The 72,089-nt window shown below is 34.4% G+C and overlaps 1 protein-coding gene across 2 annotated transcripts; it reads right to left on the bottom strand.

Annotated features, from left to right (window-relative positions):
* Positions 1 to 43,950: 43,950 nt before the first annotated feature.
* Positions 43,951 to 63,160, bottom strand: LOC129216880 (U11/U12 small nuclear ribonucleoprotein 35 kDa protein-like). Of its 2 annotated transcripts, XR_008580185.1 has the most exons (5): positions 62,802 to 63,160; positions 58,358 to 58,456; positions 56,981 to 57,194; positions 53,024 to 53,299; positions 43,951 to 44,834 (listed from the first exon to the last, which is right to left on the bottom strand). XR_008580185.1 is itself a non-coding variant. In XM_054851095.1 (4 exons), the coding sequence occupies exons 1-4, from the start codon at positions 62,913 to 62,915 to the stop codon at positions 53,103 to 53,105; spliced, it is 624 nt and encodes a 207-aa protein (XP_054707070.1). In that variant the 5' UTR covers positions 62,916 to 63,160; the 3' UTR covers positions 52,296 to 53,102. The 2 variants fall into 2 exon arrangements, 1 of the variants encoding a protein (XP_054707070.1); XM_054851095.1 differs by lacking the exon at positions 43,951 to 44,834 and having other exon boundaries at positions 52,296 to 53,299.
* Positions 63,161 to 72,089: the final 8,929 nt, after the last annotated feature.

Genomic DNA, 72,089 nt, shown 5'->3' with positions numbered 1-72,089 from the left:
CTAACGATATGTAATATTAATATATGCAAGTAATTTTTCACCTCCATATTTGAGGATTTATGTGAAAATTGGACGTAAATTGGAATAAAAAAAAGAACTATTCATCGAATTTTATTCGAACTGGTCTGCAAACCTTTTCAGGACTTAAAGGAACAAACTGAAAATTTCAGCGCAATCGGCTGGGTAGTTCTCGAGTATTCTTTGATTGAACTATAAGAAAGGTGGAATGACTGCTGCCTATTCCCCCTCTTGTTAAAGACGTGGTCCGGTTTTGAAGGTCCTAATAGCCGGGTCAATGAAGGTAAAAAAATAGGCTTTGTCGCAACTAATTTAGGGAAAGCTGAATTTTTGCAGGATGTTAGCAAATAAAGTATACACTAAAAAAATACAAAGTCCCGACCCCCACCCCTCTTGCTTTCTCCCCCACCCCCCTCCGAAACATTGCAAGAGCAGTACTATGATTATACGTTTTTCGTGTCGCAGCTAATTAGGGGAAAGCTGAATTTTGGCAGCACGTTATTAAATAAACAAAACACTAAAAAAACACAAAGTCCCGACCCCTACCGCTCTTGCTTCCCCCCCCCCCCCTCTCCGAAACACTTAGACTATCAAGAGCAGTACTATGATTATTCGCCTTTCTTTTCGCAGCTAATTAAGAGAAAGCTGAATTTTTGCACGATGTTAGTACATAAAGTGTACATTAAAACCTAGACAGTCCCGACCCCAACCCCTCTTGCTGCTCCCCCCCCCACTCCTTCCGAAACATTGCACAATGATCAGTTCAGTACTATGATTATACGCGTACAGCTTGAAAATTTATGATGTTGCCGGGGTGTTCCTTTTTTTATTTTTAACCAGTGGTGCCCAACCTAAGGCCCAGGTGCCGTATCCGGCCCGCGAAGCCGAACTGTGTTGCCCGTTGTGTTGTGAAATGTTACAACTCGAAGAGCACGATTAATGACAATGTTACAAATTGTTAGCCAAACATTTAGAAATTGGTTTCTGAAAACATTGTTGGGGACCACTGTTAGACACAAATTATGAAACATACATTTTTTATGTAGATAACTCAGTTTCACCATTATACCAACTTAATGATTTACAGAAATCTCACAACAAAAACGAAAAAGTAACTTTAAATTAATAGCTTTTTATCATTACGTCTTGGAAAGAAATGTTTGAACCAAATTTATAGATAATAATATGATAATAGTCATTTTCTTGAAATGGATCAACAATGTAATGACGTTCGCTTAAAGTATTTACTACCATAATGGAATTATTTGTTACAACAGTTTATAATTCGTTTGTGTCGGCGATAGTCTACAAAATAATGTTAATTCTTGGCTAACTATTTAAGCTTTAAATAAATCAGGAATAGTATATTTGATCTGATTATTTTCTCGCAGCGAATATTATTAACGTTTAATATTACTTTTGGTTTTTATTTTTAAGTCTTATATAAGGGGCCATCTTCTAAATCTAATATTTCGTTGATTTGGTCCGAAATATTGTTACAGTGCATTCCACTACAGTGTCCACACATAGACGTGCAATCAAACCTAGCTTTACGACAGATACGGTTTGAAACACATAATCTTTTCATTTGCAAGATACTAATTGGAGAAGTTCACTTGAAGCAGAGGTAATCTTCATGAACTTAGGAACCAGTCTGTTGCATGAAGTATAATGCCAACCCCAGACGAGTGACGTCTGAAGTTGGTGAAAGTTTTGATAAATCAAAAGTGGACTTTAGGGACATTTTTGTGATTACCTGCTTTTCACAAACTTTTATTCAAACTTGGTTAGGTTTTAAACCTCCAGCAGAAGAATGGGTTTGGAAATATATTTCAAGCAACAGACTGGTTCCTAAGATCATGACAATTACCTCTCTGCTCCAAATGAAATTCTCCTACTAATATCTTGCAACTGTAAAACATTGTAATACAAACTGTAGCTGTCGTAAAACTGGGTTTGATTGTACGTCTATGTGTGGACACTGTAGTAGAGTGCATTGTCACAATATTTGAGACCAAGCCAACAAACTGTTAAATGACCCCTTATAAGAGAAAAATTGTAGTTATAATAACTTGATGCCTTTTTTTTTTCTTTGAATGCAACCTGTTTTTCACAAACCAGTTGCTACATAGTCCTCGAGTTGTAACATTTCGCAAAACAACGGTTCACACTGATCAGTTTCATGGACCGGATGTGACCCGTGGGACGTAGGTTGGGCACCACTGGTTTATAATATTGTAAGAAGTGAAATAAAAAAAAGAATACTCCGATATCATCATTAGTTTTCGAGCTGTAAGCGTATAATCATAGTATTGCTCTTGCAATGTTTCGGAAGGGGGGGGGGAGAAGGAGGGGTGCGGGTCGGGACTTTGTCTTATTTTAGTGTATACTTAATGTACTAACATCCTGCCAAAATTCAGCTTTACCCTAATTAGTTGCGACACGAAAAGCGTATAATCATAGTACTGCTCTTGCAATGTTTCGGAGGGGGTGGAGAGGAAAGCAAGAGGGGTGGGGATCGAGGTTTTGTACTTTTTTAAAGAATACATTACGTACTAGCATCCTGCCAAAATTCAGCTTTCTCTTAATTAGTTGCGACACGAAAAGCGTACAATCTTAGTACTGTTCTTGCAGGGTTTCGGAGGGGCTGAGGGGGGGAAGAGTGGTGGGGGTCGGGACTTTGTACTTTTTTAAAGAAAACATTATGTACTAACATCCTGCCAAAATTCAGCTTTCCCTTAATCAGTTGCGACACAAAAAGCGTATAATCATAGTACTGCTATTGCAATGTTTCGGAGGGGGTGAGGAGAAAGCAAGAGGGGTGGGTGTCGGAACTTTGTGGCTTTTTAGTGTGTACTTTATGTACACACTAAACATGTGTGTTTAGTGTGTACATAATGTGTAATTATACTATGTCATGTATATGACATAGTGTAATTACACATTAATTACACTATGTATTAATGTGTAATTAATGTGTAATGTGTGCATGTATACACTAAACATCCTACCAAATCCTAACATCCTACCAAAATTCAGCTTTCTCCTAATTAGTTGCGATACGAAAATCGTATAATCATAGTACTGCTCTTGCAATGTTTCGGAGAGGGTGGGGGAGAACGCAAGAGGGGTGGGGGTCGGGACTTTGTATTTTTTTAGTATATACTTCATGTACTAACAACCTGAAAAAAATTTAGCTTTCCCTAAATTAGTTGCGACACGAAACCTTTATTGACTGGGCTATAAGGAGTTGATAGGTGTTGACAGCATTCTAGACGGCAAAACATAGCGTCTTTCGAATTGGAGCCATTCAAAACGTTTGCTGATTTCATCCGAATAAGTTTATAATTAAGATGCTAGTTTAATATTTTATCATGGGAAATTTTTCCTGACCTATTTTTGATGAAAGGAAAGAAGAGACCTAATCACAGGTCATTTTGGGGGAGTGAAAAAGCCCGCTTTTCATTTTTTCTTAAGTTGAAGCATTCATTAAGGTTAAGTAATTCTTCATGAAGACTTACTTTAATCAGCCTGTCTTTTTCTGGTCTTCTAATATGCATAACTGTATTCATTCACTATTTTATTCGCTCAATTATTTCTTCTCATACATTAATTAATGTATTCATTTACTCGTTTACTATTTCCTCTTCTTTTTATTTATTCATGCACTAACAAAAATACCCGGCGTTGCCTGGGTCAGTAATAATTATGAGAAAAAATCGTTACTTGCTTTTTTTTTTGGTTTAAGTGAAAGAATTTAAAACACATCTTTTTGACATGATTAAAAGTAGAGTTTCTTCCTTACCCATAAAAGTAAAATAGCAATAAGTATGAAGAACAAAATAGTATTGATTTAGAAACGAAAGCACTATATTTAAGCATATACAAATTTCCAAAACATGAAATTATTTTTCTCATGTTTAAAAAGACACGAGACTTTAAAAGACTGAGACTGTTGATACTCTTTTTTTTAACATGGAGTCTAAAACCTTCTCTGTATTGCTATTGACGTTGCTCGTAATCCCCTTATACTTGCTTTAGTTATTTTGGGAAATTTCAATCATTGTGGGCTCTTGGTGCGATTTTACCGAATTTGCGGGAATCGTTTTGGGATACCTTCGATGATGCTCCCTCCTTCTTTCCTTACTTTGTAAAACGATCTATTAATTTTCGTTACAAAGATATTATCGCCAGGTGCTGAGATACTTTTGGTCACCATAAAATGGCGCTAAAGAGTTTCATCCGAAATGTTTCCAAAATAAGTAGTAAAATTTGGCGATTGTTTGAAATTGTGCAAAAAGGAAAAATTAATGGAAGTTTTTGTGCTGTTTATGGGTTTGCCTAATTTAGTTGCTGGATTATTTAACACAGTAAAAAAAGTTTTTTAAAGATTCTTTGATTGGCGATATTTTGTTTACATGGTGAAAACTGAGAAACATTATGACGTAGTCTTCGGCTTCAAAAACAGCGACATTGAAAAAAACTGCCAAATGCATCAGCTACGGAAATATTTCTGCAAAAATTTTGGCGATCTGCTGGTTGATTGGATAATGAGTAAGTGTTCAATCTGCATAAATAATAACAAAAACCATTAATTACATTAAAGTTCCGTTTAAATGGAAAATGATCAGCCAAATCATGTATTATTTGCCAATCTTGTGCAAAAATCTTACTTCAAGATTTGACTTGAGAAAAGCCTTGAACAGTCACGAAAAGCAAAGATAGTCAACAATACAACAATAGTCGCTATCGACAGGGAGTTGAGATGATACACTAAATACTGTATTGAGTTTAGGAAAGCCTTCGAACATGGAACTAAAAAGCTCATAACTCGTTTTTTATTCTACTTAGAAATTTCGAATAAATGCCATCTTCAGCAGAAAAATCAGAGCTTTCGATGGACATATAATGAAAATATGTGCAAGTATTTTTTCATCCCTATATTAGAGAATTTATACGAATATTGTATTTTATTGCTCCCCTAAGGGGGGTTTCGCCCCCCATAACGGGACGAAAACTACCCTATGTGTTATTCTGATGCATAAGCTATATTATTGTAAAGTTTCATCAAAATCCGTTCAGTAGTTTTTGCGTGAAAGAGTAACAAACATCCAGACATCCATACCCCCATCCAAACATCCATACATCCATACATCCATACAGACAAACTTTCGCATATATAATAGTAGTAAGATTCATTCTTTTATCTTTTGAAACATATGATCAAAATTACCTGTAATAATCGAATTTTAAAAAAAATACTTCATTAGATAAAAATGTTATTTTTCACTTTGCCCCATAGAAAAAAAAGTGAAAAAATTCCACCTTTTTTTGGAGGTACAAATTTATTGCCAAAAATAAAAAATTAAAGCTTCAATGCAAGTTTTATTATAAAATGTATAGTTCTTTCTTTATGTACCGTAATTTTGTGAACAAATATCCAGTCTGTTCATTTTGGAAACAGCTCAGTCATCTTAACTGTTTCACTTTGCCCCACATTCCCCTACTATGAAAGATGGAGAAAATTACAGACACGTGAAAAATGTTGCAACATTGTATAACATTGTACATAAGTATGTATATAATTTTTTTATTCAAATTATATTTAATAATTAGAAGGAATAAAATAACAGCAAGAAAAAAAAATGTTGTGTTAATCAAAAGCTAGGGTGAGGCTATCGTAACATAAACTTAGAACATGATCCTGTGCTATTTCATTCAGTTTTATGAACTTTGTAAACTTTCATACTACATGTTAACATTTGCATAATTATTTTTTTCTTTATTTTTTTTTAAACAAATGATTTCATCATAATTTCTTGTTGAAGGAATGCGAACAAAAAATAATTTTGAAGAATAGTTTTTATACCGATTAGTTGGCAATACTTGGCCGATTATAAATAGTCGGCAATTTGGCCGATTAGTCGGCCCATCCCTAATATATGGTCATCCTAATTTCTCTGATACATCTTCACTCTGCAGAGTCCCAATAGTGTCAAGTTTAATTTTAACTAGTATGTTGTGGCCATCACGAAACTTTCTTCTATATTTTTCTTTTTTTTTTCTGATCCCTCCCCATGCTTGACGAGGAAGCAATATTCTCAATAAAAACAAAATTACACATGCAAAAACGTGACGACCATCCCAATGTCTGAATTATTGCAAAAGCAGAGCAAAGAGCGAAAATTGAAAGTTATTTTAAAAGCCTTGCTTGAATTAATTGCAAATATTTTATTAGTTAACAAACATAAGATGGCAACAGTTAAAAATTTTAAATCATTTTGAGATAGTATTTCCGATCATTTCCATACAATTAAAATCACGAGAAATACGCAGACGACAATCTGTTACGATTTATCTTTCTTATTGTTGCATTAATGAAGCTATTTTTATTCTCAAAAAAAAAAAAAAAAAATTAATTTGAATTTTGACATCTTGAATTCAAATTATGTTTTTCGCAATCACGAGTGTGTGTATGTAGGTGTGCGTGTTTGTGTGTGGGGGTATGTGTGTTTGTGTGTAGGGGGTATGTGTATGTAGGCATGTGTGTTTGTGTCTGTGTGCTGGCATAAGAGTGTGGGTAGTTGTGTATATGAATGTGTGTGTGGGGGGTATGTGTATGTGTGTAGGCATATGTGTTTGTGTCTGTGTGCAGGCATGAATGTGTGGGTAGTTGTGTGTATGTGTTTGTGTATGTGTGTGTAGGTGTTTGTGTGTGTTTGTGTGTGTGTGTGTGTGTGCCTGCGTGTGTGTGTAGTTGTGTATGTATGCGCGTGTGTGTAGGACATGGATGCAACCTGGAGACGGCTTTCGTTATAGGAGCAGCATCGTGAGGACCCGGTCGACGGTGATGCTGCAGAGGCTGGCGGTGGGAAAATAAAATCAAAGGACATCAAAACAGTAAAGTGAGAACAATAAGCAATCGTGATTGCTCAAAAAAAATCAACACCTCTTGGAGCGATTGGCGTCAAAATTGAACCAACGCCTGTTTACATATGGATTCACATATATTCCAAATTTCAACCAGAACGTAGCATTACTTCTTGAGATAGGGCACTCACAATGGAAAAAAAGAACGGGCGATTGCGCTACCCCCTTTTTAGCTGTTGACACCAAAATAAAATCAGCTCTTATACCCACTAAGGACTACTTGCCGATAAATTTTTCTTTCATTCCGTTCATTATTTCTTGAGATACAGCAGTCACAATTGAAGTATTATTTCATTCAGGATGACTTCCATAATTGTGAAATTGGCGAACTTTATTGGTGTTTAATTTTTGGAACCAATGCCAGCGCGAGAAATATTTTTCTTTTGCATTGTAAAAAAAGAGTACTGAAATTTCTATTTGCAAGGAGCTGACTACGAATGAAGTCCCTCTTTAAGGTGGGGTTCATTAAATTAACCGTTCTTGACAAAGGGGAGGAAATAAATGACAAGAGGGACATACAATGGGGAAAATGTGACATCAAGCCTTTTTTTTGATAAGAACGTTTATTAAAAACAGTATGACATGTGGCAAAGGGAACAGGGGGTATAGTGAAGTGTGAAACTTTGTGACAAAGGGGAGAGGGATCAAAAAATTTTGAAAAGTGCATTAGTCAGTTATCCCCTAAACCGTAAATAAATCACAAAGACGATATTTTAAATGAAATTGCACTATTATTGCGATGTCCAATGTTTTTGAATGGACAATTTTTTATGTAGCAAGCAGGATTCGTTCATTTGACTGTTTGAAATTTTATATTCTTAATGGAAGTGGTTAAGGCAACTTTTTTCAATAATGTTAAACTTTTTAGAAGAAATATTGTTCATGCAGAAGCTTTACGTACAATCTGAGTTTTGCAGCATCATTTCATTCTGGAAAGTTTCAGTAATTGGAAAATTGGTACTCTTCATCTATTGTCGTGAAATATTTGGCACCAATAGGGAAGTTGCAACCTATTAAATGTTCATATTTTGGCTATTGGATATTGTTAATTGACCCTCAAAACTAAAAAATTCACCATCGCCGGATTTTAAAACACCGTGATTGATTTTTAATGAATTTTTAAAAATCCACGCGCAAAAGTGCGCTCTTCTGAAACGTCACGAGCCTACGTCACAGGGCGCGAACGGGCAGCCTTCCGCCGAAGATCCCTTGTTTTCGCTAGGGACATTTTGAGCGAGCTGATATTTATATTTTTTAGAAATCCAATAATCCTTTTGAACACACTATGGAGACCGGATTCGTTAAAGCACAATCTAAATAATCTTCCTCATGTAACATCAATGAGGATATTCGAATATTTCCGAGAGGATGAGAGATTTAATGTTCCAGAAACGCGAGGAGTTAAATGCGAGGAGATAGCCTTTTACGTTTCGTCTTCGAAGTCGAATGCGTGACCTTCGGCTTCTGCCCTACCGGAAGGCGCATAACGTCACTTCCTATGCCATCTGACGTCACAGGTGCTTGAACTTTAAAAATTAATTTAAAAAAAACTACTTATCGTATCGAAAAAAATTTTTCACCTATGATGTTCATACATGTTACTCTATCATATAAAAATAAAATTGAAAAATCGAAAACTTCTCTATTGCAGCGCGAGAAATGTTTTTTCTTTACATACTTAAACAAAGAGTAGGGAAATATATATTTGCTTACGGTTACCACAAAACAGGGGCTGTCCAAGAATGTAGTTCCGCTTTAAGGTGGGGTTCACTAAATAGTAACAGTTTGTGACAAGGGAGAGGAAAGACATGACAAGAGGGACATACAATGGGGTGAACGTGACAACAAGCCTTTTCTTTTTTAAATAGGAACGTTTATGAAAAACAGCGTGACATGTGATAAAGGGAAGAGGGGGTATAGTGAAGTGCAAAACATTGTGACAAAGGGGAGAGAGGGTCGAAAATGTTGAAAAGTATGACATCAGTTATGCACCGCCCTTAACCATAAACAAATCTCAAAGACGACCTTTTTTTTTTAAATTGTACTATTATTATGACGTCCAGTGCTCTCGTATGGACACTAATATGTTGCCTCGAGTAGAGTTCGTTCATTTGATATTTGGAAATTTACATTTCTAATGACGAAGAGGAGCAACTTACTCAATAATAGTAGACGTTTCATAAGTAATATTGTTCACACAGAAGCTGTATGTATAAACTGAGTTTTGATGCTTCATTTCATACGGGAAGATTTCGAAAATAGGATAAATGGCAATTTTTATCCATTGGCGTCAAATTTTTTGATTCCAATGTCAGCGCGAAAAATGTTTTTCCTTTGCATTTAAGTAAGTAAACAAAGTAAGTAGTAACTAAGTAAACAAAGAGTAGGGATATTTGCATTGGGTTAGCACAAAGCAACATGGTATCCAAAATAAAATTATTCAAGCCAAGAATTTGTCGACCACACCAATTTCTCAATGGGGTGGTTTTCTTCAGTCAAAAGTACTACTTTTTAGTTACTGAAACTGATAGAATAAGCAAATGAAATAAGCATAAGAAATAACGTTATTTTTTATTAATTTTTTTGAATGTTTGATTTTGGAAATAAAGCGTGGTCTTTATGAAGTTACAAGTGATGTACTTTGGCAACTACTCCATTGCCGCTCTAAATGTTAGCGCTTTGCTGTCAACCGCGTTTCCTGGTTATGACATTTTGCGCTGTGCGCTAATGGCATCAGTGAATGGCATTTCATCGCTTTTGATGCCATGTGCAGAAGCGTAAAAAATGAATTTTAATCTGCGCACCGATTAAAATAATTCTTTAAAAATATTACATTTTTTCAAATTACTTAAAAAATGGTTAAAACCTACGTTTTTAAGCATGTTCTTTCAGAAAAAAAAATACGTTTAAAATTTCGGAAACGATCCCATTACCGAAGGATCCCCTTTCATTCATTTATTTTGAGATTAAGAGACAAAAAGCAAAATTGGAATAAATTACTGCTGTTTGTTATTGCGTGTACATATAATAAAATAATAGTTTAAAAAACTAAAAAAACACGTTTTCGTAGCAAAATGAACTAAAAAGTCAAAAATAATCGTTGGATGATAGTAGTTGACCAATCACTTAATTTTGATGTAATACAAAAAAGCGTGGGGTGCTGTCTATTTACATTTTTTGCTTGGACAACAAATGGAAGAAATTCAAGACAACTGATAAGAAGCCCCCCACGCTTTTTTGTATTACATTAAAATTAAGTGATTGATCAACTACTATCATCCAAAGATTATTTTTCACTTTTTAGTTCATTTTGCTACGAAAGCGTGTTTTTTTATTTTTTTAAACTATTATTTTATTTTTTACTTTTTAGTTTAACTTGTTTTACGAAAAATATTCATTTCAACATTGTTCAAAATCTTTTATGCTAATCCGTCTCAGTCATCGATGCATGTGTGCGGAAATCATATCTACATTACTTTGAAAATTTGAGATGCATTTGAATAAAAGTTTTGTTCAACAATGGTCTGATCAGCAATGAATTTCCAGTTGAAGGCTCACCTAAATTTTGGCATGAAATCAGTTAAAAACAATTATATTTCATGTTCTAATTACCTTGGAACATTGGAACAAATTTTGTCTGATGCAAAAAAATTAAAGGTTTTTGTAGATATTTTTAAATAATTTTTGCGAGTATTTTTTAATGTATTTTTTTAAATGTTTCCTTTTTCACATTGTTGGATTTATGCCAAAATATTGATTAAAATTGGAGGAAACTCACAATTAAAAGAGTTAATTAATTAATTTGATTATAGAATATTGCATTGTCATCGGGTCTGAGGTCGCGTGCCAAATTTCAAAAGAATCCGATCGCAGGAAGTGGGCGAAATTTGAGCTGCAGGATTCCATTACAAGATACATACATACAAACATACATACATACAGATGAAGCTAATAAAAGCGTGTTAAAAATTGTACGTTTCCCCCGATAAGCAGTACACATGAGTAAGAGTAAATAAAAATGTTGGAAATAGTTAAACTCATACAAGTTTTCTCAAATATTCATTTATGAATATGGTCGAAGTTCGACCACTGGGCGAACACTAGTTAGAGTAAAATAGCTAAAATTTTCTGCTCTGAAATTGCTTGCTTACCAACTCACAATGCAGTGGAGCGTAATTTTAAATCAAAATCGCGAAACAGACTACGATCAAAGAGAATAGAATCGTGGTGACCTTGAAAGTGTAATTATAGCTCTAGTGACGCACAAGAGACCTATTTGCGTTCCCCCGAGACGATGAAATCAGCTGTGATTCAGGATCATCCCCTTCTGCACTTGTCAAAATAGAGAAGGCTCTTACGAGCGTGGCAAAAGAGCCAGAGAAGTGTGACACACGAAAACTCGCCTCAGGTTATGTAACAAATCAGGTGCACCAAAACTGAGCTCTAGACTACAGGACCCGATCAAGCCAAAATGGTGCCCAGGTCCTGAGTAGATGTTGGTGCCCCCCCCCCCCCCACACACATGAGAAAATCCGCGCAATTTTAAAGTCAATGCTTCATACTAGAAACCTAATTACTAGAAACTACATTTTAAAGGAACATTATTACATTTGAAACTAAATCTGGGATTTGAAACCAAACACGGTTAAAATTGCCTCTTAAGGCGAAAAAGAATTAAAAAACAATTTAAAACTGCAAAAAAAAAAAAAATCTAATTCTGTCATCAGCTTTAAAAAAGCTTCTTTCTAGCTTTAACAGAGGCAAATGTGTCGATCAAATAATCGAAATCTTTGTTTGATGTCACAGAATTTTCAATGGCCAATAAGGAAAACTCCTGTAAATTATCCTGAGAAACGCAGCTTCTCAAATGATTTTTTATTCTTTTCAAAAATGAAAAGGAACGTTCACTGGAACAGCTGCTGATAGGCAAGGTAAGAAGAAGCTGCAGGGGTGAATCCACATTCGGAAATGTATGTGTAACGTTTAGTGATCTTATCCTTTTAAAACATTCTCCAGGAGAAGGGTTACCTTTTGCAAAAATTTGAAAGTGTGTTAATTCTTCTGGAAAATGTTTATCTATGTCATCCGAGTAATTATTTTGAAATTCCAGAGCTGAGGGACAACGACTTCTTTACGCGAAATGTTTTTAACTTTATGAGGTTTTGAGCTGATTTTTAAAAAAATTTGAGCCTCCTCTCCCTTAAAGTTGAGAAAAAGTAAAATGAGCTTTAAAAAAAAAGAAGTAAGTAAGTGAATTTAGGCTAGGCTATTTTGGTGCCCCTAAATTTGTGGTGCCCAGGTCCGCGGATCCGCCCGACCGTGCGTTAATCAGGCCCTGCTAGACTAGGAATTCTGAATAATCACCACAGCTACCAGAGTCACCAGAGGCCCGACGAGAAGCTATTAGGGGCCCGAGCCTTGGGAAGGGGTCCTGAGACATTGACGCGAAAAAAAAAGAAAGAATAAAAGAAGAAAGAATGAAAAAAGGAAGAATGAAAGGAAAGAAAGAAAGGAAATATAGAAAGAAAGAAAGAGGGGGCAACAGGCAATCAGAAAAAAAAAAACTGAATAAGCGAAAACGTAAAGAATAAAATTAATTTTCAGCCTGAATTCCTATTCGCAAAAACACAAATTTTCTGCACTCGCTAATGGTAGATAGGATAAAAGTGTGTGGTGAAAGAAACGTCGATCGTTCCGTGCATGCAACCTTTTTTATTAGATCCCCTCCCCCCTCCTCCAAAAAAGAATGATCATAAGAGGTTGTTGAATTGAGAATTGTATTACGGATGTCAGTGGCATTGGCATGTTTACACTCTTGGGGGTGCGTCTCAATGTATTTTTGCTCACCCCCCTGTCTATCACTCCAAAATAAACTGCAATAGTTTTAAAAAGGAACTTTTCATGACTTTCATAACCTAATCATCAATAAGAAGAAAGCAAGATCGAAGATTCTTTCAAGGAATTGTCTTCAGACGTTAGACGTAGCATTGCAAAAAGACAATTTATTTTAAAGCTAAGTTGGTTCAGTTTTTCATCTTACAAGATAAACGAAGACTAATTTTTAGCCTACTTTCCCAGTAAAAGTCAGAAAAAGAAGAAAAAAGCATGAAAAAAGGCTTAATGCATCTTAAAAATATCGCGAAAAACAAAAAAAAAGTCAAAATAAATAAAATAATTAAATTAATATTGAAAAATTAAAAATTGGAAAGTAGGATATTGAGATGGGAGGAAATGTCTGTCGGTCTGTCTGTCTGTCCCCCCTAATAACTTTTGAATGAATAGTCAGATTCGAAAAAACTTTTTTTTGTTCGAAAGATCTTGGCGAGGACACCTCATTCCCATATTTTACTTTTTGATTTGAACTATTTCTTGTTCAATTTTGAACAGTTCAAAAAAACTTAACATTAGCTCCTACGGGGAAATTCAAGGCAATTCCGAACTGTGAGGCGAATTTGCTTCAAACAAACTTTGTAGGAAAAAGCTTTTGATGAAAAACTTGTATATAAAATATCTTTTTGATTTGAACAATTTTCCGTTCAATTTTGAACAGTTCAAATCCCTTAACATTAGCGCCTACGGGGAAAATGAAAGTCAATGTAGATTCCGTACTTGAAGGCGGATTTACTTCAAACAAATTTTGTTGGAAATAGCTCTTGACGCCAAACTCCAGACTTCGACTCCGAGAATTTAGGAGCACTTGACTCCGACTCCGACTCCTGTGCCCGACAATTAATCAGACTCCGAATCCCCGACTTCGTAGCTTTGGCGAAAATTTATGATTTTAGGACAAATGACTGACTCCGATTCTTAGATATTCAACTCCGACTCCTTTACCCCAAAATGAGATTGACTCCGACTCTGAAGCTATGGTTTTGACAGTGAAATAATTATTGTTGATTTGACTTGTTTTTATTTTTACGCTAAAGTTTTAATTTAGGTATTCAGTTTTCGGCGAATAAACTCGAAGTCATTTATGTTTCTATATAAAGATCTGCGCAGACGATTTTTTTTTTTTTTTTCGACAATGAAAATATTTCTGTAAGTTTACATTTCATTGTTTTTATTTATTTTAGTAAGTGCATTAATTCATTTAAAAAATTGTTTTTGGCAACAGGGGAAAATGGAACGATTTTTTTTTTTTTTTTTTGATATGATGTATTTATTTTAATGAGCTTATTAATTGTAATTATTATTTTTTCGTTTTGAAAGCTGTTAAAGATTTTTTTAATGGAAAAAAGCGTATTAGCTGCTTTGTTTAAAAGTTGCTGCTATTTTATTTGTTCGTTTTTTTTTTTTTTTTTTTAATGCATTTAAATTTTTTTTTAGATGAGTGAGGAATATTTTATTCCTAGAAATCAGCTTAAAGTACTTTAAAAATATATTTGAAAACATTTGCGATTTTAGCTATTTTTGAGAATATTGATCAGGTACTAGAAAGTAGTATGGGTATACGGGAAAGTAGGCTCGTCTAGTTCTAGACAGAACTTCTTGTTGCTTACTACCTGTTCATCAAACATTCTTATTTTAAGACTAGAAAATCGCCCGTCATGGTATGACGGGAGAAAATTTCTTCTACATTTGCACGAAGCAATTTCCTGTTTGGTGATATTTTGATAGTTGAAATTGTAACCCTAACTCGAGCGGATTACACCTAAACTCCAGTAGGTAGCGTTCATTTGTTGACCATTTTTTCGCTTCTTCATTCCTCTGAAATGATAGTTTTACTAGTAAAACAGTTAAGTTACCGGATCGAGTTCAACTTTGTCACAATAGAGCCTTTCTCTGCATGTTAAACATTACCAAAACACATTATCAAATTATCATGCAGTGATGCGAGTTTCATTGTTGAAACACGCACGTTACTCGATCATTTTGGCTATTATATATATAAGAGGATTGATAGTCTAACGGCGCACTCAAGTACATTGCCATGGGCAACTAATCCTGGAGTTTTAGCACTGGAAGAATAAGCTTTCAGTTTCCGGAAACTTGAACTTCGATGAAGTTATAAATAATTTCGTAAATCAAAAAGCAAGGAAGGTTACTTTTCAATATTGTGAATATGCATAAATTCAATAAATGAAAATTTGGTTTTGATGTGCCAATTTCTATGTCATTGCTTCAATAGAAGGGTTAGCATTTTAAAATTAAGAGATAGAATTTATAAATGACAAAGAGATGCATTAAATAATAAATGCTTAATTTTAAATTCAAACAAAAAAACATATTCTTTTTTAATTATCTTGTGTGCCTTTCTCACAATATGCAAATTATTTGCATAAATGCTTTCTAGAGAGCCCATGTGCATTTACTTTTGTCCCGCAGTCTACTTGGTTCCGGCAAACGCAACAAGGTTTAAATCGTCTCTTTTCTTAGGAAGAAAAGAATCAGATTAAAACAAGCGTTACGATTCGAAAACAATAAAAATCCTGCTCCACCTCCGGTAAAAAATGGAATTCAGGTGAAGAGCTAATTATAGTTAAAAGAATATTAAAATCTCTCTCACCCGAAGAAAAAATTACTTGCTGAAAATGCGTTCAACAAAATTAGTTTAAAAAGAACACTGCGAAGAGTACCCCTACGCCGGGGTCTAAGGTAACCTGTACCTAATTTCACAGCTCTAGGTGCTAAGGGACTCCTGAGTATAACAAAACGGCCGTTTTTAAGCTTGAAAAGTCGTTTTCAAATCCGTGATCTACATTAACGTTTTGCGCTTTATCTCCGGGCTTCAATTCAGTTAAATCTAGGGCTTTCGCTGAAATAGAGATTCCTATATCTATCTCCTGCTCTAATTAATTGAGAAAATATATGCACTTCATCTTGTGCAGAAAAAAAGCACTTTTAAATGAAATAGAATGTTAAGGCGTATGGGAAACCTTTAATACCCTAAATAATCAATGTTTTTGAAATTTTAGCTCAAAAAGTAGTTACAAAACAAAAACTAATTCGAATTTAAAAAAAAAAAACAAGTACAAACCTCCGGTGTCCGAAGTGATTTAAAAAAAATTCAAGGCTTTAGATGTTATGGGGTCTACTGGGTGACAGCCTCAAATACAATTTGACAATATAATTTCGACTTTCCTTCCCCCCCCCCCCCTTTTTTTGACGGATAAATGTTCTATCAAGAATTTGTTTTTTTGCATTGCATAATTTGAAATTAAGGTATTTTTATATTTCACGAAATTCTACTAACTGTTGCTTCAGATATTAGGAAAGACGAGAGAAAGGAAAAAATCAAATTCATTTTCTGTTCGATTGCTGCAAAACGCCCCCCGAAACAGTCTGCCTGGCGGAATGTGCCAACGCTCAGTGGCGTAATTCAATCCCGCCGCCATATAAGTAGTGGCACAGCGGCGGCGCTGTTCATCTGGCAATTAGATCGCGTTCTACTTTCCTCGAATTCGCTTTTGCGCCACTTCTTTGCCGAGGGAGCGAAAAGCGAAGATCTTCCACACTCACTTTTTCGAGCGGAGAGCAGCGAAAGTCTCGAGAAACACTGCTCTCTGGCCTGGGTTTCTTCACTGGCGTGTCCAAGGGGGGGGGATTGGGGGATACATCTCACGTCCTTCCCCCCAGAAACGAAAAAAAAAATTCCTTTTTTGACGATAGAAAATGACTAAGACTAACTATATCCCCTCCGACCCGTTCTTTGAGTGCTGTCAAAGCCCTCCCCCCCCCCCCTTCTCTGGCTTTGAAATCTTTTTTAAACGATGGGAGTGGCTCTTTGCTGTTTTCCGATGAAATTTGCATTGTGTATACACCCTTTGCCCTCCCTCCCTCCCCCCCTTTGGAAAACTTGAAATGACGAACCTACCCCCAACCCCCCACCCCCTTGTCCTAAAACTCAACCACATCCCGCTCCGAAAAATATTTCTGGCTACGCTTCTGGATTTCTCTATTCAGATCTGAGATTTTGGTAACTCACGTAAGTGAAGTGTTTTCTAAGCAAAAAACAAAAATATTGCGCTTGAGAAGGAGGGGGCTAGATCAAATATATTTTTAAGGAAAAACTTTATTTTTTTATTCATTGTAAATTAAGCACTTTACGAAAATATTTTTTACCTGAACCTGAAGGAAAGAGAGGCAGATGCCCAGGGTCCCGTCAGAAGTGGGCCCCAATTTTTACTTCCTTTTACAAAAAAGGAAGTATTGTATTCGCGAAAAAAAATTTCACCCAAAAATCGGCCTTAATTTCCATTTTGCTCACCCCGAATGTATGTTAAGTTTTTTTTTTTTTTTTCGACTCGATCACACGTGAGTAAGTGACTAAGAACATATAGACACGCGAAATATCCATTTTGACGATTCCCGAGTTAGTTACAAAGAGTTTTCTCGTAACGTCTGTATGTACGTAAGTATGTGCGTACGTATGTCGCATAACTCAAGAACGGTATGTCCTAGAAAGTTGAAATTTGGTACTTAGACTCCTAGTGGGGTCTAGTTGTGCACCTCCTCTTTTGCTTGCATTCGGTTGTTTCTAAAGGGGTCTTTTGCACGTTTTTGGGAGGAAATCATTGTTAATTTCGATGTTAACTCAAGTGGTGTTACAATTTGGCGGACACTTGACGATATATTGCCAGTCTTTTGGTCGCCAAGTTTTGTCGCCAATTTTTTTTTTTTTTTTTTTTTTTTTGAGCAATTACGATTGCTTATTGTTCTCATTTGACTGTTTTGATGTCCTATCTTTTTATTTTTCTGCCAGCACCCTCTGCAGCATCACCGTCGACCGGCCACCTCACGATACTGCTCCTATAGCGAAAACCGTCTCCAGGTTGCGTCCATATCCTACACTTACACGCATACATACATGCACGTACACACAAACACATACATACATACGCCTACACACACATACACAAACACATACACACACACATACACCTACACATACACCTACACACACATGCACAAACACATACACACGCACAAACACATACACCTACAAATACACCTACACACAACTACCCACACACTCATGCCTGCACAGAGACACAAACACATATGCCTACACACACATACACATTCCCCCCCCCCCTCCACACACACACAAACACGCATACACACACCTACACACAACTACCCACACACTCATGCTTGCACAGAGACACAAACACATATGCCTACACACACATACACATTTCCCCCCTCCACACACACACACAAACACTCATACACACAACTACCCACACACTCATACCTGCAAACAGACATAAACACACATGCCTTCACATATACACATACTCCCTACACACATTCCCCCCCCCACACACATAAACACACACGCCTACATACACACACCACTCATGATTGCGAAAAACATAATTTGAATTCAAGAGGTCAAATTAATTTCTTTTTTTTTTAAATCTGGTTTCAATGTGGCCACTGTAAGTGATATTTAGAGAGTAAACTATTGAATCACGTTAAAATTACCAATAATGGGAAAATTGCATTAAATTGGAGTAAAAGGAAGTCATATGAGGCACACATCAGCTCGTTTGAAAAAAATTTGATGACGTTGCGCTTCCCTGATCAGAGATAAAAAGATTTGAAAACTGAGAAATATTATGATGCTTTCAGAACTGTAAGATTCTTTATAAACTTTTTTTTTTTGAAGTGAAAACTTCCTTAGGCGCATTGAGCACTTTTAAGGGGGGAAAAAAACCATCCATTTCACGACACCGAAAAGCCGTCACCTTACTAACAACGCGGCTTCTCTCTACTCGTTTATGTGCGATTTTTTCGTTTAGATTACGAGGCTCAGTGGTGTGATCGGCAACGTATCAGTCTAACGATTCGAAGATCGTGAGCAGTGTTGCCAGATGGTCAAATCCAGATTTCCCCAATTCCCTTCCAATTTTTCCCCAAAAAGCGATGTTTTCTACCAAAATTTCCCAAATTCAAAAATTATTTTTCCTCTAATATTTTCAGAAAATGAATCGACTTCCTCTAATATTTTTGTCTCTTAAAAATAAAAAAAAAAATCCCCCAAATAGCCAAACTTTCTTATAAAATTCCCCAACTTTTTTTCTCCCTTCCCATTTTCGCTTTTTCTTTTTTTTGTCATTATCTTTATCTTTCTTTATCTTTATCTAAATTCGATTTTGTTCTTTTTTATTCCAATTTTAAGAACATTTTCAAGAGCAAAATTATCATAAGATGGACGAGTAAATTACCAAGCTATCATAACGTGGAACCGTAACGTGGGCAAGCCAATTGGCGAGAAATTCAAAACGCATTATTTGTAAATATACAGGGGAACCAAAAGATCTTTTAATTTTTTACTACGGGCAAAGCCATGCGGGTGCCACTAGTCATAAATACAAGCGCCTGACCGAAAGATAAGAAATAGCCAAATGTTATTTTTTTTTCTACTTGCTTTTACTACTCTGCTTCTGTATGTATATTTAAATTTATCCAAGAACATTCTTCATCACACTTATTTTTACCCGTTCCACGTTTACTCACGCAGAACATTAATGCGAATTCCGTAACATAATATTCCATATAATGCGAAATGCGAATTCCATAAAGTTGAGCAAAGCTAAACCAACGCTGTTTAATGCAAACAATGTAACTATACTACTTCTTGACGAGAATCTAAATACGAAAAAAATTCTTTTTTCCTTGAAGTTTTTCTTCCCCCAGGTTTTCCCCAAGAAAAAAAAATTTCCCCAAAGAATTCCTCTCAAAACCCATTTCCCCAAAATTTCCCCAGAGAGCATCAGATTTCCCCAAAATGGGGAAATTTGAGTTCGGCCCTCACCCTGATATAATCTATCTGAAGTGAAAACTTGTTAAGGATCTGGGTATTTTTTTAGAGGAGGCAAGGCACTTAGTATGCAGCCCTCGACATAAATACAGTTGTAGTCAGTTGTGACTCTTGAATAGAATAGAATTTTTTTAGATGAGAAAACACAATGTTTTTGATATCCGCGAGACATTGTGTTTGCCGTTGTCACTCTGAAAACGGACAGCTAATTGTTATGGTTGCGATTTATATTTCACTGGATACGTATTCAAGCGCAATACGAGAATTTCTGAATGAAAATTTATTTATTTGTTCTAAAGACGCTTTTGCATTACTTCAAAATAAAATTGGGAACAGTTTTGATGATTTGCCAACGATTTTGAATGGGGATTTCAACATTAACTTTGCAGATGATAAAAATCCACCATTAATTGAATTTTTAAATGGAGAATTTAATTTAACGATGTTAGATGATTGCAATCTTAGCACAATTACACATAAAAATGTATTTGATGCAAACGACACATAAAAATGTATTTGATGCAGTCTCTAAATGATATTTGAACAGATTCGAATCTGAGTTTCTTATTTCCTATTTTGGTTACTATACACCTATAGTATCAGTTTTGGAATATAATAATGACGTTGATGATAATCATGGCGTAAAAAAAATCATGATACTGAATATGAATAATATATATAAATGTGAAAAAAAAATTAAAAATGGATTTTTTTTATTTAAATGATATTTTTTAAATTTAAATCTGATTTTTTTTTCTTTTGAAATGAACTCCAAATTATCTGACATGACCTGGTCCAAATTTTCATGCCTCAAAATTCGAATTTTCCGCCATGCTCGCCAATCTCACGGCATATCAGCTTTTCCGCCAAGTCAGCAAAAGAGGATTAATGCAGTAAATTGAATGCGTGGAAAGTTCAGTATGTGTATTGTTCGTTATTTTTATGCATGGAAAACTGAATAACACAAACTAAGAATTTATTTTCTAATATTTCCTATATTTGTATCAATATTTACTTTATAAACGAACAGATATAGACCAACCAAAATGTATATAATTGATGCTCGCATTGCTGATAAACGTTAAAACTAGAATGTAGCTGATATTTTGAATCTACAAATTATAAAACTTTAATTTTTGAAACTACAATTAGTTTAAAATGAAAATTAAACACACACCAAACACACGTGCGCGCGTACAAACATACCAAAATTTTTTTTGTATTATTAAGTTTTCACTTTTTTCGGCAGTCCCATGACTGCCTATTTTTTACATTAACAGATTTACGTTAACATTAACAGAGATTTTTTTTTTTTAACATTTTTGAAAAAAAAGCAAGTGCTTGATCAGAAGAAGGAGGAACTAGTTTTCTAGTCCCCCGGTAAATAATGCTGAGTTGTTTCACCAGTTTATAGAATAGGGCAGTTCTCAAAAGGTGGGAACAAAAAAGTTAACTTTGAGCAATTTCAAAAATTTTCGAATTTGACATCAATTTTGATTTTATTCTATAGTATGCATACCTAGAACACAATATATGAACATGAAAAGACAGCAGGTATTTGTAAAAATTGTTAATTAGCAAATTAAATCAGCAATCTGTAGGTAACAGATTTTGGACATTGCTTTCCTGTAGGTAACGGATTTTGGACATCATCATAACGTAAGTTTCATCATTTTTGACAATTGTTAATCTGATTTTTAACTTTTCCAATGAAAATTTTATTTATTACTTTTTAAATTTTGCAATTTAATAATAAAGAGGATATTAATGAAATACTTGAATGGCTATACATGCTGCTCCTTACATTTAATAAAGTTTTGGAATGATTTTGAAGAAATTGATGCAAAGTTAAAAAAAAGCTTCAAATTAAAAATAATACAATTGTAAAAAGTGACATCAGTTTTAATAATGAATATTTTTTCTAATGTCATAAGAATTAAAATGATGTCTAAAAAAATTATTGAAGAAAGAAATTCGTATTTCTGTTTGGAGATCGTTAAATTATATTTCCAAAAGAAAGAAGAGAAAAAGAATTCTAAAATAATAAAAGCGGAAAAAAAAAAAAAATTGCTAGCGCAGGTGATAAAGTCGCCAAAAGTGGTACAGCTGACGATAAACTACATTTGTCAGACTGGAATTCCTCTCTGGTAACCTTTAGCGCATCGTATACTGTGTTGTCGCCAATGTCGCCAGCGGAAGTTTGCTTGGCGATGTTAGCGCAAAATGGCTTTCGTTCGATCATAGAAAGCCATGTTACTACTGTAATTTATGCATTGTTCAATGTGTAACGTATTAATTATGCAAAATACCAATGGATTAAAAAAGATAACATTATAATAACCTTTTTTATTGAGGTTAGAAGACAGTGGATCATCAAAAATTATGAATAAACGGACAGAATTATCGGCATCAAGATCGTAACGCCATTTGGACATCTCACATGTATGTTTAAGAAAAATCATTTTTCTTCTAAGATACTGCATAAAAGCTTATGAAAACACTTTTAAACAATTAAAAATTGATTCTGAGGATCGATAAATACCTTTAAAACAAAAACATCATATACTTAGTTCTCAAATAATAGCATTTTAAAGATCGCAACTTTTGGACATACATCAAATTTCAAAGTTACGTTTTTTTTAAATCGTTTACAAAGTAAATAATCTATCTTTATTTTTGTTATCTGTGTAAAATATTAACAAAAAGTTATTCAGTGTAAGATTCATACCTTTAATTTTTTTTTGAAACGTATGGAAATAATTAAAAAAATTTTTTTTTTAATGGTACATTTGCTCAGTTAACGTTTTGGTATGTCCAAAATTGTGCCTTTTAGCAAAGAAAATATTTTTTAAGGGCATTTGAAGAGCATTTTTTCTATAATTTATGTCAATTCTTGTCTCTATACAGTATTATAGTTTAGCTCAAAAATTTTTGAGTTAATTAAAATGAAAGTTATTTGGTGTTGAAGCTTCAAAGTTGAGGTCTGTGTTTGTTCCCACCTTTTGAGAACTGCCCAATACTAGTAATGCCCGCACGGCTTTGCCCGTAATCGAAAAATCAAAAGGTCTTTTGATTCGCCTGTATATTTACAAATAATGTATGGTGAATTTTCTCGCCAGTTGGCTTGTACCCATGTTTCGGTTCCACGTTATGATAATTTCGTAATTTTTTCGTCCATCTTATGATATTTTTTTTTTCTTAAAATTGGAATAGAAAAAGAACCACATCGAATTTTCGAAAAATCGCTTCGAGGTGCACACCCCCATGCTACATACTAACTTTGTGCCAAATTTCATGAAAATCGGCCGAACGGTTTAGGCGCTATGCGCGTCACAGACATCCAGACATCCTCCGGACAGAGAGACTTTCAGCTTTATTATTAGTAAAGATTAGCTCACAATTTAGGAACCTGCAAACTCTCAAAACGAGCTGATGTGTGCATCACATGACTTCCTTTTACTCCAATTTAATATTATTTCCCTATTATTGCAATTTTAATGTGATTCTCTCTCTAACTCTCTAAATATCACCAACAATGGCCACATTGAAAACAGATTTTAAAAAAATAAATAAATAAAAATCGCCAAATTTGTCGCCAAGTTGGCGACAACACTTAGCCACCAAAAGACTGGCGATATATCGCCAAGTGTCCGCCAAATTATAACACCACTTGAGTTTACATGGAAATTAACAATGATTCCCCCCAAAAAAGGTGCAAAGTGAAGACCCCTTTAGAAACACCCGAATGCAACCAAAAGGGGAGGTGCACAACTAGACCCCACTAGGAGTCTACGTGTGCGACATACATACACACATACGCACATACATACGTACATACAAACGTCACGAGAAAACTCGTTGTAATTAACTCGGGAAACTTCAAAATGGATATTTCGGGCGACTATATGTTCTTAGGCACTTATTCACGTGTAGTCGAGTCGAAAAAAAAAAAACTCAACATTCATGTGGGGGTGAGCAAAATGGAAATTAAGGCCGATTTTTGAGTGAAAATTTTTTCACGAATGCAATACTTCCTTTTTTGTAAAAGGAAATAAAAAGGGGAAAATAATAGGGGACAGTAATTTTGAACCCCATTTACTTGAAATAAATAACCCATTTATTTCCTCCTGCGCTAAATATAGTGGACGCCGCGCCGGTTAACTGAATCAGTGAATCAACCGCTTTCATGAATCAAATTGTAAAAACAGAACAAAATCCAACTTTATTGAATTTGCCGCTTTATGGAAACAAAACTATTGAGAACAAACGTGTTTCAGAAAGCGATGTTCAAAAAATCAACTTCAATCAAAGCTTTAGGTATTTTCTAACAACTAATTTTACTGTTCATCAATCTTAATTAAATGTTTTTATTTTTTCAGTTAATGAAGAATTTTTTCCCAAATCAACCGTATCAAAACAAAACTACAAACTCCATTAAATCAGAAATTGCGCGAGATAAGACAAGACTAAATTGCAAAACATGTAATCAAAACTCGCTCAAGAGTTCATTCAAGAAAGAATCCTTTCAAATTTTCGCAGGAGAGCGGAACACACTTCTTTGTCATGAGCAGGAGCGGACTGGTCCGCAGGCTGATGTGCCCTCCTGCCCATAGACTAATAATAAGAGTAGACCGAGCTTTCTCATTCTTGCTGATAAAGAAAATTGGTTCATAGATGTATCATGTGACTAGTGGAAGGGCTTGGCGAAGACTTTGGCAGCATGGTTGCTAGATGGCAGCATTATCCATAGTTTGGCACTCGACATGTATTTTAAGACAATGTGTTTTCATTAAAAGAAACTTCCAGGTGCAGAGATTGAACTGCTTTTCTTTTAGTTATGCATTATTTTGACATTAGTAATAGTTTTTGATCAGTTTTCGGTAACTTTTATTTCATTTGGAGCTGTCAGCGTTGGCGTGAACGAAATGGCGTAAACGTTTTGCGTTAACGCAAAAATGTACTAATCGGTATCTTAAATTGAAACTGTAGGTAAAAATCTTACCGTTTGCTGATTCTTCTTGGTCGCTTGCATCTTTTATTGCTTAGAGAGTTATTGAAATTGACTAAAGAAAATGCACAATACTATCTAAACGAAAAACTCACTATATTAACAAAATATTTACAACTTAGAATAACAAATGTACAAATCGGACTCCACAAAAGATCATTCTTCCGTATTCCATCAATTCTATTTATTTTATTTCTCGCTGGCGTTGATCGTCTGCTACGATTAACGCCCGCTGTTGCTAGGATATCCACCAGTCACATGGTTTGGTTTATGAGCAGCAAAAGGGTTGCCATAGCTCGGTCTACTCTTATTATTAGTCTATGCTCCCGCCTATGCACCATTAAACGCCTTTTGTTTTTTTTTGGCCTTTGAAACTGAGTGCCTTTATTTTTACTTCCTTTTAAAAAAGGAAGTATTGTATTCGCGAAAAAATTTTCACTCAAAAAATCAGCCTTACTTTCCATTTTGCTCACCCCCGAATGAATGGTTTTTTTTTTTTTTTTTTCGACCCGACCACACGTGCATATATACCTAAGAACCTATAGACGCCCGAAATATCCATTTTGAAGTTTCCCGAGTAAATTACGAGTTTTCATGTGACGTCTGTATGTAGGTATGTATGTGTGTATGTATATGTCGCATAACTCAAAAACTGTATGTCCTAGAAAGTTGTAATTTGGTACGTAGACTCCTAGTGGGGTCTAGTTGTGCACCTCCTTTTTCGGTTGCATTCCGGTGTTTCTAAAAGGGTCGTTTGCGCCTTTTTAGGGGGAATTCAGTGTTAATTTCGATGCAAACTCAAGTGGTGTTATCATTTGGCGGACACTTGGCGATATATCGCCAGTTTTTTGGTCGCCAACTTGGCGACATTTTTTTTTTAAAATCTGGTTTCAATGTGGCCATTGTTGCTGATATTTAGAGAGTTAGAGAGAGAATCATATTAAAGTTGCAGTAATAGGGAAATAACATTAAATTGGTGTAAAAGGAAGTCATGTGATGCACACATCAGCTCGTGTTACTTCCTTTTACATAGTAAAGGAAGTATTGTTATCCGCAAAAAAAATTTCCCTTAATGTTCGGCCTTATTTTTTTTCTTTTTGCACCCTCAAACTTGTCAGTGTTTAAGCTGGGTTCAAAAGTTCTTTAGCATAAAAGCTAAAATTAAGGGGAAAATGTTAGCAAAATGGTAAAATGTTACACATTCTCATATATTTATATATGCCTCTGTGTGTTTCATCTCCAGTTCAAAATAAAATTCATATTTCATCTGTGACATCTTTGAAGAAATAAGTACAACAGCTATTTTTTTAAAACATAAAATAAAAGAAAACACGATTGGTGTTTAGAACGTTGCAGTCCTCTCCTCCTAATAAAGCAGTCATTCAGGGGACATAATGCTGGATAAGACTAATAGTTATTGAACTTAATTGTTGTTTTAACATCTTAGCTAAGATTTAAAAAAGATTATGTTGATTATCGCTATGCATGCTTCCTCTCTATTATCATACATTTCTTCTTTTTTCAAAAAATTAATTTATTTTTTATTTGAGCAAAAGAAGCGAAAATGCATTGCTTTATTTTTGCAATTCAGATAGTGTTTTCGCATTATGCGAAAAATGCGACCGTAGCGGAAACCCTGATACATATATATATATATATATATATATATATATATATATATATATATATATATATATATATATATATATATATATATATATATATATATATATATATACATATATTTTGTGCTCTCGAACCTGTGCACCTTTTGTTTTTGTTATTATTTTTTTGGCGTCCCCCTCCTCCTTTTTTTTTGCGTCCTCGAATCTGTGCGTATTCATTTCTCATAACGCCCCTATTAAAATGCTTCTCCCGGAGCAAAACACATACTTACTAAGTTTCAAAACATTTTTAAAAAATTCAGAGCACAATGGGAAAACATGGGGGGGGGGAAGGAAATTGCAAACCAAGCATTGTATTTTCCATATTTTTATGCTTATTCTATTAATTGCATCTGTTTCCCAGAAACTAATTTCTGAATTTTTGGCTGTCAATTTGTGACATAGGTACTTTTCTAATTGAAACTTTGACTAGTCATTTTTTGTTGTTGTTGTTCCACCACTGTACCACTGAAGATAACATCAGCCGAATGAGTCAGCTTCGCGGTCAAATGTGGTTCACAGGCTGTAGGATGGGCATTACTGTATTAAGGTAAGATACTTCAATAAAGCGACATATTTTGGCAGCCATGTATTTAAGTGGGACCACTCATAGCAGGGACTAAGACCTAACACGGGGCAAATTTTTCCTAAACATGACTTGAAATAGAGACTTCAACAAACATGTTCTAGACTTCAGAGTACCCTTTTTAAAGAAACATTACAAAAACAAATACCGGCACTTTCTGGTATAATTTCTCATCACCTGATTGTGAATTAGAAACATGCTATCTTATACATATAAAATCTGAGTATCTATCTATCTATCTATGTCCAAGCTTCTTCTCCCGAACGACAGTGAACTGACCATCGAACCAGGTATCGATGGATTCGTAATCCTCCCGTCTTCATGTTTGGCTATTTAACATAATTCTCCGATAATAATTAGCGGAGATATCAATTAAAAACTTTTAATTATGACTCTTACTTAGATTTCAAAATCAAATCACTATTTTTCGAAGGCTTTCCTCCATTCAAATTATTATTCAGTGCTTCATCTCAACTTTTCGCAAACAACGCTTTTATTAAAATGTATAGCGTGAAGAAAATTATTGAGATGAAAGATCTGTTGCCATTTTTTTTCTCGAATACACACAGGTAAAATTCGTGTTTTTGTTTTGAGGCTTTTCCTGTAATCACAGGAGATTTAAAATGTTTACTTTTTGGGGTTTTTTCCGCAATCTGCCGCAAAATTTCACTGATTTTTTTTTTTTTGGTTCAAGCCTGAGTGTTGAACTCGCGTCACTTGACATAACTTTTATTTTCGAGGTGGACCGTGCAAAGCCGGGCGACGCAGCTAGTTTGTCCTTAAATTTTGATTAACAAAAGGAAAATTCAACATTTTTTTTCTCCACAAATAACGAATAATTTGAAGACCCATGGAAAGCTCTTCGAGGAAACAATTACTGCTCCTTTCAGTAGCTATTAAGAACAGAAAAGGCTTTTCCAGGCGGGGAGAGAGGGGAGGGGCGAGTGACATTTAATAAGAGTTTTTACCAACAACGACTCATGAGTTAAGGTTTATAGTTATAGTCAATCATACAGATTAACTGGTATTGTGTGCTGTAATTTTATCGAAATACGTTTGATTCACTAAGAGATCCAACCGAAAGAATGGAAGTTGACATTTGTTCGATCTATTAGGGTGGACATTCCCAACCACATCTTTGCTACTGGGCCTATCCCTACTAGCAAAATTTCTTGCATCAACCTTGACAGATCTTGATATTATACTGACGGCGTCAATATTGACGTGTTTCATACTGCATAAAGCTTGCATAAAGATTAAAAAGCAATATTACAATAACAACACGTATGCAACATTGCATTCATCTTAAAATACCAATATTGATATTACCTTACAATAACAGCATTGCATACATGTTGACGCCATCAAGATGTATTGATTTCATGCTGTCGCCGTCAAGGTAATTAGTACACAATAGAACAGGTGGAGCTTCGTTGATACTTGCGCATGCGCACAGTTCTTTCTACCCAGCGTCCCTCGCATTGCTGGCACATCTTCCTGCTTCGACCTTTGATTCAGTCGGTTCAGAGGAGTTGCACGTGGCGTTGCATTCTTTTAGGCTTCGTTAAGTTGGTTGCTTAGTTATTAGTGTAGAATCGTATTGTTTAGGAATAACTTATGAATGATAACTGCATTTGTTTATTAATATAGTACTAAACAAGTCATATCGCAGACGATGTGCGATCAATGTTAAAAATGGCCGAAAATAACTTTTTTCGTCCCTAGACTTTGAAACAAAGGACATGAAGCCCAGAATTTCGTATTATCACTTCAATCTCATGAGTAAGATTAATTTTATTCAATGGTTATTTATGTTATTCTTTAAGATAAATTCATGTGTTTTGTCAATGGGATATTTTCAATGCTGACATCCATTTGGAAATGTACTTTATTGTATTTATTTACTTATTTATTATTTTGCTTTCTTTACTCCTAAATGTGTTATAAAAACTTCCGCAATTATTCCTAACTAGGCATTTTATGTCTTTATAATACAATTAGAAGCATGAGTTTAAAAAATAAGTCAAGTAATACGCAAAACGAAGAAACTTTCATTTTTTTAATTGAATTGCGAGTACTATTAATACCTTTATATGAATTTCCGATCAGATGTCAGCTTTAAGAAAATATTCTTAGGCTAGAAAACAATCTTGAAGAATAACAGAAATAATTAAAGGATGAAATTTAATTCTCGAGTTTAAAGTGAAAATAATACAAATAAATAAATAGATAAAACACCTTGCAAACGTGCTGATTTCATACTGTCATGTCAATGTATCCTGACATTTTCCTGTCATATCAATACGTATGCAATATTACAAAAGCAAGATCATCTTGCCTAGACCTTGATTTCATGCTGTCATGACAACATCTTGATATTATCCTGTCATATCAATACGTATGCAAGATTACAAAAGTAAGATCATCTTGCCTAGACCTTGATTTCATGCTGTCATGACAACATCTTGATATTATCCTGTCATATCAATACGTATGCAATATTACAAAAGCAGCCTACCTTGATATTTTCCTGATATTATGCTGCATACACCTTGTCAGTCAATATTGTGGCAACCTGCTGACAGCTTAAATGGAGTAACATAACAACATTGAGGCAGCATTAATGCAAGATGATTTTTCTTACATGTCAACCTTTATGCAATACTGAGGCAAGATATTTTGCTTACTGGGTATGGGCTGCTCTGCGCGACTTGCGGTTTGTGCATTCTGCTACTTCCAGAGACTAGCAACAGAAAGTTGCCCGATACGCTATTGGATGGAGAGCAATTTCACAGGTAAATAGTTTTATTCCTTCAAACGACAGAATTCATTGACACGTGAATTGATGCAAAAATAAAGGCAATTTTGACGAGTGTTGGGCTGAGAAGATTAGGATTGTTGCAAAACAAAAGATAGAACTGATTTTTTTTTTTTTTTTTTTTGAGCAATCACGATTGCTTATTGCTTTTATTTGACTGTTTTTTGGCGTGCTATCCGTCGACCGCTTCCTCACGATGCTGCTCCTATAGCGAAAGCCGTTTCCAGGTTGCATCCATGTCCAACACACACGCGCATACATACACAACTACACACACGCATACACACACATAACACTTACACTTACACACATACACAAACACATACACACACATAATACCTACACATACATACATATACAAACACATACACACACGCATACATACAGACACCTACACATACACCTACACACACACGCACACATACACACACACGCACACATACACACACACGAACACATACACACATACACCTACACACACGCATACATACAGACACCTACACCTACACACACGCACACATACACACACACGCACACATACACACACACGAACACATACACACATACACCTACACACACGCATACATACAGACACCTACACATACACACACACAAACATACACACAACTATCCACACATTCGTGCCTGCACACAGACACAAACACATATGCCTACACACACATACACATACCCCCCCCCACACACACATTCATACACACAGCTACCCACACACTTATGTCAGCACACAGACACAAACACACATGCCTGCACACACATACACATACCCCCTACACACACATACACATACCCCCCCACACATTCATACACACAACTACCCACACACTTATGTCAGCACACAGACACAAACAAACATGCCTGCACACACATACACATACCCCCTACACACAAACACACATACCCCCCACACACAAACACACACGCCTACACACACGTGATTGCGAAAAACATAATTTGAATTCAAAATGTCAAAATTCAAATAAATGTTTTTTTTTTCTTTCTTTTTTTTTTCAAATTGAATTTAAAAAATAAGCAACCATGATTTCGGAATATTACACTTTCGCACTGAATGACTAATTAACGAATTCGAAGCTATTTCAGTACAAATGTTGTAAATTTTGGTTCAACCACGTTGGATTTGCTCCTGCGCACAAGATTTTTTTTTTTTTTTTTCACTTTTGTTGGTTGTCTCTTGATCATACAAATATGGGGGTTATACAAATGCAGGGGTGTCTTTCAAAACTACAGATTTTCTTACATCGCCAAGCAAAAAAAGTTGCTTCCATTTTTATTTCGATAAAATATTCACACAGCTCCAAAAACATTTTCGAAGTACAAAGCCCGGGGGTCGGTAACTTTTCTGGAGTTAAGTGTCTTTTTGTTTTTCCGGATATATTAAGGTGGTTTTTTAAAGAGCTCAGTATTGGTACTGCATCATGACAATGAGAAAAAAAAATGCATACTGTGAAACGAGTTTATTGTGATACCGACGGTCCGACTTGCAAGTTTCCATGATTTGTCTTGCCCTCTTTGAATAACGCAATGCCAAGCATCGCTTCCTGCCATCACTAGTACAATACTAGGGTTTTTCGTTCTCTAGTTTTACCTAAGGCCCCTACCCTACTAGCAAAATTTCTTGCATCAATCTTGACAGATCTTGATATTATACTGACGGCGTCAATATTGACGTGTTTCATACTGCATAAAGCTTGCATAAAGATTAAAAAGCAATATTACAATAACAACACGTATGCAACATTGCATTCATCTTAAAATATCAATATTGATATTACCTTACAATAACAACATTGCATACATGTTGACGCCGTCAAGATGTATTGATTTCATGCTGTCGCCGTCAAGGTAATTAGTGCACAATAGAACAGGTGGACCTTCGTTGATACTTGCGCATGCGCACAGTTCTTTCTACCCAGCGTCCCTCGCATGCTGACCTACGATTTAGTCGGTTCAGAGGAGCTGCACGTGGCGTTGGCGTTGCGTTCTTTAGGCTTCGTTAAGTTGGTTGCTTAGTTATTAGTGTGGAATAGTACTGTTTTAGGAATAACTTATGAATGACTGATAACTGCATTTGTTTATTAATATAGTACTAAACAAGTCATATCGCAGACGATGTGCGATCAATGTTAGAAATGGCCGAAAATAACTTTTTTCGTCCCTAGACTTTGAAACAAATGACATGAAGCCCAGAATTTCGTATTATCACTTCAATCTCATGAGTAAGATAATTTTATTCAATGGTTATTTAAGTTATTCTTTAAGATAAATTCATGTGTTTTGCCCATGGGATATTTTCAATGCTGACATCCATTTGGAAATGTACTTTATTGTATTTATTTACTTATTTATTATTTTACTTTCTTTACTCTTAAATGTGTTATAAAAACTTCCTCAATTATTCCTAACTAGGCATTTTATGTCTTTTTAATACAATTAGAAGCATGAATTTAAAAAATAAACAGCAATAACAATAATTACGCAAAACGAAGAAACTTTCATTTTTTAAATTAAATTGCGAGTGCTATTAATACCTTTATATGAATTTCCGATCAGATATTAGCTTTAAGGAAATATTCTTAGGCTAGAAAACTATCTTGAAGAATAACAGAAATAATTAAAGAATGAAATTTAATTCTCGAGTTAAAGTGAAAATAATACAAATAAATAAATAGATAAAACACCTTGCAAACGTGCTGATTTCATACTGTCATGTCAATGTATCCTGACATTTTCCTGTCATATCAATACGTATGCAATATTACAAAAGCAAGATCATCTTGCCTAGACCTTGATTTCATGCTGTCATGACAACATCTTGATATTATCCTGTCATATCAATACGTATGCAAGATTACAAAAGCAAGATCATCTTGCCTAGACCTTGATTTCATGCTGTCATGACAACATCTTGATATTATCCTGTCATATCAATACGTATGCAATATTACAAAAGCAGCCTACCTTGATATTTTCCTGATATTATGCTGCATACACCTTGTCAGTCAATATTGTGGCAGCCTGCTGACAGCATAAATGGAGTAACATAACAACATTGAGGCAGCATTAATGCAAGATGATTTTTCTTGCATGTCAACCTTTATGCAATACTGAGGCAAGATATTTTGCTTACTGGGTATATATATGAGCCGACACATCAGCAGCCATTTTGGATCGGAGCGCGTGTTTGAGTGGTTGTCTTTTCTGGCGAGTTATCGCGTTTGGTGATTGTTCATTTTGAGCAATTATTAGCGGCACGTGAATTGCTTATTGAATAAAATATTATTTTTGGCAAATTTGGCGAAATCTGGAACTTTGCTGTGCTAACCCTAGCAGTGCAACAATGAAAAATGCGATCCAAAATGGCTAAACTTAAGCTGATACGTCGGCCTATCTATATAGAGGCTCTAATTTTACCTGTTGAGCTTTTTGATGATTTCGTGTCATAAAATCGTGCGAGACCAGTTTTTACAGGCTTCGCCATATTTGAGGAAATATTTATTTAGCTTCGTTTTCAAAGTTCAATATTTCTGCTTATTCGCAACTCCAGCGCTCGAATACGCTACCTTGCGGTGATTTACAAAACTACCGAAGAAATTAAAACATTGCCACGTTGCGTTCCACGTGTGTCTGTTGACGTAAACACAGGCAGTTTGTTCTGAGTATTTATTAACGCAATCGATGAGTCTTAGTTTGCTTTCAGCTACAAAAATTAATTCGTCCCTTAGTATTCTCGAGCTTCTCAAAATAATGCTAGTCTTATACATATAAAATCTGAGTATCTATCTATCTATCTATGTCCAAGCTTCTTCTCCCGAACGACAGTGAACTGACCATCGAACCAGGTATCGATGGATTCGTCATCTTCCCGTCTTCATGTTTGGCTATTTAACATAATCCTCCGATAATAATTAGCGGAGATATCAATTAAAAACTTTTAATTATGACTCTTAGATTTCAAAATCAAATCACTATTTTTCGAAGGCTTTCCTCCATTCAAATTATTATTCAGTGCTTCATCTCAACTTTTCGCAAACAACGCTTTTATTAAAATGTATAGCGTGAAGAAAATTATTGAGATGAAAGATCTGTTGCCATTTTTTTTCTCGAATATACACAGGTAAAATTCTTGTTTTTGTTTTGAGGCTTTTCCTGTAATCACAGGAGATTTAAAATGTTTACTTTTTGGGTTTTTTTCCGCAATCTGCCGCAAAATTTCACTGATTTTTTTTTGTTTTGGTTCAAGCCTGAGTGTTGAACTCGCGTCACTTGACATAACTTTTATTTTCGAGGTGGACCGTGCAAAGCCGGGCGACGCAGCTAGTTTATAAAAGAAAAACTCTTAAAACATAACTCGAAATGTATCGCAACACATCTTTTCAGAGGCATGATTTCGGAAGTTTTATTATCTTAAGGTGAAAGGATAAATTTCAGCGCAAAAAAATATGTACTTGGTATAGAGGGCAGTAGCAGACGACGTCATCCTGGTGGACAAACAAACTCCAAGTGCTGCTGACAACTAAACGTGCTGTTCACTCGGCTGTCAAAGCAAGCATCTCGTTCGCTTCCATGTTTTTACATCGTAATGCTGCGTGTGATCTAACTTTTGTTGAATTAGGCACTGTTCAACTAATTTCTTGGCATTGATGAGCATTTATTTTAATACTAGATAAGTTGAAGTGACTAATACAACCAGTATTTTGTTAATTTTATGTACAGATTCTTTTTTAGAGTTAGATTAAATTTTTGTTTACTTCACTCACCCATCCACGATGTTTACGCTATGTTGCTATTATTGTTGTTACGTTTGCGTTGCATCAAAAATTATTTGCTTTCTCGACGAGTCAAAGACACAACTTCGTTTGCCTGTAGTGTGGGTGTTATTTCTGCTTTTTTTTCCATCCCTTCATCATATAACTTTTTTGCCTTGTCATAAATTTTGTCATTACATTTCGTGTTACGTTTAACCACAATACGCAATGTTTAGATTCTAAAAAAATTGTTTATAATCACTGAACCGACTTGCTCCGTGTTGTGTTGCTATTCAATTTCATGCTAAACGAACTTCGTTGCACCTTTTCCTCTCAGTAAAACTTATCACATTGAGATTAGATAAGTCAAAGTCACAAAATAAAGTTTGCCACAAATTTTATGAACTCTCTCCCCCTCCTCCCTTTGTTTTTGGGAATTGTTTGTTTGACATTTGTTGCCTTCTATACTATTTCTTTTGCTGTGCAGTGTAGGTGTTATTTTCTGCTGCTATTAAGTTTTTCAGTGTTTCTTAAGCAATAAATTTTGATCAGACTACGGAGCCGGAGTGGGACTGATTTTGGAGTAAAGGAGTCGGAGTCGAAGGCTCTAAATTTCCGGACTCTTTCATTTCCCCTCCAACTCTACAGACCATGTTGTCAAAAATTTCCCATTTGGATTTATGCTTAAATGTTCTTTATTAAAAATTTATTATTCTTGAACGTTTGTATAGTTATGACAATTCCCAAAAGAGGCAAAGGATATGTGCTTAATACATGTTCTATTGAAAAAGAATGTAATCCCGGGACAGTCTCGCAAACGTTTCGCCCCTGTAGCGCTTAAAAAATGCGGCTTTTAATATAAAAATTTAAGCGATCGTTTATAGGGGGCTTTAGTCCTGTTTAATGTTTAGGCACTTAATACTTTCAGTGTAACTCCCCTACTGATATTTTAATGTTACTCAGATATAAGTACTGAAAATAGATGAATAAAATTCCTTAACTGAAATGTTTTATCTATTTATAAATTTAATAGTTTTTTATTATGTTGATCAGAACAGCTTTCCTGTTTAATTACATTGATGTGAGTCTTTTTATGTGTTCCCCGTTTTTATTTTTTTCATTACGATGGTAATTTTTTTACTACCCGATTGCAAATACTACCGCGAGCTTAATAAGCTTTTTATGATTCTCTACGGATGAGAAGTGCCAAAAAAATTGTATCAGAAACACAAGGAAAATTTTCACTAGCTGGATCATTTGTTCAGAGACAGAGTTAGTCTTTAAAATTCTGCCCTGCGAATGATCTTGTTGGTATGAAAATTTGGAAGAACTATTTGCACTTCATAAGGATGCATTGAATTTGACAACAGAAATATGGACTCTTTTCTGCAACCAAGGACGGAGTAACATAGTAGTATATTCTAAATATAAAGTTTCTCACTAAATTAGACCATATGATTACCACATAATGTATTTTTACCACATGGACAGAAATAAATTCAAACTTAATAGTTCATGGTTTGTGTTAAAATTTTATGTTCATTTTGCTTTATCTGTGTCAACTTTTTTAACTGATTGGAAATTTAATTTGATCTAAAATGTGAATTCCATTAATGAATGTGCCACTTATTTTTATTTTGATCCCATGTGCTGATATATAAGTCAGAGATAACTGTATTGAGTTTTCAGAATGAATAGAAAATTATGGTTTAGTGAAAACTTGATTTTACGCTTTCTGTAGAACCAGTGATGAAAAACGTTCCAAGGTGAAAAACTTAAAATCAGGGCCTTGTTCAAAATCTGAACACATTGTTTAAAAATCGACTCTTATCCAATGAAGTAGGGGGAAATGTGTAATCTTTTTACTTGTTTTTTGATACAATTTCATTTATAGCACGATTCGTTAACATTTTTTTACAAATTCACTTCTTGGTTGGCATTTACAAATGTAAATAGCTTTAGAGTTTTTGTACTTAAAATTGCTTAATCATCTGTGGGGACATTCTCGATTATATCTTCTTTGTTTTCGTTATTATCATCAAAGGCGTTCAGTTAATCTGATCTTGAAGGAATTCGTTATTTAATGAGACGTCACGTGTCACCAACTGCTGGAATAATTTCAAGAAGGGTACCGGCAGCTCTAGTCCTCAACTGCCATGAAGGAATATTGGACGGTTAGAGGAAATCCTTCTCACCGACAAAGAAAAATTAGACAGTGCAAAAAGGATGCCAGAGCGGCTTCAAACAGCTATAAAACATTTATCTTTAAAAAAAAATTCTGTGAGTCTTGTAGCTGGAAAATTATTTTGATCTGTTTGTAGAAAAACAATCATGTGGACTTTCTGAAAAAGGGTAAAGTAAATCCGGAATATTTTAACGTATCAGTAGTCTTTTTCAGAGACCAGCAGAATGGAGTTCCACTGTATCTGCAATTTAACTGCCCATTGTGGGAGAAAAACTTTTTGATGCTTTATCATTCAAAAATCATCGAAATCAATTTAATTTTGAATGGAAGGCACAAAAATAACACATTCAAAAAAAAACTTTTATTTCCAATAAAATTTCTATTGCTCCTTTTTACATACATACATATTTATACTTACACACAATGCTGTAGTTGTAGTATAATTGTTTTTTTTTACTGTAATAAATGCAAATGTGATGTCAATTGGTTTGAAACCACCTTTTCTTTTAAGGAGTCCCCTCAAACATTTTTTCTTAATTGCAGCACTGCTGACATGTATATGTTATAAGTGAAAATCAGCCCTCATATGAAAAATTCATGATTATGTCGAATTTTATGGGTTCTAAGCCCATAGCTATGATAACCTAAAAATTATCAAACAGTTGTTGTGGTAGGTAAAAAGAATGAGTTGGCACAGGTATAACTCTAACGGGTTTGATGACAGTCTGGCAATTGAGAGAGAGGACTTAACAGAATAAATTAACATCTGCTACCGGGCCTCTGCCCTTTGCATTTTTATCTATAAACTTTCTTCGTTATAAATCCCTCCCCTCCCCGAAATAAAATCCTAGCTACGGCCTTGCAATAATCTACCCCACCTTTATATGTGCGGCCTAGGCCCGGATCTATAGTTCCTTCCCTCCCATAATCGCTATCGAATAATTGTCTTTAGTCGTAACATCATTGTTTTGTGAAATCCTTAGGTTTTTTTTCTTTTTAATGAAAAAAGGAGGAAAAAGTTTGTTTTTAAATTCGATCGATCCTTGCATTACATAAGTAAAAGAAATGCAGTGAAATCCCATTACAACGAACTCCAAGGGACTGATAAAATATTTCATTGTAACGGAATCATCTAAAAACTTACTTTATTTTTATAAAAGTGTCAGTTTTACAAACCTACACCCTTATATATATAAATATGCAACTTTTACAGTTACAAAAAATCTAAAATATAATTAACACATTATTCTGAAAAAAAAATTAAAATATTGAACACTGAACTTTTATTCACTGGTCGTCATCACAAAAAGTGTTGCTATTTTCTTTTATGCGAGACATTTGGTCCCAGTAGACATTATAAAAGATTCTAATTGATAATCGTTATTATACTGACCACAAGAACCCTTTTCCGAATTCGCAAGGTGTTTGGTGTGCAGAAATCGACAGCGCTTGGATAGACACTAGCTTTTGTTGTCACACATAAACCCATGTTTCAGTATGAGTGCATTTCCACCTTGAATGGCTCTGTTTTGAAAGTACAAATGGAGTTTTCACATAGCGACTTGTGAAAGTTGTTTTTTAGTTTCTGAAAACAGCATTAAGTACAAAATATTCGAACTGACGTTGAAAAAAATATTTCGTGGAATAAATTTTTGAAAAAAAATGTATTTGTTAAAATGAGATGTTTTATACATCATCTTAATACGTTTTAAAATGGGACCGCACATTTTGTTCGTTGCAATGAAAATTTCGTTGTAATGGGATTTCACTGTATATGAAATTCTACGCACTCGAATTAGTTTTTTTTTTTTTTGTGCTATGTAAGAAAACTACGTGTAAAAAAAGGACCTTTTCCATTTTTGAAGTTTCTTTCTCATTTCGGAGAGGGTTCTAACTCCCTGGATCCACCTTTGGCTGTGCCATTGCTTATGGTGAATATGTTGTATTACAATCTGTGCAATACATATTTTTCAGATTTTTAACTATCATTTGTGGTAATTTGGCTGCTTCATGTTATCATACATAAAAATAAGCACATTACATATTATTTACTTGTGTGTAATATTTATATATTGTAATACTGTAGACAATAATTTGGTTAACCTTTTAGTTCCATCAAGTGACCACTTGACCAAAAATTAAAAACCTCGATTCTCCCTCTCCACCACCATTTTCTTCAACTATTTGGATATCGCATTTAAAAAAATAGAGCTTTGCACAATGCATTTGTTTTAGATATTAAATTCAACGCCTTTTTAACGATTTCGTACCTAAGAATTATTTCACAGGAAAAAAATTAAATTTCGGTTTTTGAGGTGAAATATCCTCTATGTTATTATGCTTCAATTTTGAAATATAGTCAGTACCCTGTTATGTTTTGATATTCATAAAAATTTGATTAATTATTCATCAGTTAAAGATTAGAGAGAAATTTAGAGTGGCGTTAACTTCAGTATTAGAATACAGTAAAGCACGTTTATACGTTTTTGAAGGGACTGTATGAAACAAGCAAACAAATGAAAAATATGTATTATAAGTATAGGTTAATGTGTATTAGACTCTGCAGGGACCAATTTAAAAAACGTATAATTGATAAGAACATATAAAAAAGATAAGTATAAATGTATTTTCCGGAAACGCATTAGCATTTCAGGTGAACTACTGAACTCGAGAGAACTTCGAGCTATAAACCAAAACATAGAATTAAATTTAACCGTATTTTTTCCTCTCTATATTTGTCGACAAAACCTCACTACAGGTGTTAACTAGATTTTCCTGAACGTCACAGCATAAAGGTGCCTAAAAGACACTTGCACAAGGGCACCGATCAGGCTTGGCACAAACCTACCCGCCTTGTTAAAACCAAGTATTTAAGAGATCAAAAATGAATTTTCTACAATAACTACAAAAAAAGAATCCTGCTCAAAATGGAATCACATATTGCTTTACGAATTGGAATTAATTTACCACAATAAATAACAGTTTATTTAGGACTGTGTAAAGATTCAAAAAACAATCCTGTCGTTTTGAATTTTTCGGGGAGGGGGCAAAGGGCATTTAATGCAAGTTTTTATTGAAAAACAACAAAACCTGCACTCTTTTATGAAAAAAAACATTAATTTTTCAAAGCTGGCCATTGAAAAATTAATGTTTTTACATGTAAAAGGGTTTTGCATTGCTTGCTCCTCCCTGGAAAACTCGAAATGACAAGCCTGAGGGGGGGGGGAGGGGCAGTTGACCCTTAAATGACAGGTCTGTCTAAAAACTTCCATGACTCAAAACTTACTATGCAAATTAGCAGATATACTCCACAATTCATGTTATAAATCTGAGTTGTACGAAAAGGATAACTTTTATCAATATTCAGAAGATTAAAAAGTTGCAAAGGAAGTTTTTCTAAATATTTCAAAATCAGAATAATCATTTATCTTTGCAGATAATACACATACTCAATATCCAGCATGTATTCTAAACAGTAAAAACACTAATTATTTTATTATTTATGCTTTCTACTACTTTTATGTCAAGGCATGTTTAGTTTTTGAGAGCCAAAAATTTCTTCTATTCTTTCATTTATTTAAAATGTTCACCAATAATTCAGTTTTATTAGCAAGTGTGAAAACTGAATCTGTGTCTGGTGTGTTGTCTTTTTTTGCTCATGAAGTTCTAACAATTCAACAATTAATCTGCTCTTGAAAAACTGCACTAAAAATTTTGTATTTCTTAGGAGACCAAGTTTAGCATAAATTCTGGGATCAATTTCATAGAAAATATGATATTCGAAACAAAAATCAATCCTTTAGAAAATGAATCGAATTTTATATTTATATAATTAAACGCGCACAAAACAAGGTCATTGCAAAAATATTTGGACAGACGCCGGTATGCTAAACATGATTTTTACTTATCGTTTCAGTCACCGCACATATATCGCCGAAATTTTACACATAAAAAATCCGAAATACATCCACAAGAGAAAAGGTAGTAAGCTTTTAAACTTCAGTACGCTTTAAATCCTTCTAATGCATTGGCACTGAAGCCATAAATCGAATAATTCAGGATTCAAGTCCGTCAAGTCAGATGGCTTTGTTGAAAGCTCATTTTTACTCAATAAATATTGGTCCTTATTGTTGATTATCTTGGTTTTTTCAGTTTTTCATCGTTTTTCTTCATTACTATGGCTTTGACAATATTCAGAATGCATTTTAAGCAAAGAAAAAGCATAAAAGAATAACATCGCACTCGCAATAACATGCAGCTAATGCGGCGAACTGGAGGTTGCTTGTCCACCAGGAACGGTTGCCAGGTTCCGTTGCTATGCAAAAAGCAGCTGACTGCTACTGCCCTATAGCTTCAATATAATCCCTGAGTTGTCACCATTATTTTTCTGTGACTTTTCTCGGTGATAATTCACCTTGTTGTCTTGCGTTTTGGTTGTCCTGTGCAGCTTCTGTTGCCATTCTGTGTCTAGGTTTTTTTGTTTAGTTGTCCAAAAACGTCGCCAAGTCGAAACTTTGCTAACCAGGTGATTATACTAAAGCTTTCGTATAAACCACGCATTTTTTTATAAACTACGAAATCTAACAAAAAAGCGGATAAGGGTAGCACTTTTCTGTTATAGATATGTCACGGCTCATTTTCAAAATTTTTGACCAAACTGATCAAAACAACAAAGTGTTTATTTGCTGGTCAAAAGTTGTCAAATTCAATATTGTTGAAATTCAAAATTTTATGTTTAGTTTTAAACATTAGCAAATCATTAAAACTTAGACTAAAAGTTACATCAAAATAAAAAATAAATCCACCAAACAAATGAACTAAGTCATGAAATAAATTAACTTTAGATGTGTCAGAAGGTCAATAGTTTGGGCAAAAATCTAACCTAGCAGCATTGTGAAATCTACACGATGGACTAATAATAAAAGTTTTTTGGTTCTTGAGCTATGCAGATCCTAATCATTATGATGCTGCTAAGTTAGGTTTTCCCTAACTATATCTAACTGTTGGATATGTTTTAGCCTAGATCAAGGGTCCTCAAACTTGGGTGCCGCAGCACTCTTGGATGCCGTAGGAGGAGGCAAAAGGTGCCACAAAGTGTACATGGTCTCAATATAATACACAGTCCAGTCACATTAATGTGCCCACCACATACTTTCCACGTCAGAGTTAAATAACTAATCACAGAAGGCAGGTGGCAGCACATTGCAGTTGAGCGTATATAAAGGGTGTGTGAGGGCTTCGGAAAACATTTCAATCGTTGGCATATTGCAGAAACGAAGCGATTTATCCGACGTCCAAAAGGGCATGATCATTGGATTTCGGGCCAAGGGTGGAAGCATTTCCGAAACGGCCGAGTTTGTGAACTGTTCGCATGCCACCGTGGTAAAAGTGTACTGTGCATGGCAAAATGGGACTGTCCAAAATCAGCGACGTGGCAAATGTGGTGCACCACGGGCCATAGATGACAGAGGCGAACGACGGTTGCGGAGATGCGTTCGGGCAGATAGACGGGCTACCGTTGAGCAACTGACCACCAAAATGAACCAAGGGGCTACCAAAAGTGTCTCCCAAACTACTATTCAGCGAACATTGCTGCGTCTGGGCCTCCGAAGCAGATGCCTGGTTCGTGCACCTAAGCTGACTGCTGTTCATCGACGACGAAGGCTAGAATTTGCACGCCAGTACAGCAGCTGGACGTCCACTGAGTGGCGACAGGTAGCGTTCTCAGATGAATCGCGTTTTATGCTCCATCGGACAGATCGACGTTGGCGTATTAGGAGTGAAACCTCTGAAAGGAACCACCCTGCAACCATTGCCGGAACGGTCCAAGCTGGAGGCGGGAGCATTATGGTCTGGGGAATGTTTTCCTGGCATTCTCTGGGTTCACTGATCATTGTGGAAGGCACGATGGATCAATACAAGTGCGCACATGTCCTTGCGGACCATGTCCACCCCTACATGCGCATCGTTTTTCCTCAGGATGATGGCATCTTCCAGCAGGACAATGCGAGGTGCCGTACAGCTGCCAGTGTACGTGCGTGGTTCGAAGAGCACCGGGATGAGTTTACCGTCCTCCCCTGGCCAGCAAACTCACCTGACTTAAACCCAATCGAGCATCTGTGGGACCATCTCGATCGAGTTGTTCGAGCCATGGATCCTCAACCGCGTAATCGAGCGCAGCTGGCCACGGCATTAGAGTCGGCATGGCTCAACATCCCACAGAACACCTTCAGGGACCTAAGTGACTCTCTTCCTGCACGTCTCGCAGCAGTCCGCTCTGCGAAAGGTGGTTATTCTGGCTTTTGACAGATGGTCACATTAATGTGACTGGACTGTGTATATGGAAAATTACACATCATAGTTTTTTTCTGGTAAAGTATCTTTTCATGACAATTAAGTTAAATGTGACTTTTGAACTCTGTCAACGAAGGTTTTAATAACATTGGGTTTGCAGCTAAATGTAAAAAACAATTACTTTCTAAAATTTTTGAATCATTTGTATTTTTGACTTTGACATAGTTTCATGAATGGCTACAGTTATTAAATTTATATAACCAATCCTGACATAGTTATTAATCTGAAATAGCAAATGTTATCCTAAAAGACCAAAATTAGAGAATCTCGCCTTTCTCCGGTGATCCACTGGAAATATTCGGTCTTTCATCGATATCTTTGAAATGTAAATGTTCATCTTCAAAAGCTATTGTCGACATTTACCAGATTTCAGACATTCACAGTACAAATTATATAATAGAAGAAGACCAGAGTGACGTGAGAAAATTCTTATTCTTCAAAGGGTACCGTGAATCAGAAAAATTTCAGAACCCCTGGCCTAGATGCATTTTTGATTATTTCTCTCCGTGGTATTTTCCTTTTAAATTCATTTCCTAAGATTACTTTTGAATGACAGATATGTTTCAGTTTTGCAATTTCAGCAAGACATAGAACACTATGAGCTGAGATAAGAGTTTGGGAACAACAGTACAAGACTGACTGCATAAAAAGAAATAGAAATGTCACATTCGACATTTGACACCCTCAGAGACCACCTGCACCTACCAATTGCTTGGTTTATCGGTAATAGAAATGTCGCCCTTGAGATATTTCTGACTGTGTGCAATTAGTGCTCATTTTCAAAAAATGACTACAAAAATAATTTAAAAAGCAAACTTTTATTGACATTCACAATCGGTCCACGTTCTTGTTGACGATGTTCATCATCTCGTTCTACATTCAAACCCTCTTCAAGGTCGCCCTCTCCAAAGATTGTTACCGCCATGATCATTTATTATCACATGTATATCACAATCACATCCATGCAGGATTGAATTTTGTAGGCTCAATCTAAACCAGTCAATCTGATTTTCGGTCTTTGAATTGGCGATGATCCATCTTACACTCCCCTCCATGACAAGATGCGGAGTTCCTTGGCGATGCACTAACACACACTGCAATGATTCCAACATCCACCACTTTCGAGAAATCTGAAGAATTCCCTGAACACACATATGGTGGCATGTTTTCATCTCTTCTACGCAGACACACCTGCACTCACACTAATCCAGAGAGAGGGGAAAAGATGACAAGGCAGATTAAAAGCTTTTTCCTTTCACAACCCTTAATGAAATATTTTCTGTCTTTTGTAGTTTCCATAGAAACGTTTTTTGTTTCCACTCATTTATAATCCAATGAAGACAATTAGCAAATAAGGCCCTAGTAAAATTATAAAATGCAAGTAACAAAAGCCCATCACTATTTTCTCTTCTCTCCTGCAACATTCAATAAATTGGAGTTGTCCTAACTTGGCCACTTGCCATTTTCCATGCCTCTGTGAGCAGACGTGCGCCTATATTATGTGACACAAAACTGCGTCACATTTTTTATCGTATTCGTGGCAAATCCAACTGCATCCAATGGTTCCTCAAGGTTTTTTGGAAGGAGTCACTATGATGTTTTTTTTTAATCTACCCATTTCTTTGGACAAAAGTTGGCGTGAGTCCATTCCTCGAGTGCATTTTATCAATTCAGCCCGTGAAAGAGCTTTATTTTGCAGGAAATCTTCTTGACACTCCCTACATAAAAAAAATATATATAAACATTACTCACAAAATAAATTTCAGGAGGACTAGGGGTCAAATGCCAATAAAAATTAATGATTTCAAACATAAATGATTTCAATCACACCAACTATAAATAAGGATATGTGACAGCACTATTTTCAATACATGATTTAATTATTTGCAAGAGGACTTAAACTGGTGTTTATAATACAAGGGTTCACAAAAAAAAAGTGTGGATTTTTCTTCTTTTTACTTCAAAGAAAACTAATTTTGTTTAATTTAAATCAAACCTTTTTCTTCTTTTTCAACTGACCCAAACATGGCTCTTGGTAACAGTTGAAAAAATTCGGGATTTATTAAAATGTTCAACTTTGTATATTTGAGATCCCTAAAATAAACTGTACATACAGTGAAATCCCGTTACAATGAACTCCCAATGGACCAATAAAAAGTTTCATTGTAATGAAATTGTCTTTAAAGTTTCCGTATTTTTTATGAAAGTGTTTTAATCTTGCAAATCTTCATTCTAATATAATTAAATCTGTAAGATTTACCGTTACTAATGATTTAAAAAATAATTAAATTCATTATTTATTCTGTATAAACAAAGAGAAAAATATTGAACACTGACCTTTTATTCATTGGTCCTTTTCACAAAAATTACTTTCTTTTTTTTTCGACAGATTTGGTCGTTATGGATTTGGACGTTATAAAGTAATCTAATTTACAAACTCCACTTAAACTGACCTTAAGAAAAGTTGAAATTTTGCTGACTCCTTGCAAATTTGCAGGATGCCTAACGTTTGATGGAAATCAACTACACACATTTAGACACTGACTTCAGTTGTCACACATCAGCTTACATTTCAGCATGAGCAGATTCAGGGGTCTGTCCAGGATTTTTCACAGGGTCCATTTTTTGTGAAAAATCAAATAATTTTGTGAAAAGTGAATTAATTTTGTGAAAAATCGAATAATTTCGCAAAAAAAAAAAGTTTTCTTTTTGTTAAAACGAATTTTTAGAATTTAGAGAGGGCACAAACTGCATCATTTAAACTTAAAGTTGAGTGTTTTCCTCTTCTATGTTAAGAATATCATTCTGGGGGTGTTTTTCTAGTATTTGGCGGGGGGGGGGGGGCGGCATCGCTCTCTCAAGTAGCAATATTTATCTACCATTCTACATTACGTTAAATTATACTAGAAACATTTCTGTACAGCATTTAAAATAATTGTAAAAAAAAAAACAGACAAGGGTTCAGCATTTAATTTTTTGACCCAAAACACTCTTAAAAAGCACAGAATTTCGTTTAAAACTTATAAATTCCGTGATTTTAACAAAAATAAAAAGAGATTTTATTTGTTTACCACTTAACAAAGCGTACTAAACATCAAAAATTCAAAAAATCGGATTCCCATAGCAGATGCAAAAAGATCACTATTCTCAAAGTGAAGGTATCAAAAGTATCAAAACGGCTTGTAAAAGAAAAATTTTTGGTAAAATTATTTCAAAACTGCATTTTAGAGTGCTATGATAAACATATCATTAATATCTGTGGACACAGTTGAAGCAAAAAAAAAGTTAAACCATCGATTCAGCATTTTAATTTTTGACACATAAAAGAAAATGGAAGCATCACAAGAGTGCCGATTTTTTTTTCTTTGTAAAATTAGCAGATTTTGTATAAGCTGATCCCTCTAATTTGACTTTAAAAAAGGTTCCAAAAATTATCGGTTTGGGTTTAATAAGCGTTATTTTGCTTTCAGATTTGCTCTTTCACTAAACAATTTGTGAAAAATTCGCTCTTGTTTATCAGCATTTTGTGAAGGGTCCGTTTTGGTTGATCAGGATTTTGTGAAAGGTCCGTTTTAGTTGATCGGATTTTTGTGAAGGGTCCGTTAACGGACCCAAATATCCTCTGGTCAGACCCCTGAGATTTCCATCAAAAGTACAAATACAGCTTTCATGTTAAGAGTTGTGAAAGCAGTTTTTTTTTTTTTTTTTCCAAAAGCAGCATTGGGTAAAAAATATTCAAACTGATGTTGAGAAAAACATTTCGTGGTAACGATTTTTTTAAGAAATTCGTTTTATTAAAATAAGATTTTTTATACATTATCTTAATGGATTTTGAATCGGTACCGAACGTTGTGTTCATTGTAACGCATATTTCATTGTATCGGTATTTGTTGTAACGAGACTTCGCTGTATTTCAATTATTTGAGATTTCTTCACAGTACATAAGAAAATGAGCATTGATAAAAATTACAACACTAATTATGTTACCAGCATATTTACAACAAGTTAAACTAAATGCTAAATTGAAAAGAAAATATAGGGCACACAAAAAGTATTGAGCACATTTCATGCTTTAAAGAAAATAAGGAAGAATTTGAGGTACTTATAAGTTTCTTTTCTTTATTAGAAAGACAACATTAAACAGTTTCATACAACAACATTTTAATCATTAAATAACTTCCACATAAGCCAGTCATGGCACTACAGTTTTTTGGGGGGGCAAAATATACTGATTGCCTCAGTTTGCAAATGGCAGCCAAGATTGCTCTTTTTTTTTTTCCATTCTATTGGAGCTGCTTTATGTGCCCTAACCTTTTGCAGACCTAGTGCTATGCCCTGATACAGCATCCAGTCTCATACCTGCCAAGCCTTCCGGATTTCCCGGAAGTTTTACGGATTTTTATGTCCTTTTCCGTTTTTCCGGTTATGAGCAAAATCTTCCGGATTTTTCACGTTTTGTAGGAAAAAAATTGTATCTCGCCAATTTTGGCGCTGAGGATTCTTTTGTGGAACGTTTTAGGCCAAGTAGCCAAGAAAAGGTTGCCGTAGGAGAATGGCACGAGAAGAAGTGAGGCAAGATTATGACATTACGGAGTGATACAGCGCATGACCTCATCGGGATCCAATCAAAGCAAGCGTCGCGCCTGGCAACTAGGGGCACAATTTCGGCGCCGATTATCTTCTCGTTCTCTCAGTTCGAGCTGATTTTGCTTTGTTCTTTTTTTTTTTAAATGAGTACCAAATGTTATTTCCAAACTTTTAAAGAAAGCAATAAAAGTAATATTTACTAAACGAAAGTAAGTTCAATTGATATGAAATTCATAACTAATATATTGTTAAATGAAAAGAGGATAGGGGTCCTGTTTGATTTTATTTTGCGTTAAAATCTTGTGGATAAAAATAAAAAAATCTTCCGTATTTTTTTTCTCGGAGGTTGGCAGGTATGCAGTCTTTCATTTGCCACTATTTAGGCACAGAAAACGTTGAAAGCCAGTTTTCAAGCAGGTGGAGGCATCTGCACTCTCGTCAATCCAAAACTGCACTAGGGATTTAATTTTGTTTGGGATATTCAAGAGCCAAATGAATATCCATGGGATTTTCATATGCCCCATAATTATAAGACACGGGTGCTGATGATTTTCTGCAATTTGAAAATTCATCGACTGGCCACGACAGGTCAAAACCCGGGACCACAGCGTAGAAGGCCAGCACCTTACTACAACGCCACTCAGCCAACTGACTTCTCAACATTGTACCTCTTGTTTCTCGTTTGGGGTTTTGTTAAGGACTGTGTGTATGCAATTGCAGTTCTGAATAACGATGAACTAAAACAATCAACCATTCAAGTCATTGGAGAAATACAACAGTTTCAAACAGAGTTCATGTGGAACCATGATGTTTAAAATTGTGTTGCATAAAATCATGGCCAGGGTTCCTACTTTATTCGGATGAAAAAATTCCATGACTTTTTCATGACCTCACAAAAATTTTCATGACCTTGTTACATGAAAAGACAGTACTATTTAATGTCAAACTTGAACATTTCTGGAAATGAGCAGTAGCAAAACTTCTACATGAATGCCACTTCCTCTTTGAAATACTTACTTTTGATTGAAAAAGTATCAGTGCACCTAAAAAACTAAACTATCCTTATTTGTCTTCAACATATAAATTAAAGTTAAATAAAAAAATACTCTGAATGGAATATAAAGATGCTTAAATGTCAAACATTTTTTTATAATGAGGCAGAAGTATAATGAATGAGACAAAGGTTGAATGAGTCATTACTTAGTTTCAATAAATCTGCCTCGAAAGTTGTCTTTCAGTGGCAACAGTGCATCTAATCTTAATATATAAAAATCAATGTCCTGAGATAACATATATATATACATATATATATATATATATATATATATATATATATATATATCAACGCACAGCCGAAACCGCTGAAGCTTCAGATTTGAAATTTGGCAGGCATGTCCGCAAGATTACGAAAGTAACCACTAAGAAAGGATTTTTCGAAATCTCAATTAGTTCGGGAGAAATTAATTAAAATCTCTTAATTTCTGCGAAATTAAAACCTGTCATTAAATTCAAATCCCTTATTTTCGAAGGCTTTCCTCCATTTAAATCATTATTCAGTACTTCATCTCAACTTTTGGTCGATAGCGAACTATAAATTTGATATTGGTTTTGTTTCTCACGTGGTTCTTCGAGGCTTTTCTCAAGTCAAATCATAATGTTTCTGTCTTTTGCTTTCATTTCTTCAAAACTAGAAACGAAGTTTTTAAGAACATCATCACAGGCGAACTATCCTTTTGAATTTAGAAGAGTACAGTTTCCTGTTAAAGTTTGCTTTGCAATAACCATTAATAAATCACAAGGACAGACATTAAAAGTAGCAGGGACCAATTTAAGAGAAGACTTTTTTTCACACGGCCAATGTTATGTAGCTTGCTCCAAAGTCTTCATCAAGCAGCTAAAAAATTTTAGCATCAGAAAAAAAAACTAAAAATGTTGTATACAAAGAAGTTCTTGCTTAAACATAGGTATATCAATAAAATGTGGATGGCCTGTGTTTGCAAAGATAATCAATACTTTAAAAGGATCGTTAATAACAGTTAAAGATCGGTTAAGGACAAGGGCATACATATATATAAGGAGTCCAGGGTCCCCGGGATCCTCCCCAAATTAGAAAAAATTATAGGTAATAAGTAATTATTACAGGGGATTTTCGAAACTAGGTGCACCAAGCACTGTTAACCCCTGCTAATTCCATCACCCGAGCAATGCCAGGTACGGGAATGCTAGTCATCTATACAACTTGACAGCACTTTAATTCTTTAAATTAAAGCCACATTCTTTAGTAAATTCCTGTTTCTAAACCAGACATTACTTTTTAAAAAACATTAAGTAGTGAATAAATCTTCTGATAAAAATGTGCTTGATAACTTATTTACACATTTTCAAATTCAAAATGTAAATTAGCGGATTCAGAAATTCCAGAACATAGTATTTGATTCCTGACATTGGACATAGAAGTTGGCTGGATGGATTAGTTTTGCAGGCCATATGTTAGGCACTACTGTTTTAGAAAATTAGAATTCCCTTATTTCAGTATTCGATCACCTGACTAAAGATCTTTATTTTTAAAAAGCTTCACCAAATTAGGATATAAACTCTGATAAATTTAATAATAATGTTTTTATGAATGGTTGAAACGAGCTCGGATGCAATTGAATTGCGTTTTTTGAGAGGGCGAAGCAATATCAAGAATGAAAGTTCGCTACTACAGAATATCCACTATAATATTAAAATCTGTTCGCGTCTGTCTGTCTGTCTGTCTGAAGATCGATCTTCTCGAGAACCGCTGCGAATCGAGAGTCAAACGAGATACCGATCAATTCGAAATTTTCCAAAGAAAACAATAGGACCAATTTCGTAATTGTGCGACTTTAATTAGCGAAGATATTAATTAAAACGTTAATTAACATAACGTTATTCAGGAATTTTTATTTCTTTCCTGTTGCCATTTTGCATATGGGTGAACAAGCAAAATTCTAATAATTCTTTTAAAAGAGATTTTTTTTGGCTGCTGTCCAAATCTTAAAACAACGTTTCCATCTAGAATTTCATTTTAAATTAGTTTAAAATTGGTTGCACTATTCGGACATAGCTTTTATTTTATCGTCTGTCTTTTTTTTATTTTTTACATTCAACATTCTTAACTCTTTTCAGCATATGAAAGTTGTTTCTTTAGCTATGTTTATTGATTGTAGTGTAAGTTTATCATTCACCGACCTCATATTTTGATACATTTAGGATGTGTGACTAATTATGTTTATTTTGTTGGTCTTTTTCCCGTCACATGGATGAGTTTTCGAATTGTAATATCTCTTTTTCCTTCTTGTTGAAACACAGTTTGTAACGTTAAAAGAACATGTTAAATTAAGATTGTTTGGATTTCTTTAAGTGAAACAGAGTTGAAAAAAATTATTGTTTTTAAGGATTTTAACTAAAGCTAAATTGGAATCTGATGACTTGGTATTAAATTTATGCTTATTGGTATTTATTTAGTCATGGTGCTTTAGTTTTACGTTATCAACCAAAAAGTGTGTGTCATTTTAAGTAAAAAGCTGATTGTAATTGTACATAAATATTTCAGATATAGTCTATCAGATGTAATCCATTTTAACGTGAGCACAGATTATAGTTGATAATGCATATACTTTCATCTTTTGTGCTAATTGAAAATACTCTTAACTTGTATCATTGATAATTATGATTAACGTTAAAGAGATTTCTGCCAAAAATATGCTCTACTGGTGTTTTGCAAACCTTGCATTACGCGTATTTATTTATTCCTTAGCGCTTTAGAAACTGATGTCAGAGTAATACAAAAACATCAATTGGACATCTCTTTTATTTTTTAAGTAGCCCGTGCAACGCCGGGCACGCAGCTAGTAAAATATAAGAAATGTTGAAAATAATGGTATGTTCAAAATAAGTGATGTCCCAGCAGATCAGTCACATTGCAAAAAAAAGACGGGCGGCTGTTACACAGAAGTGGATGCAATGAGATTTCAAAATTCACATTTGTTTTTGGGATTGTTCAGTTTTCCAGTTTTAACAGCCTTTATGGGCAATACTGTTAAATCACTCAAGATTTCTAATGCTCTTTCAGCTACTGTTACTTTCTTTTTCCCCAGGACATTTCTCCGTGACTGAAAATATCAATTTTCCATGACTTTCCAGGATTTCCATGACCCGTATAAACCCTGCATGGTGTCTTTCCAATAATAAAAAAAAAAATAATAATAATAATAATAATGTGTGCATATATACCCTATTTTGTTCCTTTCTATTTTATTTATTTATATTTTTTATTATTATTTTTTTATTTATTTATTTATTTTTTAAACATCGAAATGTGCACGAAATATTGTTACGAATTCGGCATACTTCAAGAAATTCTTTGACTTATGATACAGTTCTTGAGAAAACACGGGAAATTTATTTACAAATATGTATAAAAAAGTTGTTAACAATTGTTAAAATATCCACAGCAAATATGACAATAAAACAGACCACCGTAAATGCAATGGTAAACTCGTACTTATATTCAAATGCAACAAAACACTGAGAAACAGCTTTAACAGCACGCAGAGCTAAACACACTCACAGTCAAGTGAAAAACGAGACTGTGTAAGAACACTCTAGCATAACCTCTAAATTCTAGAGGTCACTGGTATGGTAAAGTTATATTAATAAAGTTTGGAATATACCATTAACAAGTGAGGTTCAAAATGCCGCCAAGTTTGGTCATTTGTGGATTAAATTACTCTAACTTGGCGATTCCTTTTAAACTCCTCACTATTGTCGTTGACACAATTTTAAGTGGTACATAGCAGGCAAAGTCAACATACAGGCAAAAGTTTCAAGAACTAGAGTAATTTTGGGAGAAAATTAATAGAATAAACACACAAAATTTAGCCAGATTACAACAAATTAAGCAAATATAAACATAAAAATAATTATTTACAAAATTTGTAACAAAATTTTTGGTCAGATTTAACTTCAATTGCAATGCATGATATAAATTTTATAAAAACTAGTTACGTGCTGAGTTTTTTTTTTTTTTTTTCCTCATAATATAGATTCTGGAGAAAGCCACAGAGAGGGGCTGTCAAGCCAGTGTTAATGGTAAAATGTATATAAAATTTGAATAATGTATATTATGTAAGTTTCTTCACTTTACAATTATGAGGACCTTGTTAACGTAGAAGCATTAAGCTTAAGATGTGACAAAACCAAATTTAATTTCCACATGTACAATTGCAGCTTTTCTGATAGTCAAAGCTCAAATTCTGGTCAACAATCAGCAAGTAAAAAAAATAGCATATACCTTGCTTAGAGACATTTGAAAGTGAACCTTATTTCCCACAGTGAGATCTCGTGGTACAAATCACGGGGGAACCTTTCAATCAGTCGTAATGCCGACTTCTTCTGTAGGAATGTCGGTCTCGGGAATGGTGACGTCTCCTGTGTGATGATGATGATGATGGTTCTGGGTCATCTCTTCTGCTGTGGTGAACGTTAGGTAGGATGGGCTTTTTGAAAGGCTTTTCTTTGCCCCCAAAACGTAGTTGTCCGGATTCTTTTTTTCCACTTAGTCCACCACCTTCACGGGAAAAAAAAAAAAAGAATCCATTTTGAAAACTTCCATTATGACATTTTGTTAGTTGTACAAAATTATCAAAGAAACTGGAATACTAAAATAAAGCATTATTATATTATTCAACATATGAGGCAGTGAAGAGCATAGGGATGTAAGTGGATATTTTCAAGGTTTGAGTAAAGCGTGTTTAAATTAAGGGTCTAGGTAGACCTTCATTGAAAGGTTTTTCTAAATCATGCTGCATAGCAGCATCTATCAGGACTACTAGCACTATCTCTTGCCACAAGCCAGAGGGGCCGCCTGCCTTGTCTAGTGGTTAGAAAAGTCTGACTGTGATACAGGGTTTAAGTTGGGTTCAAAAGTTCTTTAGCATAAAAGCTAAAATTGTGGAAAAAGTTTTAGCAAAATGCTAAAATGTTACATTTTCGCATATCTTTCTAAATGTCTCATTGTGTTTCATCTCCAGTTCAAAATAAAATTCTTATTTCATCTCTATGGCATCCTTAAAGAAATAAGTACAGCAACTATTTTTTTAACGTAAAAAAAAAAAAACTACATATTTGGTTTTTAGAATGTTGCACTCTATTCCTCCTATAATGCAGTTATTGAAAGTTAGTTACTATCTATGCTATTGAGAAGGGCATAATGCCGGAAGACTAAGTATTGGTGACTTCATAGTAATTTTTAAATCATAGCTTAAGATTTAAAAAAGATTAAGTTGACTATCGTCATGCTGCTTCCTCTCTTGGATTATACATTGTTCCTCTCTCACTTTTTTGTTTTTGTTTTTTTTTTTTGTTTGAGCAAAAAAGCGAAAATGCTTTACTTTGTTTGCGCAATTGAGATAGCGCTTTCGCATTTTGCGAAAAATGCGATCATAGCGGAAACCCTGCTGTGATAGGAAGGCCCGGGTTTAAATTCCTGCTCGGACATGACCGTACTTACTCTCTCCTGTCCTTGTCCTTTCTTTGTGTTAATGTATTGTTGCGCTATGAATGGTTGCCTACTCTATAAATGAGTCCTTATGGCATGTGTGTACTGTAGAAGTCGGACTGCATACCAAATTATGGTACAGTTGGAAAAATGAAGCAGCGCAACCCGAATTGCCAGCCTAGCTGACACATGACAACAATAACAAGCCAGAGGGGAGGTTCACCTACCATGTGTACTGGTTATCTTCAAATTTTTAATTTTACCACTTGCATCCCTTTGCTCTTCACTGCCTCGTATGTGATTAAATTGACCGTTAGAAAACTGTTAGAAGAATATGGACAAAAATAACTTCACATGTTTCGTTACGCTCCCACCAAAAAAAAACTATCTTTGCAAAACTGAAAAGCCATTTAAAGACTAATTTGCATTTGGAAGATCAATAAATCACAAATATTGCTGTAGTAAAAAAAGAACACTTTGCAAAAACCCTTAATCACAAATTCAAACCTATCATAAAAATTTTCAATCCTAAAACTAGCCACTTCACAGTAGTATTAACACTACTTAGTATAAGTCACCATAAAAGTAATAACTTTAAATGTCTCTACATTCAATTATTACATCATTTACGCATTGTTAATTCATAGTGTCCCAAAGTTTTTGCCATCATTGTTTCCTTCACACTAATTCACCTTCGATGTGTCCCACGTTCAACTTTTATAGTAAATGTGATCAGAAAAAGATAATGGAACATATAATTTTAGTTCTTTTAAAAGACCTAACATTAACTGTTAAATTTTTGAAAAAACTAACAAATATCAAAAAAATGAACAAAAGGTTAATGAACAGGATTCAAAGATATTTAGAGATTGTAAAGTGTTGAGTCTTTTTTCTTTTAATCCTCTTGCCTGCTGTAAACTAACTTGTGGGTTTATTTATTTCATCTAATGCATTATTTATAAATTAATGTTGTATATAACCATTTTAAAAATGCAGTAACTATCTCAAAAAAAAAAAAAAATTATTTGAATTTTGACATCTTAAATTTAAATTATGTTTTTTGCAATCACGAGTGTGTGTGTGCATATGTGTGTAGGCTTGTGTGTATGTATGTGTGTAGGCTTGTGTGTATGTGTGTAGGCATGTATGTATGTGTGTAGGCATGTGTGTGTACATATGTGTGTATGTATGTGTGTGTGTGTATTTATATGTGTCTAGGCGTGTGTGTTTGTGTCTGTGTGCAGGCATGAGTGTGTTGGTATTGTGTGTGCGTGATGGTGTGTGTATGTATTCGTGTGTGTGTAGGTGTGTGTAAGATATCGACGCAACCTTGGGACGGTTTTCGCTACAGGAGCAACATCGGGAGGGGCTGTTCGACGGTGGTGCTGCAGAGGGAGGCGGGGGGAAAATAAAATCATAGGAATGCCAAAAACAGTCAAATGAGAACAATAAGCAATGTGATTGCTCAAAAAAATAAAACTAGATGCTCATTCATTACCCCAGAAATGACCAAGATAAGTGCCTCGATAAAGGGGTTTTCCCCGACATTGAAAACTTGAAACATTTTAAATATTACACTTTTAATTTTAAAGGAAAAGAAGATTTTTATAGGACTTGCCTCATAAGTAATCAAACTTTCACCAAAAATTATAAAATTCTGCCTTGGACAGTTTTTTCCCAAAATGGATGTTTATCATTTTTTGATTAAGAATTACCACAGACCACTCTAAAAAATGATACAAAGCTTTGTCCAACTATGCAGATTGGTGATATGTCATTATTTGCATACCAACTCCTGTCAAATTTTTGTGACTTCACAGAGATATCAATCTGATAAATATTGCGAATTACATCCAAAAATAAATACTGGTTGAAGCTATTAACCCCTTCAGTCTGAATTATGAAATATTGGACCAAAAATATTGATATTTGGTACACATTGTACTATGGTAAAGGGTATCTTATAGACAAAATTTTGAGTTTGTAGGAGAAAAATTAAAAGAGTTATGGCATGTCCAATATTCCAAACTCATATTTTTGAAATCAATATTTCATATACAAAAACGATAAAATACCGAACAAACTTTATTATAAAATGTTCTACAAGCAATTATAAAACATAATATAAGCGTTTGAAACGATTAATTAAAAATTATATATTTTTTAAAAAACCAGGAAAAAAACCTCGCTTTTCAGATGAAAATCCATGGTTGGAAAAATGAGCCACTCTCCATCTCTCAATCCTTATATGTCAGTGTTGTCAATCCCAAAACGAAAAATTATTTCACAGATTATAATAAGTAGAATGTAAAGAGTCAACTACAAAAAAAAAACCAACTAATTAAATCAATTATTAAATGATTAGCAGTTGTTTAAAGTGTATGTCCGGTATACCAAACACCAGGTCTGAAGGGGTTAATTTTTTGAACACAGTGTGGTATTACATTTGCACCAAAAGTGATTTGTCTTCAGAAGACAGCTGAAATTTTAAGGGCCACTGATTGGAGATTCTTAGAACTGAAATGAAGGTGAATTTATTGAAAAAAAAAAAAAAAATTCTTCTTTCCAAGACCTGAATTCTAAGAACAAAATGCTTCTGGCTAAATGCTGTACCAACCCCACATTAAAAGGTTAATGTCAATATTATTTTGACTTCTTGGTTCAGCAAAACTTTTGAGGTTAAAAACTTAGAACCATCTTTTTAAATAGAACTGTATAATTAGACAGAGAGAGAGAGAAAAAAAAAAGTACCTAATCTCCGAGGAATCCAACCCGGGAGAAGCCTTTCACATTCTATATCCACAAGGATTTCTTTGCCATCAATTTGAATCTTATTGAGTTCCCGTTCCGCCCTGATAGCATCGTACTTGTCATAAAATTCCACGAAAGCATACCCTTTGGAGAACCCGGTCACCACATCTCGGATTAACCGAAGCCTCCTGATGTCTCCACATCTGGAAAAGATCTGGAAAAAAACACCAAATTTTAATTAGAATGAAATTACTGTTCAACTGCAAAATTTCAAACAACAAGGAAGTTAGATAAATAAATACCTTTGTGCTGAACAGTAAAGTAAGACAAAACAACGTTAGAAGAAGCAAATTACAGCAGACACGTGTTTCGGCGTTACAGGGAACGCCTTTTTCAATGCAAAAAATAATGAGCTTATGGATGAAAAGACATCCGACAAAAGCCAAGAGCAGATAAGCATGCAGCTTAAAAGATAAAAACAGCGGATTAGCCAAACACCAATGACAAAGTTATAAACCGATCAGGAACCAATAGGAATGCAAGCAAAGGCCAAGAGCTTTCTCTTAGGTACGAACCCAGAAAGAAAGAATTCAATTGGACAAAGATTAAGCCGAAGCTTAAACAAAAAGAAAAGAAATTGTCAGTAACCATGAACCGCAAGAAAGGAAAAGCTGAATGGAAAACCATGTTAGTTATATAAGTGGGTAAAAAAAAAAATAAACAAGAGAATAGCCATTAAATGTATGGCTATACGCCGCAGGAGCCTTAACGGAAAGTGGAGGTGACACTTGAAAAAAGACTAAGCCCTTCTGGCATTTTTTTTCAAGATGTTTCCATACAAAAAAAAAATTCCAGGTTTTTTAAGTAAGTCAAAAAAGAATACAATCTTTTCAATCAAATAATTATTCAATGTTAGATACTCAATCAGTTTCTTGATAAATTTTATAAGAATTTCAAGAGCATAAATTTCTCTTAATTTTTATTCAAGCTGTCACAGCAAAACTTTTCATCATCAAAATTTTAAAAAGTAAGCAGTTTGAAGAAAAATGGCTTTTTTTTTTTTTTTTGAAATTCAAACTGATTCAGATCTAAAAATATATATAATACACATAAAAGCTGGCTGAAAAAACAGTGAAAAGTGTCAAACACGTCTAGAAAGAAGTGTCTTTAGCATACAAATACAAATACAAAAGTGACGACCAGCAACAGGCTCTGGGTCCAGCTTGACTGGTCCTAGTAGCATCATAAAAACCAGAAAGTATTAGGCTTCAAAATGATTTCTCAGCAAGCTTTTTAATAATTTATGAAAGCACATTTGAAAAAAAAAAAGTCTAAATTAAATGTAATGTAAAAATAAGGAAAATTATTCCTTGTCACCTTTTTTATAGTATCTTCATCTGTGTGATGATTCAATCTTCCAACAAATACTGTAGCCTTAGGATCACCAATGACAAGTTTATTTGGTTTATATTCTGCCTAAAATGTAAATCAATTCTTAAAAATAGATTGAATGATTTAGAAAAATGAAAGAAACTAAATAAATAAAACAGAACCAGAAACATAACAAACATAATAACCAGAAGTGAAAGCCTAGTAGAAATGAGAAAAGATAAGAAGCAATCTGTATCTGAGAGGCAAAGTCAGTATGACACAAAAACAAAAAATATTTTTTAATTCTCGATCTTGTTAATACTAAACAGGAAACCATACGATAGTGAAAATCAAAATTAAATTAAATTGGTAGCAATCAAAAGAGGAAGTGAAACAAGTTTTCTAATGCATATAAATCATTTGCACCCCACCTTCCCTCTAGATTATATTGCCATTAATAAGCCTTGTGACATTTTAAAAAAAGTTTGCCAAATTTAGCTAGAAATAGACACTCAAACAGTCGCTTTACCTTCATAACATTCAAAGGTATCGACAATCCAGTAAGTGGTCCCAGAAAATTTCATTTATCGCTTACGTTGGTGACTTTTCTTGAAGTGTCACCTGACTTTAAGACCTTATATTTTGATAACAGAGGGCCAAATGATTTTATTTAATGCACCAAAAAATATGTTTCACTATGATCTTTCAATTGTTTTTTTTTCTGCATCACACTACTCTTGCAGTTTCTTGGTCAACTTAGTTGATTTGGATTTACACTTAGTTGATGCATACCTCTGAATAAGGTTTAAAAATTTGTATAAGATGATGTTTGGAAAAATGTTTTCGAAAAAATGTTACATAACGCCCTTTACCTCCATCACTTAATATTAAGTCTTCAAGAATTGTGCTCGTCTATGCAATACAAATTTTATTTTAAAACTAGTGGCACCCGCACGGCTTTGCCCGTAATAGAAAAATTAAAGGTCTTTTGGTTCGCTTGTATATTTACAAATAATGTATGGTGAATTTTCTCGCCAGTTGGCTTGTACCGACGTTACGGTTCCACCTTATGATAATTTCGTATCTCGCCAATTGGCTTGTGCCCATGTTACGGTTCCACGTTACGATAATTTCGTAATTTATGATAATTTTTTTCTTAAAATTGGAATAAAAAAAAGAACTACATCGAATTTTCGAAAAATCGCTTCGAGGTGCACACCCCCATGCTACATACTAACTTTGGGCCAAATTTCATGAAAATCGGCCAAACGGTTTAGGCGCTATGCGCGTCACAGACATCCAGACATCCTCCGGACAGAGAGACTTTCTGCTTTATTATTAGTAAAGATTTAGTACAAGCAGCACATTTTAGCATAGCAATATAACATTTAAAATGAGCCCAAATACTAGCTCACTTATATGCAGGGTTCCCAGAATTAAGAATAATAAATACGGGACAGGTTTCTAGGAGTGAAAAGTGGGAGGGGGGATATTTTTGAGATGTCTATTCATGATAAATCTGAAAAATTCAATCACAACAAAGCAATAAATAAACTTCACAAAATGTCGCCTAACAAAGTATAAAAATCGTTTTCGATGCGATTGACGATGCATTCACAGAAGTAGTGATGCCCGCCTATGGAGGATTATGGCGCAGACTGCGTCAATGAAATTTTTAGCGGCGGTGAGGTGTTTTAAGTGGTAATTTTCACTTTTTGCTACTGGAGGGGGTCTTCACTATATTCAGGGGGATTGCGCCCTTGCTCTTAGGGGGGTGGGCACCCCTGAGAAATATATTTTCCAAAATCCAGTCAATGAACAAAGAAGTAACCATTCGGTTCTCATGGTCTGCCGCCAAAACAAAAACATACAAACCAAATCAAAAGGAAAATAATTTTTGCGTTTGCTGCCATGTGATTATCTTGTGGCTCATTGTTTCGCATTTTTTGTTTTACTTTATTTTTTTTCCCTTAAAATAAAGTCTTGTTCTGTAAAATATTGTTATCAGCTAAAATACGGGACTTTAGCCGTCCCCTATGGAAGTTCCCCGGAACGTGGGACAATTTTTCAAAATATGGGACTCTCCCTTGAAATCCAGGACATCTAGCAACTCTGCTTATTATGTGTATCCTGCATTAAGCATCCAATCACTTATAGGGTCAGGTGGGGTCAAATGGGGCGGATTTTGTCTATTTTTTAAAATGATGCCATTTGCTAACCCATAAACATTTTTTTGTACTTTTTTTTTAATTTTTTCTTTACATCTGATTCTTCCCCTTTAATTTAAGCTGCTTCTCATTGAAATTTGTTGTCATTGACAATCTGAAAATTGCAATTAAAGTATCTGACCCATTCCACCCCACGGTGGGGTAAAATGGGTTTTAATGGGGTGAAATGGGTCATTGCAATAGAAACATACAATAACTAAGAAATTATTACCAAAACACATACAATAGCTGAGAGAAATTGTTTCCAAAGAACCATTTATTTATTTTAACATATTCAACACCAAAATATTTTGAACTAAAACTCAAAAATATAATGGCCGCAACAATCGAATTCTGCTCATTCAATGTCTTCAGAATTTGACATCTAGAAACAATGTCTGTATCTTCCTACTCAGGAAAGATGTAGTATTTGCCTGAGTTGGCTTTTTGTAGAAAATTTACGCTGTTGTAATCTTGGTCATTAACTTTATGTCAAGTGATCAACAAATTCTTTTGATGATTTCTTGCCCGTGTATTAGACAAGAACCCAGTTCCCAGGTGTTGGTTCTTGCATTAAAGTAACTCAGACATTTCTTCATCCAAGAGTTGGGTTTCATTCGGTTGCTGCTTTTTAGATGATGTCCAGGCTCTTGCTTTCGTGAGCAATTCTTGCTTTCTCTTACATAAGTGGCATGCCAATCTTTTTTCAAAATTCCTGGCTCACTCTATGCCAAGAGTGCCACAATTGCATTTTTCAGAATCAGTCTTTATAAATACCTTAGCAGCAATGATTGTATCTTTCTATCAAATGGGGAATCGCACTTTGTAGAGCTGAAGCAATAGGTACATTTTTCTTCTTCACTTAGCGTTGTACCTCTAACCAACCTTTTCGACTTTGTGCGCCGGAGACCCATCTCCTCGATGTTTCTCTTGGCATATTATATTTCCTTGCAGCTACAGGAATTGCTAAATCACCTTCAACTTAAAATTAGTGCAGCCTCTAAATCACAGTCTGAATTTTTCTTTTCCCTTTTTCTTACATACACCCCAGGCATTTTCATTGAATAAATAAAAAATTTGAATTAGGAAAGAGTAGGTAGGTAATAGGTTGTAAATATGGATAGCAAGTTTAGCTTTTGAATTCTACACATTAATAATACATATTTTATTTTTGTTACATGTAAAAATCTTCTAAATTTCCGTTTAAGACCTATTTATGGATTTTGAAAGTCAATTTACTCTCATTATGAATTACAATTCGCTAAGCCTAACTATGCCCCATTTCACCCCACCACATGAAAATAGCAACAAAAAAAGAAAGAATTGATACTTTTCTACCTGTTTTTTGCAAATTGTAGATGAAAGTCTGTTCTAACTGATAACACTTGAGAATTTCAATTGAAAAAAAAATGTATAGCAAGATTTTAAGAAGTTTGTCAGGCTTCCTAAAAATTCACATGTGACTTGAGAAACAAAATATCAGTGTAGTGCTAACAGCAATTTACACAGAAACTTTTAAAAAATCAGAATTGTAGCCAAAAAGCCCCTCATAACTTGTGTAAAGTTTGAGAAAAATTCAGCCAGACCAAAAAATTTTATTAATAAAAATACACAGCATGACCCATTTCACCCCACCTGACCCTATGCATCTTCACACTGCATATTATACATATCACGGCACTTATTATGCATATCATTTATGCATCCAGCATATAAGTAAGCATTAAAAGACATTAAAAGACATCCAGAAAAGGTAATTCACAACCTATAGTTCAATTTTTCTTTTTAATCACTGAATGAGGGGAGTAGCACCAGGTTCACTGTTAGCTCTATTTATAACGCTACCAGTAACCTCAGTTTTAATGAGAGATTTCTACTACTCCCCAACTCTTTTACTGTTATTCTAGACTGATAAGCTAATAAGCGTGAAACCCCAATATCTGGAAGCTGTATACTTCTTTGTTTGTATACAATCTTATTTAATGCAGAAAACCCAGAATAAAGAAATTTTCCTGGGCAGTTGGCAGTGCCTTTTAAAATTTAAAACTACTCAGCAATGTGCACCAAATTACATTTATCATTAAAGTAATTTCAAATTTACGACAAGTAAGGTTAAGTGAAACTTTACGATGTAAAATATAACAATGTACACTGAACACAAATTAGTAGCGCATAACATGGATTGACCTTATCAAACTGAGTAGATTTGACTGATGAATTGACAGAAGAAATCGAAGCCATACCTGCATCGCTCGAACAATGCCATGATCATGAGGAATAGTATCTGTACCATCTATGCTACCAGCTTTTAAAGGGTCATAAACACGAGCAACTGCTTCCCATTTAGAATTCTCCATTATTTCCAAATGTAATTCTTTGGAATTAATATTTTTGTTTCGACGTTTCAACTTTACGACAGATTCATCCAGAAATGCTCAGTTGGATCTATAAAGTTTATCGTTCCAGACAAAAGCTTTTTTTTTAAAGGATCTTTATTCTTTAGCTTTAGAGTTTTGCTTTAAAATTGATCAAAATAACGAAATATGGTGTTTCTTGCGATGAAGCTGAAGACAACTTTTTCAAAATTCCAAAAAATCTCAAAAAAGCAAAACTGTTTTGTAAACAACAGAGAGTTGAGCTGTCTGAGGTTACATTCGGAAACAGGCACCGGTCGCACCGGTGCCACCGCAAGCGTTCGGAAACGATCGAGTCGCAATATTTTTTCAATTAGGGATTCAACCATTTCGACCGCTTGCGGTGGCACCGATGCTACCGGTGCATGTTTCCGAATGTAGTCTAACTAATATTTCTATTTCTATTTCTATTTAAGAGTCACAACTGACTACAACTGTATTTATGTCGAGGTCTGCATACTAGTGCCTTGCCTCCATTATTTTATATACCGATAGATGGCAGCACCATCACCGGATCGAACAGTTAATGAGAATTTAGAACTAGTCCAAGAGCTAATAGCTACCTGGTACTAGCACCCCCAGAGGTATCGTTTCACTTGGAGGACATTGAGACCACGAGCATATTTAACGTCGCCCAGTCCCCTTTAATGACGACGGTGGGTCTTCGACCAGCGGGGATCGAACCCGAGCCCCTCCGGCCCCGAGTCCAATGCCCTACCGATCAGGCTACCACGGCCCTGTCTAACTAATATAAGCACTAAAAAAATTTTAGGGAAAAATACTTATATGAAATTTTTATTAAATAGTAAGCTTTGAATTTATAATCAACGTACCTATGCAACCGGTTGCTCTATTCGAACATACCAATACTATTAATTCACAGAAAGTAGCTATTTAACTGCTCAAAACTGGCAACATTAAAATTTGTTTATTTTTTTAGCATTTTGCCCTGCGGCTACTGTAGTGTTTCGAATTTCAACTCGAAAATGAATATTGTATCCTTTAGCAAGTTTCTTAAGCCAGCTGATGTGGTTTCAGAAATCTTCAAAAGATGTTTCTCGGTGACACAAAACCTACATGAAATTAGGAAAATGACCAGACTTCGTGTTGTAGACAATAGCAACTTGGGAAAACAAGCAATGTTGGAGGGAAAGCCGCCGAAATGCATTCATGTTTATAAAAAGACTGGAGTCGGTACTATTGGTGACAAAGTCTTAGTTGCTATCAAAGGTTTAAAAAAGAGAGCTTACATCATTGGCGTCCGTAAACATCAGTCCCATATGATTCCGAAGTTCGATTCGAACAATATTGTGTTGATTGATGATAATGGAAATCCTATGGGAACTAGAGTCCTTGTGCCAGTTCCTTCAATACTAAGAGGCAGAGGAGAGTTTTCAAAAATCATAGCTATTAGTTCCAGGTTTGTGTAGCGGAAAGGAGTCTTGTTGAACAGAATTAATATATAATAACAAAACTTTTTTGCTTAACTGCTTGTATTTTTAATAATGTGTTGAAATAAATACATTTTTCTCTGTAAAAGCATTTAGAATTTTTTGTTCCAATTTTTCTCTAAGTTTTGTATGGACAAATAAAAGTTGTGTACAAATGTAATAATTTTTGAGTTTTAACCTGAATTTTTGCTCTCAAGGACATACATTTATAAATCAAAAGTTTTTTAAAACATTTTTTGTATTATAACAGATCAAACAATATTTTTAAATTGGTAAGAAACACTGAAAAAAAAATGTGTTAGTTGCAAAATGATTTTCTAAAATAAAAGAAATGCACTGAATAAGTAAATCTACTGATAAACAGTGAACCATTTAAGTCGATTTTTATAAATTTATTATTTTTAACTCTTGAAATTTTTTAAATAACTTATCTTATTTCATGGCTGCACCTTGAAATCTACCTTCTAGGATTCTTACCTTCGGCAACCGAAAAATCCCGGGAGCCGGGTCATCTGTGCCTGAAAAATACCATATCAACTAGTTCTTTCATGTCAGTATTCTGCCAGGGCAGAATTGAAATCTTCTGTGTAGGTAAAGTTCAGTACTGCAAATTTTTGTCATTTATTATATGTTATCTTGATTCAAGGGTCTGGCCAGAGGAAATGTAGGTCCCTTCACAAAAATATAATTAGTTAAATGGACCCTTCGCAAAATTTAAATTGACCAAATCGGACCTTTCAAGGACGCATTTTTTAATAAATGAATATGCAAACCAGAAATCTAATCTATATTGATGGAATGCTCTGGTTTTCCTTCAAAACTTGTGCTAATTCTTTTGCCTCTATTCTATATTAATGGATAACTTTTGGTTTACATTTTGAAATTTTACAAAAACTTGATTTTTCACAAAAATAGGACCTTGGACAGACCCCTGCTTGATTATAAAAGATCGCCTATTTGGTTTCCGCTGGAAAAAAGCGTCTTATTCCAACATTTTCTGATTGTTAGTATTGAATCCACCAGACATTTATTCAAATATCTCAAAAACTCATTTCTACAGATACTGCCGTTTGCCTGCACGTGGCAGTATTATTTCAGGAACCTTCTCACAGAACATTGTTTAGCACCTAAAATTTTCACCTCTTTCCTAGGATTTTACAAATTTTGTCAATCTTTGCTTACCCCCAGTTTTGGCTTCATCTGAAAAACAAAATGTACGAATCTTTTGTTGAAAATGCAAAGCGTTTTCTTGAAAAAGATCGATGCAAAGTCGAATTTTGAACCTATGCGACAAAATATTGGTGTAAACTGGGGGGGGGGGCAAGTGCCCCCCTTTTTTTGAGCTATGGGCAAAGTATTATTTTGCCCCCCTAGTTCTTAAGAAAAGGATTTTTTAAAATTGTTTGTCAAATTATCTATATATTATTTTCAAATGATAATAAAATGAAATTCGCATATTATCAATGCAATTGTCATGAATTATATGCAAAAGATGTATCCTTGTCTTCAACCACCAATTAGTAATTCAAGCTATAATTAATCTGTTTTTAAACTGCACCAAGGCGTCGCAACTGAAGCCCAGAAGAGGCCCGTGTCCCTGATTGCCTAATCCCGAAGTGATGATGAACATCTCCCCCCCCCCCTCCTCATAATACATATAGGCATGTAATCCTTGTTTACTAAATTCAGGTAGTAAACTAGGACAGACCCCGAAGAGTTCCTATTTTTCCTACTTTTTAGAGCTCTCTCCTTATTTTCCTACTTCTCCCTTTTTTTTCCTACTTTTTCTTTCTTTAGTATAGCACTTCTAATTGTGCATTGATTCTTATTTTTACAATGCCACGCCGATAATTTTCACTATGTTTCAATTTTGAAAAGCAAAAGAAACAAGTGGATCCTGAGCTTTTCATTCATTGACTACAGTAATTTCTGGAAGGAACACTGCCCTTTGTGTGTTTAAAAGTTAAATTTTCGTGACTTTTTTGCCGTTGCGGCGTTTACGATCGACTTTTCTTTTTATTGCCCCGACTTCTAAGTCCTACTTTTTTCACCAAACAATAAAAAAATAGATATTGGCACATTCTGATGCAATTATATATTATTTACCCACCTATTAGAAGCTTTAATTAAAGTAAACGGCCAACTGTTCAAAAAGTGCAGGAAAAGCCGAATTTCCTATTCGCCAATTTTTTGTATAGTTGATTACAAGTGAAACGGAACTCTATTTAAACAGAAAGGCAATGTAAAACTTTAAAAGGAACTTAAGGAAGCAAAAAATTGAAAAACCTGCACACTGTACATTTTTATTGATGTTAGCACAAAATAAAAGCGACAGATAACAGAAATTCGCAAAAACGGACCACTTCAAGAATAATCGCGGAAACTAACTTTTTTCATACCTAAATATGATTATTGTTCATTCTAAATTGTAATCATGATTAGAAAATGCATAAAATTTCATTTTCTTCCCTTGCAAAGAGTATTTGCAAAAAAAAAGGCAAAACTTAGATGGGCAAAACGTTCCCGATTTTTTGGAAAAAAATCAGAAATCAGTTTAAATGCCAGATTCCGTTTTTATTTCTTCACATTTTTAAAAGTTGTGGGGATAGAGGCACAAGCAAATATGTACTGTATTTTTTTTTTTTTTAATGGGCATTTTCTACTCTGATAGATCAGCAATATTGAGGAGTTGCTCATCATTTTTAAATGCTGCGTTTATGGCAATGCGGCATTTCTGAACATTTAAAATTTTTTGACTGACTCTTACTCTTTTCGGGGTATTGCGGCGTATCTATTGTAAGTATTGTACTCGGCGCGCCGATCAAGGGGGGGGGGTGGAGAAAGAGATATATGCAGGATTTGTGATGCCAGGGTACTCCCCCCTCACTCTCAATTTCGTGAACAATTTCCTGCTCTTTGTCTTTGATAAACATGTTATGTTTACCTTGCATAGATTTTTCCTTTTTTTTTTCCGTGACAAAAATTTTAGAGCAAGGAGAAGGTAAAAAAAATCATCAAACCAATTCGTTTTTATTGCTTGATTAAAATTAAAATTGGCCCGTCATTTTGATTTTTTCCCCGGGGTGGCTAGCAAAGGATGTATATTGTATACTGAATGCAAATTTTATTTGAAAACAACAAAAAAACGCACAAACTTGTATAGTTAAGCATTAATTTTCCAAAACCAGGGGAGGGGAGGAAATTTGCCCCACTCCCCATAAATGATGTGCCTGAAACAAAAATTTATGTTGAATGCTAAAAATACATAACATAATATAAACCCTTTAGTTTACTTATTTCGTTATTTGTTTAGTTTAATTATTTTGCTATAAATTTTATGTCCCATGTTTAAGAACGAATTTATTTTAGTTCTGCATTTTCAGTCTTTCTCCTTTTTTTTTTTTTTTTTTTTTTCAAATTCAAACATCTGCCCCTGTTTATGCAAGAATGCATGTCAGCTGCTGATTATTTTTAACTAAAATTAATTTAATATTTGCTTTGTTTTTCGTATGACTACAAGAGCTGAAAGTGTTAGTATTTTCAAATGATAAATGGATGCTCTCGAAGGAATGTTTTCGTTTTTGACCAAACAAATCTGAAACAAAAAATGGTTTTATTGCACCAAAATATAATTTTTTTTTATCATCATTTTTCTTTTAAATTATTGTTATTGATCGCTATATTGCATTTTGTTCTTTCACGCTTAAAAATTTTATTACTGTTTCATAGCTGCCAACTTGTAAGATTTAGCCTTACGTTGTAAGATTTTTGGAGGTATTGTAAGTTTGTAAGATCTTATGGTATAATTGTAAGATAATTAGGTTTTAGATCTCTGGGTATTGCTTTTTTTTTTTATGAGTTTCCTGTTATGTTGCTTCAGAAGAATAGAGAAACTGCAGATGATGAGCCTAAGATAAGCTCCAAAGTGAATTTCGCTCTGTACAAATAGATAATTTGCCTGATGTTGTGCTAAAAAGGTAGAGGATTGATAAAAAATAGGCTACTTTGAAGAAATTAGTTGATGTCAATGGTTCATTGAAGTATGAAAGGCTCTCCTTTCCTATGCTTTCCATTCTAGCCATACCTCACAGCAATGCAGAGTGTGTGTAAAAGAATATTCAGTAGTGTCAGAAAGGCGAGGACAGAGCTGTGCAGTTCTGTCTGATAATAACCTGGATAACATTTTAATCATTAAGAATTTACAAAAAAAAACTTTCGTTTTGAATAAGTTATTGAAATCAAATTTTTGAATGTTTTTTAAGTCAGCAACTTAAGAAAGCTTAAGTTCCAGTTAAAGTAGTTTCAGCAAAAGCAGCTGACTGCATTAATTTACGAAAGAAAAAGTAAGATAATACAGCAAGTTATTAGTTTCTTCCAAAAGAATATTTTTTAAGATTAATATTAAATGATAACTCTTACAGAAAAATATTAGACAATATTTCAAAAATATACACTTGTATTCTTAAATTTTTAAATGCACAGGCCTGCCTTTTTGAAACTAACTGCTTGTTGTAATCCCAAGTTTCTCTTTTTCAAATCCAGTTTTTTTTTAGTTTTTTTCTGTGCTGATTAATTACAAGTAAAGATTTGAAAATATAATGTTTTTAGTTTTAACGGTTTGTTGTGTGTTGGTTAAAAAAGTGTACAAATACACCTATGGCATGTATTGTAAGATTTTTAAAGTTGATATGTTGGCAGCTATGCTGTTTTGTTCAAAGGTGTTTCTTTGTTTGGATTTTATTTTCATACTTTTGTAATTAATATCTTTGTTTCCATCAGTTTATTTTTCACACTGATGATTATCAGCTTGTTTCTTTCGTTTTGTTTTTGCAACTCGGTCTTTCATTAAATGCCTTTAATACTTCAAAATTACTGTTAGTTTATTTTTGGGGCAGTTTTAAATCAAAAATACTGTTAGTTTATTTTACATTAGAAATAAAATTTAGGCTAAATTTGTTTCCTCTTGACATGTGTGTAGTCCTATCTCTTCCTCTTTTCCCTACTTTTTAAGTGATTTTTTTTCCTACTTTTCCAATTTTTTTAATTTTTGATTCCTTATTTCCTACTTTTCTCCCCCAAAAAACCACTTTGGGGTCTGCTAGGATTACATGACCAAAAAAATGAGTGTTTTCGGGAAAGAGCAGAAATGTTGCTGCAAAATTCTCTTAGCAAAATTTTCTTAAAGTGAAATTTACTTTTAATCCTTTAATTGGAGCTCACATGAATGAAAAACCAACCATGTAATGGACGGGTCAAAATAGAACAGTGGTACAACCAGAAAGGAAGCTTAAAGCCCAAGCCCCATAGAATGCTTGAGTTGAATGTTTTTTAAAACTATTCTTTATTATTGATGAGAAGACGTCTTTCGAAAACAAAGTAATTTTTAGAAATTAATAGAAATGTTATGGGAAAATCTTAATTTCTCTTTCTATTCTTTGAATAAAAAATATTCAAAAGTAACAGCTTATTGATCAGCAATCACCCCCCCCCCCCCCCCACCACTCCGTACTATTTTTTCTTTTTTTCCATAAAGTTCGTCTAAAAATAAGAAAGTTATCAAAATGCTGCTCCTCCGAAGAGCTCCCCCCCCCCCACACACACACACACCGGAAGCATAATGGAACAATTGACATTTCATTTTCAGGTTTCAATTTCGCGAATTTCCAGGGGAAAGCCCCCATTACCGAACAACATCGAAAGTCGCTTAAAATTACGTTTTTGGAGTTTTAATTTTGAAAAATTACTGGCCCTAATATTACAAAATATGGTCTTAACACCGCGTTTTAAGACTAGAATTTCAGAAAATATTCGGGCAAGGGTCCCTATGCCGCCATCCTCCAATACCATAAGCAGTTTGGTTTTTTAAACTATACTTAAAAAAATTTTTAAAGTGGAATAGCCCCTGATTATAAAACATTGCTTTAGTTTTTAGCACCATAATTTTAGAAATTTTACCAGGGAAGAGCATCAGAACCTCCTTCCCGTAAAATCTTCAACGTTTGTCTAAAATTGCGTTTTTAAACTTCAATGGCGAAAGCAGGGGGAGGAGGAATTGATTTCAACCTATAAAAAAAATCAATCGGGGACAGCCCTTGAGCTCCATCCGTTACCCTAACGTCGATAAAATATGGCCTATAATCGCGTTTTTAAAGCTTCACGTTCTAGAAATTAAAAATTTCAAACATTTTCTGGGGCAGAACCCACAGATCCCGCTTTCCTATCAGTTCTAAATTTTTCTTTTCTTTTTAAATGTGCCCCCCCCCCCCTCTCCCATTTTTTTATCTGGTTGCGTCACTAAAGTAGAATATTACTTTGGTTCAGGGCATAGGTCACTAATAGCAAGGTGTATACACTGTACAGATTCTTCATTCCTGGGATCCTGGAAAACAACTTCGGAAAGAAAGAAAAATCATTTCCAAAGTACAGAATTCCTTGAACTTACCAATTAGTGCATGAAATTATTCGAGAATTAAAACCAATGCAACTTGGAAAACGATATCCGTACTTTAGGATTACAAAATGTAAGCAAAACTGTTTGGTGCCAGCGATCATGTAAACTATAAATACAACAACAAAAGAGTATCAGCATATTTTTTGGGAAAGAGTGATACTTCTCCGGATGTATGTGCGCATTACTCTCTGTAGCTATATTCTGTTTAAACTGAATAACGTACATTGCGTTAAAAGTTATTATGATTTCTTAAATTCATTTATTTTTTGAAAAAGTAAATTTTTTTTAGAATTTTAGTTGGATGGTAAAATATGAATCAAATAAATTTCCCTTGAAAAAAAAAAGTTTGCCCCCCCTACTTTATGTGGCCAAGTTACGCCTCTGCCACAAAACTAAATACTACAGAAGCTGTTAAGATGATGATCTTAATATTCAAATCTAGCCATCAAAATTAAATAAAAATTATTTTAAAGTTGTACCAGTTAAAACAACCTCACTCTTCCCATTAATTTGATGTTCAATTTAAAATTCTTATTTGTTTTTTATGTTAATTTCTGTTGATTCAATATTATTTTTTACTCCAAAATTTTTAAATAAAGTTTAGCACTATAAACTGCCTATGCTTTTTTTCAATAGCGATGTTCCCTGTTATTAGAAATTGTTAGTTTAAGTTCAATTAACTGCCTACTACATGTATTTGTACCGATGAAAGACAGAGGTCCGCTGGCTATGAAGTTTGAAAAAAAAAGTCTTATTTAAAAGTAAATTTAAAAAAAAAAATCCAAAATTCTAATTACAGTGAAGCACTGTTTATACGTTTTTGAAGGGACAGTATGAAAAAAGCGTACAAATGAAAAAACATATAATAGGTATAAGTTAATCTGTAACAGACTCTACAGGGACCAATTTAAAAAATGTATAATTGATAAAAACATATAAACGGTGCTTCACTGTATTTTAAAATCTAGTAGTTAAACTGTGAATATCAATAGTTTATTAATTGCTAACATTAAGTTGACAAAAAATAATCAATTTAAAGAAATATTAAATTAATAATTAAGCTACCAGGTATAATCACCAAAATTTGCAATTAGTAACATTTTTGGACTCGCAAAAATTTTGTCACGGAAAATTCTGATTTCCATATTCTATTATCATCTTAAACGTCCTTAATCATCAGTTTTTAGGCTAATTTTATTTTCTAAGAGTCTCCTG

This window comes from Uloborus diversus, chromosome 2, assembly GCF_026930045.1.
Source record: "Uloborus diversus isolate 005 chromosome 2, Udiv.v.3.1, whole genome shotgun sequence".
NCBI classification, from domain to species: domain Eukaryota; kingdom Metazoa; phylum Arthropoda; class Arachnida; order Araneae; family Uloboridae; genus Uloborus; species Uloborus diversus.
Note: the sequence above shows the minus strand (reverse complement) of the source record. Positions and strands in the feature narration are given on the sequence as shown.

Bases quoted from the DNA above. Each gene is read 5' to 3' on its own strand.
- LOC129216880 (XM_054851095.1), bottom strand. From the start codon at position 62,915: ATGGAGAATTCTAAATGGGAAGCAGTTGCTCGTGTTTATGACCCTTTA. The intron at 57,195-58,357 runs GTGACAAGGAAT...GTTTTTTTCCAG, and splicing joins ATGAAGATACTATAAAAAAG to ATCTTTTCCAGATGTGGAGA. The intron at 53,300-56,980 runs GTACTTTTTTTT...TTTCCCGTGAAG, and splicing joins TTGGATTCCTCGGAGATTAG to GTGGTGGACTAAGTGGAAAA.